The following is a 72,089-nucleotide window of genomic DNA, read 5'->3' as shown; positions in this document are numbered from 1 at the left end:
AAAGGTCCTGAGTTCAATTCTCAGCAAACACATGGTGGCTCACAACCATCTGTAATGAGACCTGGTAACCTCTTCTGGTGTGCAGGCAGAACACTGTATACAAAATAAATAAATACATCTTTAAAAAAATAAATACAATTTAAAAATTAGTTCAAAGTGTAAGTTCATGTTTACTAATGAATTATGCAAACAGTTAAATTTCATAATGCAATTCAAGTGATCATATGTTGATATTAACTTTTGAGTCAATTAAATTGAAATTTCAAAACAAAGATTGCTTTGGGGTTAGGGTTTAACCATAAGGGCCCTAGGTTTGATCCCCAATACTGAAAACAGGAAGAGAGAGACTATTTTGTCTTTTCACAGGGAATGAAAGAACAGAAACTTAGAGCCAAGCAAAAGCGTGATGAAGAGATTGAGACTGAAAGACAAATTCTTGATTTGGAGGAAGAAATATACAAACAAGGAGAAAGAAAGAAAGCCATTGAACACGCAAAGCAGCATCAGTATCACCAGACGGAAAGAGTGAAAAACTTCCATGTACTGTCTGCTTCTCTTTACTTAACATGCATAGTTAATAGTTTTCTTTATATACTTAGACATAGTTTTCTTTAAATAGTGCAATTCTTTTTGTAGTCAGGACTTCTTCTCAGTAGAGTTATGCAAGAGCGTGATGCCCAGATTCAGTTCAAAAAGAATGCAGTAAAATCCGATAAGAAATGGGAGGAGCAAGTAAAACTCGACGTTGAAAAAGCTTTTAAAGAAGAGCAAGAGAAGGAACAAAAACAGCGCCAAGAAAGAATAGCTCTTGCCCAAGAGCATCTGAAACAGTATGTATACATCAGTGACCTTTTATGTGTCCTCCTCATGATGGATATAGATTTCCCCTGATTCTGAAATTAATGGATACCGAAATACATGGTAGGAAAAAAAAAAAAAAACCACAGAAAGATTAGAACTCACTAGTAGAGACAAGCACGGTGATACACTTGGGACTGTAACACTTGGGAGGCTGCAGTAGGAAAATTAAGAGTTGGAGACCAGTCTGGCCTATATAACAAGACCCTATCTCAAAAGACAAAACAGAGAAAAACTGAGCTGGCTCCATGGGTAAAGGCATCTGCCACACAAGCCTGATGTGAGTTCAGTCCCTGGAAGGAAAGAACTAACTCCACAAAGTTGTCCTTTGACCTTCACCAGTGTACAGCCCCACATGAGCCACACACACAGGGACACACATACCCACTAAACTTTTAAGAAAGACAAAACAAAGGACTATACAGATGGCTCATCATTTAAAGATGAGCTGGCTGCTCTTCCAAAGGACCTGGGTTTGATTCCCAGCACCCACATGGAAGCTTACAACCATCCTGTTGTAGGGGACCTGACACCTTTTTCTAGTCTCATCAGACACTACATGGATATTGTGTGCAGACACACATAGTCAGAACACCCATGCCCACAAGTCAAATAATAATAATAACAACAACAACAATAATAATAACAATAGCAACAAGGTTTCTCTGTGTAGCCTTGGCTGTCCTGGACTCACTTTGTAGACCAGGCTGGCCTTGAACTCACAGCAATCCACCTGCCTCTGCCTCCCAAGTGCTGGGATTAAAGGCATGTGCCACCACACCTGGCTATTATTATTATTAGGTTTTTGTGCAGAGTTTCTCTGTGTAGCCTTGGCTGTCCTAGACTTGATTTGTAGACCAGGCTGGCCTTGATCTCACAGCAATCTGCCTGCCTCTGCCTCCCAAGTGCTGGGATTAAAGACGTGTACCACCACACCTGGTCTCAAATGTTTAAAAAAGACAAAAAAAGATTTAAAAAAGAGCTCAGTGGTAGAGTGCTTGCCTAGTATGCATTAGGTCCTAGGCTCAATTCTGTGCACTGTAAATAAGTAAGTATAACTAAAGAAAAACAGCATGGCAGAGGTGGTGCATGCATTTAATCCTAGTACTTGGTAGGCAGAGGCAGGTGGATCTCCAATTTTGAGGCCAGCTTGGGCCTCTCTCTAAACAACAATACAGTCATACATTCACTTAATTAATATATTCATAATATATTAATCAGTTAATTGAAAAATATAACTCCCATTTGTCAGCAACTGTTCTAGTAATGAATAGTATACATTTTTTTTTCTTTAGAAGTCATAATCTAGGAGAGGAAGGAACAGAGCAGCATAAACAAATTAGGGTATGATGGTAAATACTTTGGAAGATATGTGTAAAAAGGTGTGGAAGCATAAAAGGGATGCCTGATCTAGTTCAGAGTACATTAGCAGAAGGGTTGGCATCCATATTTAATTCTGGAGGATGAGTAGGAGAAAGCCATGCAGAGTGAGGTGGAAAGTTATTCTGAACAGACCAAACAGCATGAGAAAAGGCCCGTAAGTGAGAAGGATTGTGGGGGGCTTGGCAGCTCGCGGTGGGCACAGCTGCTGCCGTCTGGAAGACTAAAGGAACACTGTGAGAAGAAGTTACAGACGCTAAAGGGTGCTTCCGGGCACATGCCTTGTGGGCATGAAAACTTCAATTTCTTCTTTAGGAAAAGAATGTATTTTTATTCGTTTAATCAGAAAGAAATGAAAACTATTTCACTGAGAAGTGACTCTTGTTTGTTTTCAGGACAAGGTCTCTCTGTGTAGCCCTGGCTCTCCTGGAAACACTCTGTAGACCAGACTGGCCTTGAACTCACAGAGATCCACCTGCCTGTGCCACCCTGAGTGCTGGGATTAAAGGTGGATGCCACCACGCCTGGCTGAAATGACTCTTTGTATACCTTAAAAATTGCATTATCCAGGGCTGGAGAGATGGCTTGGTGTTAAGAACACTGGCTGCTCGTTCCCAGCACCCACGTGCTGGCTCCAACCATCTGTAACCTCTAGTTCCAGGGGAGCTAACTTCCGACTTCCATGGGCATGTGGTGCATATGCATACATGCGGGCAAAACATTCACACCATAAAATAAAAAAAATTTTAAGTGTATTACCAGGTAGTACCCAGGAATTACCTTGTAATGGTGTAAAATATGTGTACATGTTCTTTGATAGCTTTTCTTCAAAGCATGGATCCTAATTTGTTTCCATTGTCTGGAGAACAGGCTACATGTATTAGCTCATGGTCAGCAGCCAGAATGTGACAGCATGATTGTGTGTGACATTTCAGATTAGGCTATTAAAGGCCCTTCCTTGCTTATCCCTCAGAAAGCATGTTGGGGAACCTGCCTTCCATCTTGCAAGGTACTGAAGCAGGCCCATGGGCAGGAGCAGGTGGCAGGAAGCCGAAAGTGTGTGACAGTGCCTTTTCTATCCCTGGTGAAGCCTTGACCCCATTGCTGCCACAGCACACAGCTTGACCTCAGTCTCTTTAGCCTCACCCATCTAAGCCACTCGAATGCACAAGAGAGAAGTGTTTATTGTTTTAAACCACTATTTTGAGGTACTCAGCAATCAGTTATTAAAACTTCTGGCCCCATGCCTGGAAAAGTATGACATCTGACAACATTGTAAACAGCGTCCAGACACCAGACGTAGGCAGGCTAATCCTCTTTGGAGCTGTGGCCAGTGTGAGAGTCTGCCTTGCACTAGCATCCTGGAGATGAGGCAAATAAGGAAATGTGGAGACACATTACCCAAGTAGAGAGATTTTAACCAAGAGGTTAATCATACCTATTGCAAGGAAAGATAGCCAAGCATCTACTGGCAAAATGTATGTCTCATTCCTTCTGCATGTAGTTAATCTTTTTTTCTGTAGGAAGAACTTCATAGACCTTGTTTAAGGAAACCTTACTGCTGGGCTTAGTGATGCACACCTTTAACCCTAGCACTCAAGAGGCAGAGGCAAGCAGATGTCAGAGTGCAGAGTTCAGCCTGATCTAAATAGTGAGTTCCAGGCCAGCCAAGGCTACATAGTAAGACCCCATCTTAATTTTTTTTGACTGATTACTTCTGAATCCTATTTGTTTTGTTAGCACTTTTCCCTGGATAAATTCCTTTATGAAAAGGGTAGAAAGAGAGAAGAAGGCCATCTTAGAGATCTCAGTCACTCCTGTGAACTCTAGTTTTACATATCCACCATTAGAGAGTCTCACAGGTACCTCAAAGAGGGTTAAGGATCCCTGCCCCTGTAGTAGATGGCCCAGTGGCGTCCATATCCACCCACGTCAAACCAGAAGTTCCACTGTCCAGCTTGGTCCCACAGTTCCTTTATGTTCCACAACAAACCTATAGGCAATCCGTGCCGACTTGTTTTCTTCCAGAACAAGTCTTGAATTTACAGCTATTGTCTCAGCCTTAGATGCTCTCATCCAGTCCATGGGTTACTGTGTCAGCTCTTAGTGGGCCCCACACTATCATTCCCTAACCCCCTTTGACAGTCATCACCTATGAAACTCCATTAAAATCAAAGTTGATTGGATCATTCTGCTACTTTTGGTGCTTCAGTAGCTTTCCGGTCATTTAAAGTAAAATAACTACTTGGCCCTGAGGAATCTGACCAGCAGCAGCCTTCCTCTGTAGCCTACTGTCTCCTCAAACCTCTCCGTCTCTGTCTCTCTCTCTTTCTCTCTCAGTGTCCTTCCTCTCTCTAGGCTTAGATATTTATACTCCCTCAGAGTCCTCAGAATTAAACTAGCTGCAGCTGGCAAAGACCACGGTCCCCTCTCCAAGCCACAGGAGGCTGTTATCAGCTGTGGACAAACTAAAAGCATCTCCATATCCTACACTTGGGCTTAAAACAAAAACCTGTTTATATACCAGAGGTTTTAAAGAAACCAAAACTTCCACTACACATAGTGAATTTAAGATGGCTATAGAATTAGCAGGGTACTGATGCCTACTGGATTGCCCTGTAAGGACCAATTTTTCCTGTTGTAATAATAAGCTATTTATTTATTTATTTATTTATTTATTTATTTAAAGACCAGGCCTCACTGTGTAGCCCTGGTTGACCCGAAATTCACAAAGATTCCCCCCTCCTCTCTCTGCCATCTCTTCTGTCTCTGTGTGCTGAGTTGAAGGCATGTGTCACCATGCCCACCCACCCCTACTGCTTTTGTGGAATTATTTATAGTCTGGTTGAGCTCAAGAGAAGCTAGCCCTTGATAAGCACAGCCTTCCTTAACACTGTGGGGCTGTCAGCCATCATGGTGGTGTGTGCAGAGCAAGGCTGAGCTGCTTCGAAATGAATGCACTTTACTTCTGGAAGTCAAACCTGTCTGTGCACCCACCACCCGATTCACTCTTTGGGCAAAAAGCAAGTGTGCACTCTGAGCATGTCTGTGAGGGAAACATCTGCTGTGCCAATGAAAAGTTGTCACTGGTGTTACTTATAATGAGTCAGTTTTTTTTAATTGCATGTCAGTAAAGATTTTTACCTTATTTGGGTAATTTGACATATTGTAATTTTAGAGTGTTGATGGAAATGTCCAGTCCTCTGGTTCAACAAATAAATAGAAACATCCGTATCTTCTTTTCTTTTCTTTTCTTTTCTTTTTCTTTCTTTTTTCTTTTCTTTTCTTTTTTTTTTTTTTTTTTTGAGAAGGGTTTCTCTGTGTAGCCTTGACTATGCTGGACTCACTTTGTAGACCAGACTGGCCTCGAAATCACAGCAATCTGCCTGCCTCTGCCTCCCGAGTGTTGGGATTAAAGGCATGTGCCACCACCACCTGGCCCTCGTATCTTATTTTCAACTCTGAGGTTTAGAGCAGACATCAGTCATCCACACTACTTTGCTCCTGTTGAGTCTTGGTTCTTCCCAACCCAATACACTGGGCTGCTTTTACTAATTTGCTGGAGCTGATTGCGTCGGAGGAGGTTTTTTTAGTATTGCTGATGGTAATCTTGACTGTCAATTTGATCAGGTTAAAAAAACCAACCCTATATTATGTGTATTGGTGTCTCTGTGAATAAGCCACATGGTATATTCTCGTAAAGGCCAGAAGAGAGCACTAGCAGTTATAGGGGTTGCGAGCCTGACACAGAAAGTGTTCTTAACTACTGAGCCCATCTCTCCAGCCCCAACGCTGCAATATTTTGTTGTTCTGTCCTAAACTTAAAAACATTTTCTTTGAGACAGGGTTTCTCTGTAGCCCTGGCTGTCCAGGCCTCACTTTGTAGACCAGGCTGGCCTCTAACTCACAGCTATCCACCTGCCTCTGCCTCTGGAGTGCTGGGATTAAAGGCCTATGCCACCACCCCTGGCCCTTAAAAACATTCTAAGGTTTTGTTGTTTTTTTTTTTTCCCCAAAATTGGATATTTCTCTTTCTACCATTCTTGAGATCTTTGTTATTGAGTTGTGAATCTGCCTCTTCAGTATGATTAGTAATCATAAAATATAACAAAGTCAGCCAGTACAATTTTGAAAGCGGACTTTAGGACCACCGTAAACCTGGGAGGCTAGGGCCAGCACAATCCTTGGTTTCTTTAGTTCCTCCTAGAGAGAGTGCTCTGACTTCTCAAGCTCCTTTATTTTGTGTCCATGCCAAATTTCTTGGCGTGCTTCCCTGTGTAGTCCTATGTGGCCCAGGAGAGTTTTCCTATCCTTGATGCCAAAAGACTCCAGGAGAAATGTTTGCTTGATTGCGTGCCTAGGAAAGAGTGGCTGTTTAGATTGTTGGCTTTCCCCATGCCACCTGTTCAGAAGGAAAACAATTAGAGGAGGATGCAAGTGGCAGTCCTGTGGGAGATGGATGAGCAGTCTTGCTGTGTGCTCCTGGGTGCCTGCCAGTTGAGGGACCCCAGGGATCCAGAATCTGCTGTGAACTGCTTGCTGCTGGGAGCTCCTGGGGTTTGGGAAGTGAGTTGAAGAGGTGATGCTAGAGATAACCCTTCAGGATCAGGGCTGTGCTGTGAGGCTGACCTTCAGCTATCCTGGAAGAACTCAAGACAGGAGCCCTGAGAGTCAGCAAGTGTTTGCAGCTTACCGCAGGAATAGCAACCAGAGAGGCTCACTGGGTACAGAGACCTCCTCCATTGCTTTCTGTCTAACCCAACCTCTTGATGTGCAGCCCAGGAGCTTCTCTGTCCCTCTTACTCAGCTAGCTGTCTTTTCTACAGAAGGCAGCCCTGACCTCTGCTGCCGGGCTCCTTCTGTGGAGGAGCAAAATGGCTTTGGACGCAGGCGAACATGGGTAGCCTGGGCTGTTCAGATTGGTTTTTGCCACTGCCCCTTTGTCTTCTTTTCCCTACAACCTTCCTGAAGCGTCGCGTCAGCCCGTGCGGGGGTGTGGGGGGGGGGGTGTCGAGGAGGAAGGGAGCGGGGACGCTGGTTCTTCGCCCTAAGATACGACCTATGCTTTTGCTTTGCTCTCTGTAATACTTACGCTTTCATTTTAGGATAGAGGAACATGAAAAGGAAGAAGAAAACAGGAAGAAAAATGAAGAAAAGGACGCCGAGGAGATAAAGCGGCAGAATTTGCTGTATGAGATAGAACTGAAAAAAAAGCTAAGCAAGAAACAGGAAGAGATAGACGAAAGCAGGAAACTGTTTTTTGTAAGTTGAAAATGCCACAGTCAGGGAGTTCCACAGTCAGATTCCTTACTTAAGACACGCTGGGGTAGGAAAGTACCCAGTCAGCTATGCCCTGAGAGGACCAACAAGTCAGTTTGATTTTGTGTGGGTGTGATTTCATGCAGGAACGAAAATAGTAAGTTTCCTATATGAAATTAATTTCCTTAAAACAAAAGTTGTGGCTGGGCAGTGGTGGTGAAACCTTTTAATCCCAGCACTCAGAAGGCAGAGGCAGGCAAATCTCTGTGAGTTTGAGGCCAACCTGATCTACAAAGTGAGTTCCAGGACAGCCAGGGCTACACAGAGAAGCCCTGTCTCAAAAAAACAGACAAACAAAAAACAAGAGTTGTTAAGAATGAATGGGATGGTTTATGTATAATTTCTGCTGTGATAGCTTATGAATGTCAATTTATTTGCTTTCATGATTTTATATATGTTTAACTTTTGGTTTTTGAGACACGGTTTCCCTGTGTAGCCTTGGCCGTCCTGGACTTACTTTGTAGACCAGGCTGGCCTCAAACTCACAGCAATCTGCCTGCCTCTGCCTCCCCAGTGCTGGGATTAAAGGCGTGCGCCACCACGCCCAGCCCTATTTTTCTTTTTTTCTTTCTTTCTTTCTTTCTTTTTTTTTAAACATTGTAAAGGTTTATTTTTACTTTATGTATTTGAGTGTTTTGCCTGCATGGATTTCCATGCAGCACATTTGTGTTGTGCCTGTGGAGATGCAGAAAGAAGGGGTTGGATCCCCTGGAACTGGGGTTCAAATGGATGTGTGATGCCACGTGTGTGCTGGGAATTGAACCTGGATCTTCTGCAAGAGCAGCCAGTGCTGTTACCCACTGAGTCATCTCTTTAGCCCCAACAGTTTTTTAAAAAGTAATATTCCTGGACTGGAGAGATGGCTCAGAGGTTAAGGGCACTGATGGCTCATTCAGAGGTCCTGAGTTCAATTCCCAGCAGCCACACAGTGGCTCACAACCATCTATAATGTGATCTGATACCCTCTTCTGTCCTGCAGGTATATGTTCAGGCAGAACACTGTATACATAAGAAATATTTTTTAAAAAAAGTAATATTCCTGCTGCAAAGTTAAAACATAAGCACTATAAGATGTAGAAAAGGAGAGGTGCTTCATTGCTCCTTTGCTGTGTAGAGCCTCCCTCTACCACGTGAGATAAGGCTCAAGTACCCGGCCTCCAAGAGCCATCTTGCCAGTCCTTGTATTTAGTTTTTATTGTTAGGATTCCAATGATGTCAGTCTGACTAATTAGTTTCAGCCATTATTTGCCTCTTTGTCCTGGTTGTGGAAGGTTTGGCTCACTTCCTATGTAATGCATTTCTCCTCTAACCCTTTCAACAGTTACCACACTTGGTCATTATCAGGATTGTGTAAGTAGCTGCCTCTGCAGATCCAAGCTATGTCCCATGGCTCTAGTGCCTTCATTACATGAATGTTCACTCTCATTTTAGGGCAGGGTCTCCCTATGCAACTCTAACTGACCTCTTATTGCCGATTCTCCGCCTTAGTCGTCTCCCCCTACCACACAGATCACAGGAGTCCATCATGTTGCCTGGTATTACAAATGGTTGCTTTTCTACCTTGATTTTCATTTGTTTAGTAACTAAATTTTTTACCTTTTTACAATTTTACTTTGATGACATGGGCTTTTTCCTATATTCAATAACTTCTGCCAAATGAATGTGGATGCTAATTTTCAATATTTTACTGAATAATAATTAGCTACTTCTGTTTTTCTTAGAGTTTATCTATGGAGACCACCACCCACCCCTCTCTTTAGGGCTTCTTGTTTGCTAGCCTGCTTGCTGCCCAGGCTGGCCTTGAACTCACAGTGATCCACCTGCCTCTGCTTTGAGTGTTGAGATTAAAGGCATGTGCCACCATGCCCAGCTTGACAACTTCTTGGTATATATGTTGAAAGACAGCTTTGGATGATACATACTTATTTCCTTAAGGACAATATACGTGATAAAAACATCATCCGAGCTGTAGAACAGCAGCAGCAAGAGGAGGAAGATGAAAAGATTAGAAACTTTATCAAAGCCAAAAAACGTCTTATACAAATGAGGAAAGACAAAGAAGCTGAAATAAACAGGTAGGATTGAAAAATAATCTTTTAGACTTATTTCTCTTATAAATATGAGTGTTTTGCCTGTGTGCATATGTGTGCATGAACCCATGTGTGCTTGTTGCATTCCTTGGAACTGGGGTTGTGGGTTGTTTTAATCCATCATGGTGCTGGGATCTAACCTGGGTCTTCTGCAGGAGCAGTACATGCTCTGAACTGCTGATGCCATCTGCCTGGCCCCACAGGGAGGCTTTGGCATAGCATGATCACTAAAGTGCTCTCTGAGGTTGCTTCTCAGTGACTCATAGATGACTAGGACATTTAGTGACGCAATAGATTCAGTTTGGGGCATGAAAGTTGAGGTGTACCCCTGGAGTATTCCAGAATTCTCTATGGTAGATGGCTGAAAAGACTGGTATGCTGTAGGAGAGAGAGCGCTGAGCTGGAGGAGGCGCTGTAAGCCACCAGTCTATACATTTCCTTTTCTCATTGCTGTACCTGAAACAACTGAATGAGGAGAGCGTATTTTGGCTCACAGTTGTGGGGTGTAAATAGCCCGTTATGGTAAAAAGGCATGGTGGCCAGAGCTGCTCACAGCAGTGCAGGCAGCAGCATGGGACTGTGCAGACTGACTTGGACCAGAAAGCGGAGAGAGATGCACAGGCTCAGCTCAGCTCATTTTCTCTGTTCTGCTCTTTCTTCCATCCACGCCCCCAGCCCGTGGGATGGTGCTGCCCATGTTGAGGACGGGCCTTCCCTCTCAGTTAGTCCTCGCTGAGAATGCCGTAATAGATGAGCCCAAATGTGTGCCTCACCAGTGTCTTAGGTGTTTACTTTTTTATTTTTATTTTTATTTTTTGAAACAAGGTCTTTCTATATGACCCTGGCTGTCCTGGAACTCACTATGTAGACCAGGTTGCCCTCTAACTCCCAGAGATCCCCCTGCCTCTGCCTACCAAGTGCTGGGATTAAAGGAGCCACCATGGCCTAAACCCATGGACCCTTAGTAAGTATCCCCTTCCCATTGAAGGTTTTCAAGATTACTTCAGTTAAAATTGCATAAAATCCCAAAATAAAATGTGAAAACTAAAGGAAAATTGCACTTTGTTAGTTAACTTTCCAAATTGTAAGAAACACCTTCAGCTTAAAAAGAAAGAGGGCTTTTTATTTTGGCTCACAGATTCAGAGGCTTCAGTTCATAGTCAGTCGGCATGATTGCATTGGGGCGGGAATGCATGCTGGAGAGAGTGGACACCGCATCCGCATCCGCATCCGCATCCGCATCCGCATCCGCCAGGGAGGTGATGCCAGTTTTGAGAGGTGGGGGAGGTGGAGCTTAACTGAAAGAAGCATGGTGCTGGAGGTGTGCCCTTGAGGCTAGAGCTTCTGCTAGCCTTTCTGTTTCTTTTTCTTCTTAGGCCCTTTTTAGACAAGGCCTCTCTGTATAGCCTTGGCTATGCTGGAGCTCATTCTGTAGACCAGGCTGGCCTCGAACTCATAGATTTGCCTGCCTCTGCCTCTGGAGTTCTGGGATTGAAGGTGTGCACCACCATACGTGGCCCCTGGTCTTTCTTTGTTTTTCTTCCTGGCTGCCATTTTTCTGTCCTGTTCTGCCATTCTCTTCCCTCCACATTCAAGTGACACCTCTGAAAACATGAGATAAAATAAATAATACTTTTTTTTTTTTAGTTTTTTGAGAAAACATTTTACTGTGTAGCCTCTGCTGTCTTGGACTCACTTTGTAGACCAGGCTGGGCTCAAACTCAGTGATTCACCTGCCTCTGCCTCCCGAGTGCTGGGATTAAAGGAGTACATCACCATGCCCTGCAATTACCTCCTTTTAAGTTTCTTAAATTAGGCCTTTTGTTAAAGCACTGAGAAGACTTACACATGGGTTGAGTCTTTGACACTTTTCATTGCCTGGGATACCTCAGCACCTGGGGCACCTCAGCACCTGGGGTAATGTATGAAAACAGTTAACTGTTCCATCTGTAAATGTATTTAGAACAGTATTTTGAAATAGTAACTGAAGCTGGGCATGGTGGCACACGCCTTTAATCCCAGCACTTGGGAGGCAGAGGCAGAGGCAGAGGCAGGCGGATTTCTGTGAGTTCAAGGCCAGCCTGGTCTACAAAGAGAGTTCTAGGACAGCCAAGGCTGTTACACTATTACACACAGAAACCCTGTCTTGAAAAACCAAACCAAACCCAAACTCAAAAACAAAACTCCAAACCAAAAAAAATAAAACCCGAAACCTGAAACATTACCTACATGGCCCTCTGCAATGTCACGGCCTGTACCACCATCTGCCACATGCGTTTTCATAAATGTCTCTCTTTCCATTTTAAACTACTTTTTCCCATCCATGAACAATGTCTTTTTCATAATTTCTCATACAAAAGTTCACAGACTCTCTCAGTAAATTAGTGAACTTGTCATAACTAATTAAAATATTTGTTTAGTCTCCTTCCCTCATTGCTTTAGTAAAACGAGCTTGTGCGTGGTGTACCAGACACATACTTGGCCCTGGACTAGAGAGAATCCGTGCAGTCCCTGACCTCAGAAACTTCATAATGTGAAGGACAGGGACATATAAACAATTGAAATCAACACATCTGTGATTGGGTTTCAGATGGGATATAGTGTGAGTATGAGCTATTTAGTAGTTTGATAACTTACGCTCATCATATCTAAGGTCTTATCTAAATAAAGGATTTTTGTAGTGTACATCTTAGTGTTAGAGCAAGCAGAATAGTCCAACAAAGTACCCCAAAATATGTTCTGGGTGCACGAGCAGATCTTGATACACACATAGTACTGCATGTGGAGCTATAATTAACCTCAGTGCTGGGGGTATGGGAGCAAGTGGCTCTTGAGGGACCACGAGCAGCCAGGCTCACACAACAACAACACAGCTGGCACGGTGATGCATGGCTTTAATCTCAGCACTTGGGAAACAGAGGCAGGAGCAGCTCTGTAAAATTGAGGACAGCCTGGTGTACTTAGCAGACCCAGGACAGCCAAGACTACATAGTGACATCCTATCACACGATAAAAATGCTGGGAGCTATAGAGGAAGGAGGTGCAACATCAGCATCTGGACTCCAGTTGCACCCACCCATACACTCATGTGTACACCACACACATGAAAACTATATTCCAGCATTATGGAGATGTTTAAACATGTATACACATATGTGATTATACTGTACATATTGCTCACTCAGACATTTTTAGAATACATGCTACTTTGTAGTTTAAAATCAATTTCCTTAGCTGGGCAGTCGTGGTGCATGCCTTTAATCCCAGCACTCGGGAAGCAGAGGCAGGTAGATGAAAAAAATAATTAATTTCCAATTTCCTTATTTCTCTCTCTCTCTCTCTCTCTCTCTCTCTCTCTCTCTCTCTCTCTCTCCTTTTGCTTGTTTGTTTGTTTTTTTGATATAGGGTTTCTCTGTGTAGTCTTGGCTGTCCTGGACTCATTTTGTAGACCTGGTTGGCCTCAAGCTCAGAGACCCACCTGCCTCTGCCTTCTAAGTGCTGGGATTACAGGTGTGTGCCACCACACCCAGCGGAAAGTGTTAACATTTTAAAATGTATGACAAATTAATTTTCACTTGATATAACCATATATAAAGGAAGCCAAAGATTTCTTCTTAGTTTTGTAGACAATTGTATCTCAGTTCCCTAATGAAGTATTTTAACTCCACTACAGAACTTTTCAGGATGATTTGGCAAATGTGATTGTTCTGTTATAGGCTAATGGAAGAACGGAGAGAAAGAATAAATAACTTCCTAAGTGAACTAATGAAAGAGAAACTTGATACTGAAGATTTGATTATTGCTAGAGATATTGCTGAAACTGAGGCTGAGCTGGAGAGAAGAGAGAAAGAAAAATCTGAAAAGACTCAAGCAGAGTTGAAAGCCATTGCGGATTATAGAGCCACCGTGGTAAACATTCAGTCACAGTGCATAGAGTTGACTCTCCTGCTGTGGCTACTACCTCTTTGCCTCTCTGTCAAAACTAACAGAGATTTGAAAACAGTGTGCAAATCATCTTCTATCCTTAATTTTATTGTATTTATTTATTTTATGTATAAATGCTCTATATGCATGTGCATCTGCAGGCCAGAAGAGGGCATCAGATCTCATTATAGATGGTTGTGAGCCACCATGTGGTTGCTTGGAACTGAACTCAGAACTTTTGGAAGAGCATCCAGTGCTCTTAACCTCTGAGCCATCTCTCCAGCCCTGTTTGAAACAAACACTTTTATTTTTGTTTATAAACTTTATGTAGAAAAACTTACCCAGGTGTGTTGGCTCACGCCTTTAATTCCAGCACATGGGGAGGCAGAGGCAGGTGGATCTTTGTGAGTTCGAGGCCAGCCTGGTCTACAGAGTGAGTCCAAGACAGCCAGGGCTACACAGAGAAACCCTGTCTGGAAAAAGAAAACAAAAACAAAAACCCAAACCAAACAAAAACCTTGCAAAAAAAAAATCTACATTGAAAGCCAGATGTGGTGGTACATGCCTTTGATCCCAGCACAAGGGAGGCAGACAGGCAGATCTCTGAATTCAAGGCCAGCCTGGTCTATAGAAGGAGTCCAGGAAAGCCAAGGCTACGTAGAGAAACCTTGTCTTGAAAAACGAAACCAAATCAATCAGCCAGCCAATCAATCAGTCTTCCACTGAAATGGCTAGACTTACATTCTACACACCTTGATGAGCTCGTGTACAGTTAGAATGGCCACGCTGGGCTTTGTATTTTGACTGTTCAGTGTATTTGGATGTTCTTGCCCTCCACAAAAAGTGAAAATCCAGGACAGAGTGAGAACTAGATACACAGCTGGCTTTTTGTCCCCTTTCATGGCTCACGCTCATCACCTGTCTCTGCCTCCTGAGAGCTGGGATAAAGGCATCTGCCAGGGCCCTGGCATTCATATACCCCCTGAAAAGTTCCCAGAATCCCAAATGTCATACAATCACAGAAAGTATCTGCAGCTGGCAAAACCAAGCCTCTACTAGAGCATGAGGCAAAGTAGTCAGCTGCTGTTGACAGTCCAAAACAGCCAGCCCTATATCCCCATGTCTGGGATTAAAACAAAACATATTCTTATAATATTTTTGCGTTTTTTAAAGAATCCAAAATTCCAGAATTCTCACTCCATGAAGGTTTTCCCCCCCTGAGATTCTGTGACCTCACCTGAAGTTATACATTTTAAGTCTATACAATTTCTTGGAAATATTCAGATTATAGTTTTCTTTTGAATATATACAACACATTTTCATTATCCATTCATCTGTTGATGGAAAACTAGGGTTGATTTTAATTTTTTATTGAAGTGAATAAAGAATCTATATACATGGGGATGTAAATATTTCTGTGATACAGTATGGAATTCTTAGGCTATTTGCCATAAGTGAAAAGCTGGGTCATATGGTCGTTCTATTTTTAAGTTTTTGAACAGATTCCCACAGTGATTGTATTCATTTGCACCCTCACCCCTACCACCAACGAATAAGGGTTCCCCTCTCTCCCATCCTGCCAGGTTTATTGACGATCACCATTCTGACTGGGGTGAGGCCATATCTCAAAGTCATTTTAATTTGCATTTTCTTGATAGCTAGGGATATTGTACACTTTAAAAAACACTAATGTCTATATTTTTTTCCTTTTTAAAAAAAGTATCTGTTATATATAAATTACACGCTATGCAACAGGTGTGATACAAGGAAGTTCATTATGGGAAAGGCAAGACAGACGGTGTGGGCGAGCATAAGAGAGAGGAGGACACAGAATGGGGAGGGAGACAGAAGATCAGAGGGGCAGATTCAGGGACAGGCAGAGAGAAGAGAGACAGACAGAGATACAGTGGGGAACAACCAGCAGGGGAGACCAGGAGTGAGAGATGGGGGAAGAGAGAGGAGGAGGGAGGGAGCAAGCGCCGTGATGGGGCAGTGCTGAAGCACACCAGCACCCGATATAAAGGCACACATGGTACACACCTGGAGGCTGCAGGTGGTGTCAGAGGTTGCTAACCAACCTAGAGGTGGGGTGCGGGGTGGGGAGTGGGGGTGGGGTGCTATGTGCTAACAGTATCTATTCAGTTCATTTGCTTTTGTTGATTGGGAGTTTTGCTTCCTTGGTGTTTAATCTGCAATTTCTAAATTCTAGATATTAGTCCATTGTCTGAAGTGTGCTGATGAAGACTTACTCCCGTTCTGGGGTCTGTCTGTTAACTCACGCTGATGGTTTCCTTTGCTCTACAACCCCTTTATTTTCAGGGAGTCCCACCTCTTGATACTGGGATTAGTTCTTGTGCTGTCGGTGTTCTAGTCAAAAATCTCTTGCCTACCTCAGTATATTGAAGCATAGTCCCTATATTTTCTTGTAGAAATTTCAGTGTTTTGGCCTTTAAGGTCATTGATCCATTTTGAGTGTAGTTTCCTCTTCTGTAGGTAGAGACCCGGTGTTGCTGGCACTGTCTACAGAACAGACTGTGGTTTTTCAATGTATGTTGTTGCCTCCTTTGCCAAAAACTATGTGGGTCCACCTTCGTCATTTTCTTTTGAGGTCCTTTATTGCCTTCCGTTGGTCTACCTTCCCACCTTCCTTCCTTTTATAGTATTTTACCTTGTTTTGGTATCAGGATAACATTGGCTTCACAGAATGGATTTGATCGTGTTCCTTCACTTTCTACTTTACGAAACAAGATGAATTGGTCTGAGGTCTCATTGAAAGTTGGATAGAATTCAGCACTGAATCCACCTGGTTGGGAGCTTTTCTTTGAGGGAAGGCTTTCAATAACAGCTTCAATCTCGTTGCTTATAATTGGTCTATTTCAGTGATATCTTCAGGGCTTAATTTTGGTATATGATGTGCATTCAGAACTATTTCTGGCTTATCCTACTTTTCAGAGTATAAGTTTTCATTTTATTTCTAATGATGTTATGTATTTCTTTTTGTTTTTTTGAGACACCGTTTCTCTGTGTAGCCTTCGCTGTCCAGGACTGGCTTTGTAGACCAGGCTGGCCTCAAACTCACAGAGATCCACCAGCCTCTGCCTCCCAAGTGCTGTGATTACAAGCATGTGCCACCACTCCTGGCGTGATGTTCTGTGTTTCATTGAAATCAGTTGTAATGGCACTTTTTGACCTCTAGCTTTATTAATTTGATCTTTCCCTTCTTTCTTTTTATCAGATTAGGTAAAGGTTTGTCAGTTTTCATAACTTTTTCTCTCCAGCCCGATAACCAAAGTTTTAACTCAACTGGTCACCCTGGTGCTTATGTGCAGCCGTACCCTGGGTCTTGTCACATCGCCAAGACAGGCTCACTTCAGTAGCTCATTCAGTAGTCAACATCAATTTTCCCCAGTCCCAACTCATCACTAAAGTATTCAGACTAGTGGACTGAATTAAAAAACAAGAACCTTGGGTTGGAGAGATGGCTCCGTGGTTAAGAGCACTGGCTGCTCTTCCAGAGGTCCTGAGTTCAATTCCCAGCAACCACATGGTGGCTCACAACCATCTATAATGTGATCTGGTGCCCTCTTCTGTCCTGCAGGAGTACATGCAGGTAGAGCACTGTATACATAATAATAAATAAATCTTTAAAAAGAAAAAACCAACGTTGGTCATCCTTTGGATTCTATGAACCTGCTGGAAGGCAGGACACCAAACTTCAGACCCAGTGAAGCTTGCCTGCTGTATTGGATGTGGTTACAGTCACAGGCCCAAAGTAACCTCTGGGACCACAGCAGCATAGCCTCTAGGTCCTCAGGGACGACTGGAACCTCAGGCATCAGAGTTCTGTAACTATAATGACCTCAGAGACCATAGAACCAAGACTCCCGTCTTTCAGGGGACCCTGGGCTAAAGCTTGGCCCTGTGCTGACCTCTGAGAGCGGTGCTCACAGGGTGCTCTCGGGTCTGCAGAAGCTGGAGGCCTTGCTGCCCAGTGGCCCAGGGTTCTCTGGTTGTTGAAAAAACAGTGTTTACCTTTTTACTGAAGATAGTATGACCATCAGTTAAACTCAAGATGTTTTTATAAAGGTATTTACTTATATTTATTAGTTTTGCCTGCACGTACATCTGTGTACTATGAGTGTGCTTGATGCCCAGGAAAGCCAGAAGAGGGCGTTGGATCACCTAGAAGTGTAGTTACAGATGGTTTATGAGTCGCTATGTGCGTGCGGGGGACCAAACTGGCTGCTCTTAACTGCTGAGTCATCTCTGGCACTCCCCCACCCCACCCTCCTCAAGCTATTTATGGATGCAAAGGAACAAGTTCTTCTTCAGAACCATCTTAAATGACAGGATTGCTTTTTATGTTTATTTAAATGTTTTAAGAGACGCCACATAAGTTATCTTAATACATTTTTGTATGTTTTAATTTTAGAAAATGGATCCCCCTACCTCATCCCCTACGTGTCTCTCCGAACATTCAAACCACATAGCTCAAAAACATTTTCGCATTCAGTTGTTAACATTGCAGACGTTCTGTATCTTTAGACCTCGCTGCTCTGTCCTCTGAGTTCTTCCTCCCGCTCTCCTGCCCTCCCGCTCTCCTGCCCTCCCGCCCTCCTACTCTCCCACCCTCCTGCTCTCCCGCCCTCCTTCCGCAGTCTCACTGTGACGCCCAGGCTTCCCTTGAACTCAGGCTCTTCCTGTGTCTGTCTCCTTATCTTCAGTGCTGGGGTTACAGGCGCACATCGCATACACAACTGTGTGTGCTATTGTTTTTAACCAAAGACATAGATCTATATTGCTCTCCTTACATTTTTATTAAGTTTGTCTCTGATACTCAAGAGAACAAAACAAACCGCCCCGGCCACGTGGATACAGCTTTCTGTTCTCACGTTGCTCCTGGCTCTCTGCTTGAAGCACTTTGACTCCTTTTTAATGAGATCTGGTTGCTAAAAATGACTTTCTTTCTTTTTTTTTTTCCTTTGCTACTAAACATCTAGATGAAAAATAAAGAGGAAGAAGAAAAACAAAGAAAAATTGAGTCTAAGGAACAAATGCTGGCTATCTTAGAGGCAGATAAGATCTTCCAGGAGCTTGAAAATAAGAAAAAGCTCAAAGCTAGCAAAGAGCGACGAGAAATTCAGGATGCTCACATTCAGCAAATGGTAATTATTCCCACTTCTTTAGGAATTTTAAAAGTAAATATGTAACAGGCTTATTTTGGTTTTCTTTCTCTTTAGTGGTTTCCTTTATGGTGTCACAGTGAAAACTAAGTAAAATATGAACTTAGCTTTAGAATCTCTGCTCTGAGTCTTGGCTGTGGTGGCTGAGGGATTGACCTCATGGGGGGCATCAGAAATAAGAAACAGCAGACATTGATCCAGAATAGCAGGTAGTGACTGAGCCACGCACTCTGATGGAGACACACCAGCAACAGCCGGGAAGCTCCACAAGTGTACTATATACGGCTGAGCAAGGAGTCAGGTTTACTTCCTCTCAGTAAGAGGTCTGATAGGGAAGCAGTCTCAGACTATCAACATCCAGGAGGAAGCGGAGGCTTTTTGCATCCACTCACACACATCTACACACTGGTGCCCTGACATGTCTGTGCTCATATCCGGCCACTCAGGACTTTATCCGCCCCCCATCGCTCTCATTCTAGGGTTTTGATTTTCTTTACACATTTTAATCCTTCTTTAGTGCATGTTATGCTTAGTAAATATTAAGGAAAGTGCAGATGTATGGGATAGGCCCTGACGCTCATGCTTTGTTTCATTCTTCTTCCATCTTTACTTTCTTTTTTGTTTGTTTGTTTTTGTTTTTGTTTTGAGACAGGGTTTCTCTGTGTAGCCTTGGCTGACTTGGACTCACTTAGTAGACCAAGTTTGGCCTCAAACTCACAGCAATCCCCCTGTCTCTGCCTCCCAAGTACTGGGATTAGAGGCATTTTGTTAGAGGTGATTTGTTTTCTTTGTGTATATACAGGGAGAGGGGTGTGTGTGTGTGTGTGTGTGTGTGTGTTGTGCATGTGTGTTTGTGCAGGTAATGTGCATGTCAGGACTGGAGGCCAGCCTTGGGTTTTCTTCCTCCAGAGCCCTTCACATTGTTTAAGACAGAGTCTCTCGGTGGAATCCGGGCTTCAGCAATTAGGTTAGGCTGGCTGGCTAGCAGGTCCCAAGGAGCGACCTGACTTTATTGTCCCACAGCTAGGATTAGAAGGCCACCACAGCATTGCTGGGCTTAGTGGCACACACCTTTAATGCCAGCACTCGGGAGGCAGAGGCAGGTGGATTGCTGTGAGTTCAAGGCCAGCCTGGTCTCCAAAGAGAGGCAGGACGGCCAAGATAACATAGAGAAACCCTGTCTTGAAAAACCAAAAAAAAAAAAAAAAAAAAAAAAAAAGACCACAGCATTTTGCTCAGCTTTTTACGTGAGTTCTAAGGATCCAACTCAGTTTTCATATTTTCACAGAAAGCAGCTTACTGCCTGAGCTAGCTCCTTAGTCCACGTTTTTTCTCATTGACGAAGTGTGTATGGCGTGTGTGCACATGTGCATGAGACTGTGAGCACATGCATGTGCCTCTTCCTTGATTGTTCTCCACCTTACTACTTAATATTCTCTCCCTGGCTCCTCTCCTGTATGTGTATGTGTGCAGCACATGGATGAGGTTACCTCCGGGGTGTAGGGTATCCTAGATTTGGAGCTGCCCCACACGGGTGCTAGGAATCAAACTCAGGTTCCCTGGAAGAACAACACATGTTCTTACCCACTGGGCCATCTCCCCAGCCCTTCTATTTTATCTTTTTTTTTTTTTTTTTTTAGAGAGACAGAAGGTCTCACATTGAGCGCAGGGCTCCCTGGCTTGGCTAGACTGGCTGGCCACTGAGCCCCAGGGATTCTCCTGCCTCTGCCGCCCCTGCAGTGTGATTACAGATGCATAGCGCCTCACTTAGTTTTCACATGCATGCTGGGTGCTCAGAATTTGGCTTCATGTGCTTGAGCACTTCACTGACTGAGCCATCTCTCCAACACCTACTGTTGAAGTTTTTAAGCTTTAAAAAATTGGGTTAAGCCGGGTGTAGTGGCGCACGCCTTTAATCCCAGCACTAGGGAGGCAGAGGCAGCTGATTGTTGTGAGTCTGAGAATAGCCTGGTTCACAAAGCGAGTCCAGGACAGCCAAGGCTAAAACAGAGACCCTGTCTTGGACCGCCCCCCCCAATTGCATTAAAATGTACTTAACATAAAACTTACCCTGTTAATGCTTTTTGTGTGTGGTGCTAGAGATGAAAACATGGGTATGTATTTGTCCCAGCCTTTCCTTCTTGGCAGTGCTGGATATGAATGCAGGCCCTCATATGAGCTTGTATATAGGCAGATCATTGGGGACCCCGGGTACTCGCTGAGTTCCAGGGCAGTGAGACACCCCACCACATAAAACAAGGCTCTTAAGGAATGACACCCTAGGCTGCCCTGTGCTTCCTGTATACACACGTACACTTGCACACACAGACATGACTGCACACATAAATGTGTGCACATCACCCCATCTGTTGAAAAAAATTTCTTAAAGATTTTACTATTTAAATATAATTTGTGGAGAATTGAGGAAAATATTTAGTTGAATACTATAATAGTGAGTCTTCAAATGTGTAAGTAGTACATATTTAGTCTTCACATTTTCACCATAATGTATGTGGTTGGAGTATATAGGTATTTTAACTTTTCATTCATTTTCCTTGTTTGAAACAGGCTCTCACTCTGTAACTAGGGTTTGCCTCACACTTGCGACGCTCCTGAGTGCTGGTGTTTCCGGCTGTGAGCGTCCACGCCTGGCTGTACTTCTCAAGTGTCCCTGCCAGTGAAGCTGGTGTATATTCCATGTTCATACCACTTGTTTGCAATATGGAGGCACAGCTGATTTTGGGCATTGATTTGTATCCTGCAGCCTATTAGCTTTTCTGTAACTTTAACTTTTTACCTATGTGATCATGTTATCTGGGAATAAAGACACTTTTAATTCCCTTTTCAATCTGCATGCTAATTCTCTTGTTTTGTTATACTGATTACAGACAGCACAGTACTTATTAGAAGTACAAGAAGTGACATTGTTCTCCTGCTCCTAATCTCAAGTAGAAAGTAGTTTCTCTTACCAGTAATACACTGTGGTGGTTCAAACAAGAACGGCTCCCCTAGCCTCCACATGTTTGAACTTGGTCCCCAGATGGTGGTGCTGTTCAAGAAGGATTAGTTGGTATGCCCTTGTTGGAGGTGTACCGCTGGAGGTGGGATTTTAAAAAATATTTCTATTGTTTACTTGTGTGCCCTGGAGCTGAAGTTGCAGGCAATTGGGAGCTACCTGATGTGGGTACTGGGAATCGAACTCCGGTCTTCTGAAGTAGACATGAGCTTGACCGACTGAGTCACTGACGCCCATGCCATCCCCACTTAGCTCTTTTCTCCCCCTCATGCTTGTGGACCAGATGGAAGCGCTCAGCTGCCGCTCCAGCACCCCTTCTGCCTGCTGCTGTCGTGCTCTCAGACGTAATGGGGCATAAGTCCCCAATAAACTCTTTATTCTGTAAATTGCTTTGGTCATGGTGTTATTTTACAGTAATAGAAAAGTAACTAAAGCCGGGCGTAATGGTGCACGCCTTTAATCCCAGCACTCCGAAGGCAGAGGCAGGCAGATTCTTGTGAGTTCGAGGCCAACCTGATCCAGGACAACCAAGGCTACACAGAGAAACCCTGCCTTGAAAAGCAAAAACAACAATAACAACAACAACAAAAACCCAAAAAACAAGAAAACGAAAACATGTCTTCCAATATAAATTACTGTAACATTATAAGACAAAGGCTTTGTAAAGTGTTTGGGAGATTGCCTATAGAATGTTCATTTCCCCACTTCTGAATACATTTTCAGAGATTAACGTTATTCATTGTTCTAGCTTCATACTCCTGGGAAACAGGATATAACTGGTTGCATATAACTTAGGTATTTCCTGCTGGCTTAGTTTTATGTCAACAGACAGGAATAATAATTATTTATATGCCTTTTAACGTACTGAAGATCACATACATAGATGGTTGAATCGTAACTATATATAGCTGCCCAGTTTTTAACCTACATTTTACTTATGTTTGTAACGTTGTATGTTGTTTGACTGTGTGTCACATAAAGCTATGAATTTAAATGTTTAATCTACACTTTGAGTATATTCTTAGATGCCCAGATGAATCAGTTATAGCATATTTGTAAACTACTGAGTTTATGAAATTACAACCGCACCTTAAAATTACAGATATTTTAAACATGATTTTGACCAATATTAAAATTTATTTTTCTTCCCAATAGGCCATAAATAAATTGAATGCAAAGCAATCTAAAGAAGAAGAATTAGATTACTGGAGACTTACTGAAGCCCTTGCAGCTGAGAAGGAGGAAGAATTTCAGAAGTATGCCAGAGAAGTAATTGAATTTGAATCCAAATCAACAAAGAAACACATTTACCCTCTCGTAAAAGCTGCGCAGGAAGGAGTAGGCGGCGGGCGTGGCCCACCCTTTGTAGGCAGAGGTGGGCTGAGACCGAGCTACCAGGCAAATAATGCCACTGGTGTCCAGCTCCCTTTTTATACTTCTCAGGGTTCAAAGTACAATGATTTTCAGAAGTCAAAGAGAAGGCTAGGTTTTACATGGTAAAAAGTTTACTTTTATGATTGATAAAATTTACTGTAGCAAGTATGAGCTACAAATATAATGGAATTTCTGATAATAAAGTGACAACTCATCTTTATAAAATGTGTTGCCGCATTTGATTCTTCGCAGTATTTACACTAAGTACACGCAAAAGCTCAGGAGTCTGTGCATGTATGTAGATTCCAGAGAACAGCCTTGGTGTTATTTCCTACACTGCATCCACCACCACCCCCAAACTCCCAGTTTTTATGTTTGTTTGTTTGTTTGTTAAGAACACTGGATCTCTCACTGGGCATGGTGGTGCACGCCTTTAATCTCAGCACTCCGGAGGCAGAGACAGGTGGATTGATGTGAGTTCAAGGCCAGCCTATAAAGTGAAGTCTACAAAGTGAGTCCAGGACAGCCAGGGATACACAGAGAAACCCTTCCTCGGAAAAAAGAAGAAAAGAAAGAAAGAAAGAAAGAAAGAAAGAGAGAGAGAGAAAACTGGATCTCTCAATGGCTCAACAAGCAAGCTGACCAGTTGAGTGCCAGCGATCTGGCTATCTCCATCTCCTTGGCACTGGGATGACAAGTCTGTGCCATCACACTGCATTTTTGTTTTGTTTTTTCCTAAGGCAGGGTTTCCTCTGTGTAGCCTTGGCTGTCCTGAACTCAATTTATAGACCAGGCTGGCCTTGAACTCACAGAGATCTGTCTGTGTCTGCCTCCCTGAGTGCTGGGTGTTTTCTTTAATGTGGGCTCTGGGGCTCAAAGTCAGGTTCTCACTTTATTGACTGAGCTGTATACTCAGGCACACGATGACAATTTTATTTAAAATGTTTTCAGTGGTGGGGCACACACCTTTAATCCCAGCATTTGAGAGGCAGAGGCAGGCGGATCATTGAGTTCGAGGCCAGCCTGGTTTACAAAAGTGAGTCCAGGACAGCCAAGGCTACACAGAGAAACCCTGTCTCAAAAAACCAAAACAAACAAGAATGCAGCCTTGCTGTGGACTTCAGTGTCTGACTTACTTCACGGAGGGTGTTTGTGTTGTGTACCACGCTGTCCGTACTTTGCTCTTAGGACTACATCACAGCTAGTACTTTCCTCAACAGAAATTCATATGCTTATTCAATTTTTTACAATCATTCAAAACTTCACTGTTACTAAGATGGTTACTATACAGTTTCGACATCTCTGTGGCTTGTATAGAGTATATCTCCTGGACATGAAATTACTTAAAATTATTGTTATATGTAGTTTTATCAACTTGATACACCAGTTTATCGGGTTTCTATGAACTGAACTTCCCTTGCAAAAACTGTGGTTAAGAAAAACAACAGAACATGACGTACATGAGGTAGAACATACACTTCTAAGTATGGCTTAATAGTGCTAAGTATATTTAATTTGTTATGCAATTTCTGGGCTTCAGTCATTCTGCACAACTGAAACTATACTCACTTCATGTATCCCCCACTCCCTCTTCCCTCAACTTAAAAATCTTTTTTTTAAATTTTATTTTATATCCATTGGTATGAGGGTGTCAGATCCCCTGGAACTGGAGTTACAAACAGTTGTAGCTGCCATGTGGGTGCTGGGAATTGAACCTGGGTCCTCAGGAAGAACAGCCAGTGCTCTTAACTGCTGAGCCATCTCTCCAGCCCCCTTCTCTCAACTTTTGTGAATAACCATTGTTGGCACCCACCTGATTTAAGTAGAATCCTACAGTATTTACTTAAAATTCTTTTCATGTGTATGATTTGCCTGCATGTGTATATGCACCATGTGCAGGACTTGTGTCCACAAAGGGCAGAAAAGGGTGTTGGATTCCCTGGAACTGGAGTTACAGATATTTGTGAACTACCATGTGGGTACTGGGAAACACACCTGGGTCCTCTACACGAGAGCCAGTGTTCTAAGTCACTGAGCCATCTCTCCAGCCCTAGTATGTCTTTCCCTTCTTATTCCTCTTGAGATGTCTATCTAGCTGTCCTTAAGCTTCTGACTTTCCTACCACCTCCAGCCCTTATGGATCACATGTGTGAGTTACCACATCAGGCTGCCTTACTTTCTAAAGCAGTTAGCACCATTTTACATCCCCATTAAAGATCCATATTCTTACTAACAAACATTAAAAAAAAAATCTAAGTGACTGTGAGGCTGTGTTCTGATTTTTAACCCAGGCCTTGCAACCTTGGTGATTCTTAATGTGTATGTGCATGTGTGTGATTTAAAATAAAATATTATCCATATAGTATTCTGCCTGCATGTTGTGCCTTCACACCAGCAGAGGGCACCAGACCCCATTTTAGACGGTTGTGAGCCACCATGCGGTTGCTGGAAATAGAACTCAGGGATCTTTGGAAGAACAGCCAGTGTTCTTAACCTCTGAGCCTGCCTCCCCACACCCCCTGCCTTTTCTTCCCCTGAGACAAGATCTTATGTAGCTCAGGCTGGTTTTAAACTCAGAACCCCTCCACTTAAATCTCATCAGCTTCCCAACCACTGGAATTACATTCAGGCATCACCACACTGATGACCCTTTCATATTTTTGTTGGCTGGTTTGTGCATGTGTCAACAGTGAGCCTTAGATGTTCTTCAAGTGCCATTTTTTTAAAAAAGGCAAGGTTTCACCCTTCTCCATTCCCCCTCCCCCTGGTGCTTGGATTACACATGCACACCACCATGCCTAGCTTAAGTGGGTGCTGGGGATCCAATGCAGGTCCTATGCTTGCACAGCAAAGTACGTTACAGATTGAGCTCTCTCTCCAGCACCTACTGTTTATCTTTAAAACAAAGGTGGATCACTTTTTATCTCCAGCAGATTTAGCTGCATGAGTGTGCTAATTTATTCAACAACTGGCAAAGGCATATTCGGTTGGTTTCTTGTCCTTTGCTATTACAAATATCATAAATAGCTTTGTGAATGTTTCATATTTATTCCCCTAAGAAGGGGAATACCAAATAAAGAGGTCATACATCATTCACAGATAAAAAATTTATAACATTTAAAAAATTATGTGTATGGCAGTTTTGTCTGCATGTATGTCTATGTACTACCTGTGTGCCAGATGCCCTGCGGAGGACAGAAGGTTGTTTTAACCCTTGGGATTGGAGTTACAGATGGCTGTGAGCTGCCATGTGGGTGCTGGCAACCGTGCTCAGGTCCTCTGGAATGGCAGCCACTAAGTGCTGCTCTCCAAACTCTACAGTGCAATTTGATGTTACAATCCTCTATGGGGTAATTACATTATCTCCTTCACCAGTAAAGCAGGACTTCGTAACACCCAGACTGCACAGTGCAGTGACTCCCATGCTCAAGACTGTATGGAGCAGTTCTGTGTATGTAGGATGACAATAGCCACCCATACCTTGAAAAATGGGGTTTAATTCTATGGCTAGATTAACCCTGAATCACTGTGAAGTTTACTTTATCCGAAACTCAGCTGGGTGTGGTGGCACACACTGCTTTTTGTTTTGTTTTGTTTTTCGAGACAGGGTCTCTCTATGTTAGCCTTGGCTGTCCTAGACTCACTTTGTAGACCAGGCTGGCCTTGAACTCACAGCAATCCGCCTGCCTCTGCCTCCTGAGTGCTGGGATTAAAGGCGTGCGCCACCACGCCCAGCTAAAGATTTATTTATTTTATTTATTGCATATGAGTACTTTATGTGCAGAAGAGGGCATCAGATCACATTATAGATGGCTGTGAGCCACCATGTGGTTGCTGGGAATTGAACTCAGGACCTTTGGAAGAGCAGGTGGCGCTCTTAACCACTGAGCCATCTCTCCAGCCCCGGCACACACTGTTAATCCCAGCACTTGGGAGGCAAAGGGATCTCTGTTAGTCAGAAGTCTGTCTGGTCTATATAGTGAGTTCCAGGAGAGCCAGAGCTACAGATAAAGAGACCAGACCCTGTAACTAATTAAACTCATACCTTTAGTCCCAGCACTCAGGAGGCAGCAGCAAGCAGATCTCTGAGTTGGAGGCTAGCCTGGTCTACAAACCAAGTCCAGGATAGCTAAGGCTACACAGACAAACCATGTCTTGGGGGCAAAGCACCAGTCTTTTAAAAATAACACTAAGCTGGGCATGGGCAGAACAAGCCTGTAATGCCAGCACTATGGGAGGCAAAGGCAGGCCTACAAAGTGAGTCCAGGATAGCCAAGGCTACCCAGAGAAACCATCTTGAAAAACCAAAACCAAACCAAACCAAAAACACTGTAACAGATTGCTAAATTGTATGCAAGATGTCCTGAGCAGACAACAAACTCAAAGGGACAAACAGGATGACACCACAGGTTTACTACTAGCTTAGGACATCATTTCTGTATGGCCATGTTTACTATGACAAAACTCAAGGGATACATACAAATGTAAAACAGCCAAGAGGTGGGTGTGCCCAATCTGACTCCAAGGCTTGTTCTATAACCAATAATTGCACAAAACAAATCTCAGTAATGGACTGTGATAGAATTAAAAAGCCAGTCATGGCAACTCATATCTGCAAACCTAAAACTGAAAAGGCTATGGCAGGGGTGGAGTTTGACCCCTAGGATCCACATGATGGATGAAGAGAACCAACTCTGACCTCAGGTGCACAAGGTACAGACACACACACACATACACATAAACACAAAAGCAAGCATGTCCCTCAACAAAATACAACACATTCAGAAAGTTAACTGTACATTAAAAAATACACATCTTAAATGATTAACTGTGGGAGTTTTCCCTAAACATTTTCCAAATTATATTAAAACCAAAAAATGTCTTACAAATTTTAAAAATATAGCTCTAGGTCTTTGCATGATAGTGCACACCTTTCATCCCAGCACTTGGAAGGCAGGGGCAAGTGGATCTCTTCAGGGTTCAAGGCCAGCTGGTCTTACCTAAAAATGCTTTGTAACTAGTATCAAGCCAGGGTAGGGTGGTTCATGCCTGTGATCCAGCACTCGGGGAAGCAAAGGCAGGTGGATCTTTACAAGTTCAAGGCCAGTCTGGTCTATAAGGTGAGTTCAGACTAGCCAAGCATACACAGAGAAACTCTTGGAAAAAACAAACAAACAAACAAAAAACAAACCAACTGTCTCAAAACTGACAGGTGAGTGGGCATAGCTGTTGGAGTATTTACCTACCATTTAAGTATTTACCTACTGTGTATGAAGCCCTGGGGCAGAACCCCCATCATCATACACTGGGTGGGTGTGACATCTTTCTTTAATTTGTTGGCTACATATTGACTTTAAACTCACCCCAGAACAAAAAACAAAACCTCAAAGCCACACAGAAAAAGACACAGGAAAACTTGTATTCTTTCTAATACTGGGAAATTTGGAGTAATTAAAAAGAAAATGGTAAAATTTTAATAGTAATACAAACCCCAAATCTGGTCTTAAATTTTGCTGAGATTAAGTTACTAAACTTTAATCACTATGCTTAAATATTTGAACCAGAAAATTTCCTCCTAAACTTGGAAATCATCACTGCACATGTGTGCCATGGTACATGTGGTCGACAGACAACTTGCTGGAGTCAGTTCTCTTTGCATCATGTGGGTCCCAGGGATTCACCTCACATCACTGTTGGCAGCGGTCACTGTTACACACTGTACCTTCTTACCAGTTTGGTAATTCTTAAGTGTCTCAGTATTTAGCTCTGGCTGACCTTGAATTCAGAGATCCACTTGCTTCTGCTTCCCAAGTGTTGGACATGCCCAATAACTTCTTAGAGATCCATTTTGTCAACTACCCTTTTTCAAAATGCAAATCATTTTGCTTTTCTATAACAATATTTTATTGGTTATTTTTTAATAAGGCTAACAAAAAATACACTTCCAAATTGCTTATTATAGTATACTTTATTTAATACAATGTTTAACTATAAAAGTTAATACAGTTTTGAAGTTTAAATTTTGTAAAATGCAATTTGCAGAAAACAGTCCAACATTTACTTGACTAATGATAAGAGAAGCAGCATTTTAAAACTAATTTTACAATTGAGAAAACAAGGTTTCTAAATTCCATTAAAAAAATATACATCACAGTGACTTTGGAGCTAGGAAAAGAAGTGCATTAACTTAATTATGCTTTTCCCTTCCATGGAGAGCAGCCACACCTTAAAGATCCATAGAAATACCCAATTTATGTATCAATCTTTCAAAAATACTATAAACACACACCAGGAGGGGTGGGGAGGGGAGGGCAGAAAATATAGACCATGTGCTTTAGTAACTTTGGAAAACCAAAACCAGGCAGAAACACAGATCAATGCTGTTACATCCTCCAGCACTGGTGTGTGTGTGTGTGTGTGTGTGTGTGTGTGTGTGTGTGTGTGTGTGTGTGTGTGTGTGTGTGTGTGTGTAAGTGAACAAAGTCGATAACATTTTCTTTTTTGGCCTGAGTGGCCTTTTAAAAAAATGTGATTTGTTGTTTAATTGCTTGTTACATAGCAGGTAAATCCCTTCAAGGCAGGACAGAAGCTCACAGCAGGCAGTGATGACAATCAGCACTGCATTTTCTTGGGATATACTTTATTTTTTTAAACAAGAATAAGATTAAAAAATATTCTTACAGTTAAAGTGTATCAAATTATACAGTTTGTCAACTGTAAATGCATAAACCCTATAAGGAATAATTACAGTAAATAGAAACAAAAGACAAGAAAAAAATGTTCATTTAGTTTCTTTATACCAGTTAAATGTAAGTTCTTTCTGGGAAGTTTATAGAAATAATGCTGTAAAGGGTTCTGTGATAAAAACTATTACCATGTTGAACAAAGTACAACCAAGCACTACCAATCATACTAACTGCTCTAAATATTCACTAGAAAATAAATTAGAAGCATCCATTAATACTATTACCCAAAGTACCAAAAACCCAGCACGTGCCTATCCAGACCACGGAGTCTTTTGTTGTTAATTTAACATCTTAAACTTGATATGAGCCAAGGCCACCTGGCAAAGCCAGTGAGCATCTGGATCACACAGAGGCAAAGAAAGGCCTAGCAGATTAATTCTTGACAAATTCTAAGAGCTCCAATAAAGCAATTTAAAAGAAACAGGTTCTATGATAGCATCAACTGTAAGTCAAAGAATGTTTTAAAACCATCAGTGGTTTCCTTCCTGTCAAAGTCCACTGTGGTATCTGTTCCAAGGTATTCTGATCAGTCTCATCCTCAGTGCACTGTCCATTCCGTACCAGCCACCATGCTTTCTCTAACGAGCTCTTTGTAGCGTCAATTTTTGTAGTAGATAACTTACTCAGAGAAAAAATTCATACAATAATCATTAAAGTCTTACATATTGAAATAATTTCCTCAGCTTTGGAATCAAGCAATAAAAACAAGTGAATGACAATTAACTGTAAATTCAGTATTCCTACAAAGTCTATTTGATGGAAAAATTGAAGTAAGAAACTGTTTTGGGGAAATGATGTCTAAGTAAAAACTAAAAAAATCTACCAGCACAACTACTACAACAAAGACGAGCTTTATGCAATTAGAGAACTGTGAATCTTGGGGTATAAAGTTAATATTGTTGAATAGTTTCTCAAATATTCTTTATATTCTGAAAATAAAATCTAGATGATTGTTTTGTCTCAACTCCTTCTCCCGTATCTGTTCTACTGAAAAAAAAACTAACAAAGCAGGGGCGGGAGGCCTATTAGTGCCCAGCATGGAGCTGCTCTCTGGAGGACAGGAGCAGGAGGACATCATGGGCATTAGCAATTCTCTCCCATGCCGGCTTTTCACTTTTTAAAAGAACTGTAAAGTCCTTGTTTATAATATATATGTTAACAGGTAAAAGCTCTAGGATCAGGGGAGAAAAGTATTTTTACTCAGTATGGATTTTAAAATGTTAGCAGAAATTTCTTAAAGATCAGGTAGCTTGGGATCTATTTTAAAACACAACCAACTGAATTTAAGACATAATCAATTTGTTTAAGACATGTAACAGATTATATATATACTAACTTTTCCCATCAGCAAAAATAATTTGTAAAGAATCCATTGTGGCAAAAAAAAAAAAAAAAAAAAAAAAAAAAAAAATCCATTGTGGCCAGGCTTGGTGGCACACACCTTTAATCCCAGCACTTGGGAGGAGGCAGAGGCAGGTGGATCCCTGTGAATTTGAGACCAGCCTGCTCTACAGAGTGAGTTCCAGGACAGCCAGAGCTATACAGAGAAACCCTGTCTCGAAAAACAACCAAAAAACAAACAAAACAAAAACCCCACAAGAACCCACTGTGGGTATTTGCTTTAGGATATTCCAAACAGCTTTATAATCACTGCACTCTTCATTCTGGACCAGCTACAATGCCAAATACATCTTACTGTAATAATCAATAATGGGAAGTACATCAGGCATCACTTTATTCCATACAGACAGCACTGAGTAGCTACTGGGTTTACCAAGAAGCTACCTTGGTAAGAGTTGACACTATACTGACAAACGGAGTACAAAACTTTCTAAAGGCTACTAGTAACTGGAGTTTGGAAATATTTTTCAAATGAGGCAGGTTTTGTGTTTGCTGGATGTTCAATGATTTATTTAGAAGGCTATTACAGAATAAAAGGCCACACATCACAAAAATAGCAAAAATACAACACACACAATTCTGAATGGATTTTGGCTATGTTCTGTGTTTAACTCTGTAAGGTATCATATTTTGCCACTTCCTATTCTACTTTATATGGCAATGTTATACGTGCCAAGTTAAAATAATGTCAACAGTAAACTGGTCTAAAGCCACCTGAACAGAAAGAAACCAGAATCACAAACATGCTGCAGCCTATCATCGTACACATATAGAAAGATGTATCTTCTTGACATTTCATATTCATAGCTATGAGAATTAGAGAGGTTAGTCCAAGTTTAAAAAAACCCAAACCATGCAGAATTAACACTCAATGTGATACAGGCTAATAGCCAAAATAGGGAAATCTTATTTCCAATACTAGTGCTTTTTAGAATCTGTCTAGCTTTAGAAGGACCTACACAAGTAGTATGCTTTAATGAGAAATGTACTTTTTAAATTGTAGAAAAAAGTAGTAACATGTTCTTAAAAAGCAACAATTTCAGCTCTTTACACCAAAAGCATCAAGGAATTGAAAATTATAGTCTGATCTTCCAAGGTCTAATCTCTGTCCAATGCTGTATAACAGCAACTCAGGCTCAATCAGCACATCAACTGAGAACAGCGCTCATCTCACTTCTATAGCTCATAGAGCAGCATGGACAATATTGAGAAACAAGCTACAGCTGGAACTGTAAAGTGAAGGTATGAAGCACAGGAAAAGTAACAAACATACAAGGAAATGTAAAATCAAGTGATGACTTAAGATCTCATATAAAGATCCTGCTTCTGTGTAATTAAAGAACTTGCTGTAAGCCTATGAATTATAAATGCAAAACAAAGCCCCCAAAAACTATACAAAACTTCTACTGGTGTCTCAAGGGATTTTTATCAAAAGAAACACAAGTGTGTACATAATGTACTGCAACCAACAGTTAAGCTTGTTTCTAAATGGCTAACTAAGCAGAGTAGGGTGCTACTGACTGACTGCTACAACACAAAAATGAATACGTAAGATAGTTTAACATAGCACACAACATTACACCAAAAGTGTTGAGCTGTTTTTTTTTTCATTTCAAGTTTATTAAAACTTTAGCAGTACAAATTATCCAGGTAGCAGATTATCAAAAGATCAACTCAATGAAGTCCACATTTAAAAAAAAAAAAAAAGGAGGGGAGGAAAGGGGGGAAACAAACAAAATAACCTCAAAACAATGAAAACAACAAAAAGGAGATTCAACAGTAGGTCTTGAAAACTTAAAAATTTGAGACAGGAAGGAAATAAGTGTACAACTCACTCATCCGCTTTTGTCTTCATCTGTCCCGGGGCTTGATTCGTGATCACATTTTTTATTTTTGTCATGTACGTGGTCATTTTCTTGACCCTTTGATTTTTGGTTCTCTTTTTCCACTGGTGATCTGGTCTTCTCGTCCTCTTGATTCTTTGATGTGGAGGACTTCAATTCATTGTCCTGACTGCTTTGTTTTGTTTTTGACCCTGGACTTTGATCTCTATCAGCTTTTTTTTCCCTGTTATTATTTGAGCTATTATGATCACGATTTTTAGAGTACATTCTTTTCTCACTTTCAGAATTTTCTTTTCTGTGTGAGCTCTTACTTTCTTGGCTTCTATATTTTTCTTTGTTTCTACTTTGACTCTCTTCTCTCTCTGAGCTTCGGGAATCCCTCCTTCTCCTCCTCCTATCTTTGCTTCTTGACCGGCCGGGTGTTCTTCGATCGCGGCTCCGTGACCTTCCTCTTCTCCTGTACTCCTGTTCTCTGTATCTATGGTACTCCTTGCTCCTGCTGCGATCTCTGTCGTGGCTTCTAGACCGCGCTCTTCTGCTCCTGTCCCTGCTTCTGCTTCTTTCCCTTGTCCTACTGTTGTAACTGTGCTTACTTTTAGTCAGATCACGTTCTCTACTCCTAGACTGTGCGCGTCTATCCTTCTCTTTACTTTTGCTGTGATCATGCTCATTACTTTTTGATTCTACCTGTTTAGAATTCTCTTTGCTTCTGCTCCTTTCCTGATCCTTCCCTTTAGAATCCAACGGTTTTTCCTTTTCTTTAGTAGTCTCATGATCCCTTTCTTTACTTCTTGACCTCATCCTCTTGTCTTCATGTCTGTTATGTTTTGAATCTCTTTCCTTACTCTTGGATCTCTCTTTGCTCTTACTCCTACTTTTGGATTTGCCCCTTTTCTTCACTTTGTTTTTATTATATTTATCATCTTTTTCTGAATTTTTTCTGATGTCTCTCTCTTTGCTTTCAGATTTATGGTCTTTAACTTTCTTTTCTTTTTCTATTTTTCGGTTTGGACTCTCAGACATGTGTCTGTGATCTGTTATTTTTTTCTCTTTTACTCTCACTGGGCTCCTTTGATTTTCTTTTATTTCATTTAACTCACTCCTAAAAAATAAAGGAAGAAAAGATATTTGGAAAGATTATTAGGAAAAGAACAGCATAATTAAGCTATAATGCTACTGGTTTTTGTAAGGTATACAGAAATAAACTGGCTCCTAATAAAGTAATTGAGCACAACAGTAAAAAAAAAAATCACTAATTTAAAATAATAAGTAAATCTTACTTATCCCCCTTGATCCATCTTTCACCACTTGACACCCTCATTCTTTGTGCTCTCTGCATCTCTTGTCTCCAATGTGGAGGAGTCTCACTTCGTCTGAAACGATCCCTTGATCTGGATCTGGAAGGAGTTCGATAACGCTTAAGAGAATAAAAGGGGGAAAAAGAGCATATAAAAATTTAAAAGCAATACCATAGCTAAGACACATACTAATTTCTATGTTGAAATAAAATCAAAGAGGTTTCTATGCTTTTGGAAATTGCTAAAATTAGGGATGAGGTAAGAATGTGTGCTTAGCATACATCAAACTTTAGCTTTCAGGTAGAACATGGGCAGAGAACCTTGTAATAGTCTCACCTTAAATTCCAAGTAAGAAATATTACCCACAGCAACTTCGGCTTTTCACATCTTGCTAGGAATAGTCCCGCTTACCTGGGACTACAGTATTTTGTATATTAACTACTACAACTTCTCAAGCTCTTATTTTAATGTGGCATATACATCACCTTCTAAGGCAAATATCATGAGAAGTAGAATGAACACACAGAAGCGTTGTTCAACCAAAACTTACTCAGGTCACCGGAGCTACATCTCCAGCCCAGTTTTCATTGACTAACTACTGTTAAACACATCATATGCCTTTTCCACTTCTGTCCCTCATGATCATACAGTAGAATCACTGAGACACATAAAACATGTTACTTCCATAGCTTCTTATACTTATGATGATTATTCCCTAATTTTAATTAATTAATTAATTAATTAATTAATTAATTAATTAATTTATTTCTTGTCAGGGTTTCTCTGTGTAGCCTTGGCTGTCCTGGACTCACTTTATAGACCAGGCTGGCCTTGAACTCACAGCAAACCTCCTGCCTCTGCCTCCCGAGAGCTGGGATTAAAGGAGTGTGACACCACCGCCTGCCTTAGTTTTAATTTCTTTCTCACTCTTTTTATTATTTATTTATTTATTATATGTACAGTGCTCTGTCTGCATGTACACCTGCAGGCCAGAAGAGGGCATCAGATCATATTATAGATGGTTATGAGCTGCCATGTGGTTACTGGGAATTGAACCCAGGACCTCTTGAAGAGCAGTCAGGGCTTTTAACCACTGAGCCATCTCTCCAGCCCCAATTTTAATTTCTAAAAGCAACAGTATTGATATATATAACTCACATGAACAAAAGCTCTTTAGGGTCTGCAATCATTTAAGGTTTAAGTTTAAACCTGTACAAGTTTGGAAGCCATTCATATTTGAGAAAGCATTGAGTAAAGTTTTATAGAAACAGATACATTTGATAGTGGGGAGACACAAATGGCAGGAGTTGACATAAGTAAGTTGTCTAAGCTGGGGGGTGGTAGTACACGCCTTTAATCCCAGCATTTGGTAGGCAGAGGCAGGTGGACCGCTGTGAGTTCGAGGCCAGCTCTACTAAGCAAGTCCAGGACAGTCAAGGCTACAGAAAGAAACCCTGTTTGGAAAAACACAAACAAACAAACAAATTTAAAAAGTATAAAATTTAAAGAGAATACAAATTATTATTGGCCTTAGGGTCAAATAGTACATGGGTGGTGGAAGTAGTCACCATGAGCAACAGCCTAAAGAGACATGAGATCTTAAGATCTTAAGAGGAAGTGTTTATGCTGAGCTTTTGTGTTTTGTTTTGTTTTTCTTTTTCCTTTTTTTTTTTTTTTCCCTTTTTGGAGACAGGGTCTCTCTGTGTAGCCTTGGCTGTCCTGGACTTGCTTTGTAGAGCAGGCTGGCCTTGAACTCACAGTGATCCACCTGCCTCTGCCTCCCAAATGCTGGGTTTAAAAGCATGCACCACCATGCCCGGCTTTATCCTGAGCTTTCTTGATGGTAAGAGGGAAGTGCTTGTTAGCCATATAAACCTTTGGTGCCAAGAGCAGATGGAACTGTGAATTGTCAGCCACTCCTAAGAGTAAAAAGCCTATCCAAGGCATCTGTGCAATTTAAAATGAACTGCAGCCTGGTCACTAATTTATAAAGGTCATGTATAGAATGCAAAATAGTAGTAGTCTATGTTTAAGACAGACTGTCTTGAGAGATAGGAAAAGATAAGATGAAGGCAAGAGAGAGAATATTGTAAGGATAGACATTAAGTAAATGACTGAAAGGATTCAATGGATTTTCTAACTTGGAACCAACCAGACAAAAGTGCTGTTTTCAGTGGACTGCAGAAAGCAGAAGAAAAACCAAGTAAGAAACAAAGAACTAAGATATAAACTATAGCTAGGATTCTTTTAAAAAAGTTTTGAAAGAAGTTACTTAAATTCTGATTGGAAAATTTAGTGAAAAAACATTACTTTTTATTTAGTTTTTTGTAAGAATAGAGATATGAAGTGTAGAAATTATCAAAAGACTTCAATACCCTTTATGTTCTGATCTGATTTTAATGTTTAACATTCATTTCTGGAATAGGGTTTCATGCTACAGCCTAAGCTGGCCTGAAACTCAAAACAGTCTTATTGCCTTAGTCTCCTGAGGTATGAACCACAACACCATCCCAATCCCATTTTAAAGTCTGCAAATATATAGTCTATTTTCAATTTAGAAGTACCAAGACATAGAAATTACCATAAGAGAGGGATGTATAAATTAAAACATGCATGTCCTGTACATTTTAAACTACTTAAATAGCAGAATGACAGCTTTTCTCCTTGTAGTACTGGGGATTAGGAGTTCAGGACATGCTCATGTTCTGCAAGCACTCTACCGCTGAGCCACACCAGCACTCTGAACTCTTTCGGAAGGACGAATGTAGTATTAGTTAAACATTTCTGACAAACAATCACCTACCCTTGGTCCTCTTCCTTTAATTTTCCTGCCAGATCTAGTAACTAAGAACCGCCGCTGGTATGAAGGAGGCTGGGAGTTGGGAGGATTACTAGAAGCAAGCAAAGGGAAAATTTAAACACATCACTTTTGTAACTGAAAGCATAGTTTTACTAATCTAAATGAGTGAACTTACATTTCTTTACATAATTGGGTGTTGTTGACCCAAAACGCTATCGGATCCCAGTAGGCATTACTGCCTATGGCTGTACCACCCTGAAAGTGATTGATCTTGGAAAGAAATACTTATTAGTAAGGAGAAGCTAATTTGGTAGTGCTAAGGAACCCAAAATATAATATAGCCCAGAGGGGCTTCAAAAGAGAGAGGAAAATAAGACTACTGTATTCCAAAATGCCTTATAATCCCTATGAACAGCTGTGCATTAGTAAGAGATTTATGGCAAAACTAAGCAATGCAAGTTAGGCAGAGACAAACTGGTCTGAGTGAGACAAATACTACTCACGATATGTGTCCACCATGAAACTTTAAAAATTATACATAAAATTAGCTCATTAATAACATCCATGTATAAGTGATATTTGAAAAGTTGGACTTTAGTAGTTCAAATAGTTTTTAGTCTTTTTATCCTTAAAAACATTGTCTTCTGAGCCGGGCGTGGTGGTGCACGCCTATAATCCCAGCACTCGGGAGGCAGAGGCAGGCGGATCACTGTGAGTTCGAAGCCAACCTGGTCTACAAAGCGGGTCAAGGACAGGCAAGGCTACACAGAGAAACCCTGTCTCGAAAAACAAAAAACAAAAAAATTTTTTTTCTTCTGGGCTGGAGAGATGGCTCAGAGGTTAAGAGCACTGGCTGCTCTTCAGAGGTCCTGAGTTCAGTTCCCTGCACCCATATGGTGGCTCACAACCATCTATAGTGATTTCTGGTGAGTAGGTGTATATCTAGGCAGAACACTGTATACATAATAAATAAATCTTAAAACAAAAACAAAATTCTCTTCCAAACTAGTAGACAATCAAAATTATTCCAGTTTCAAAGCTTTCTACTTTTATTTTCATGTACTATTTAAAAATTTCTCATCATGACTAAGATTTCTTTTTCTTTTTTTTTTCTTCCTGAGACAGGGTTTCTGTGTGTAGCTTTGGGCTGTCCTGGACTTGCTCTGTAGACCAGGCTGGCCTCGAACTCACAGCCATCCACCTGCCTCTGCCTCCCGAGTGCTGGGATTAAAGGCATATGCCATCATGCCCGGCTAAGATTTCAATTTTTAAAACTTTTACATATTATTTAAATGACTCATAAAAACAATAAAATCTGTAACATTAATAAAGTAAATTTATGAAGAAAAATATTCAAAGTTACTGAACATCCTAAGTGTCATTTCAGTGTAGAGTCAGGTTAAAAGACTTTCTTCCCCTTTATACAAATTTATATAGCAAGGTTCATTTTTTTTGGGGGGGGGTGTCTGCTCACGAATGCACGAGTATGTATGTAAGTGCAGGTGCACCTATTGGTGTGGGTAGGTCTCAGGTCAACCTTGGGTGTCATTTCTTTGGAGCCATCCATCTTGTTTTTGAAATAGGATCTCTAATTGGCCTGGTGTTCACTAGGTAGGCTAAGCTCATCAGTAAGCAAGCCCAAGGATTCACCCATCTTTACCTCCCCAGATCAGGAATCACAAGCATGCCACTGCACCCAGCTTTTTTACTAAGGTTTCAGTGATGAAACTAAGACTCTCATGCTTGGACAACTTATAGGAGTTAATCCTCTCCTTAAACTATAAGGGTCCAGTGGAAAATACACACATTCACATATCAGGAGGACCTTTACTGATTAGGAACCTATTTTCTGGTATAGGAGGGATCGTGCACTCATATACATAGACGTACACATGTACACAATGCATATATCCACGTGCATACATATAATAAAAATAGCAAAATAAACCACTTAATAAATTGTATGAGCACGGCACATGCTTGTAATCCCAGCACTTGGGGAGGCAGAGAGGCAGACGGACTGCTCTGAGTTTGAGGCCAGCCTGGTCTGCAAAGCAAGTATAGGACAGCCAAGGCTACATAGGAAACCTTGTCCTGGAAAACCAAAAAGTATGAGCAACATACCAAAATATCATCTTGTTTTATTGGTTTAACACTATCTCATTAATACCATATTACTTATATTTCAGAACTTATTTCCTCAAAATCTGCTAGGAACTGAAATCATTTAGTCATTTATGTATGTTTAGCAAAACAAAGAAACAAAAAACAAAACCATCTCGCTTGCATTTTTTTTAAGCTAATTGAAAGAGGATTTCATTGGAATAAGGTCAGAAGTTTAATACTGTTTAAAAAAATGGCTCAAAAAGAAAACTTGTATGTAACAGTACTATAAGATACACACTTCCACATACCATTCTCTTTCTCTTTCTCTCTCTCTGTTTTTCCTTTCCTTGTCATCGGCTTTAGGAGGACTTTTTCTCATTAGGAATCTATTTTCTGGTATAGGAGGGATCTCTTCTGGGCGGACGGTAGACTGGGGCTGTGTATCAAGATTTTCTGCTTCACTTTCACTAGATGGGCTTAACAGGTAAAATCAAAGTAAGTTACACTTGGCTGTTATGGACCTACCTGAAATCTCCCATTGTTACTTCTTTTCTGTTTAAATTACATCTTCAGCTAGTGAGTGCACACCCATGCATGGCATGGTACAGAGAACAACCTGCAGGAATCAGCTCTCCCCTTTCAGGGTACTTTCAGGTCAGTAGGCTCGGTGGCAGGTGCCTTTACATGCGGACTCATCTCATCAGGCCAGCACTTTTAAAATATCAAAATACATATACCAACCTGTCCTTTTCAAAGATGTGATCATGTAAAAAATCTCCCTCTATTCCTCCTGACGAACCAGTCAACTCAACCAAACTCAAACCCATTTGTTACCAAACTCAAAAATACTTTTTCTGAGCCAGGTTTTTTTTATCCCAGTTCTCAGGAGGCAGAGGCAGGTGGATCACTGTGAGCTCGAAGCCAGCCTGGTCTACAAAGCAAGTCCAGGACAACCAGGCTACACAGAGAAACCCTGTCTGGAAAAACCAAACCAAATCAAATCAAACAAAACAAACCCCCCCAAACCAAAAACTGAACAGGATGGGACTAGAGAGATGGCTCAGAGGACACAGGTTCAATAGGCAGCACCCATACGGCAGCTCACACGCATTTCAATTCTAATTTCAGGGGATCTGATGCCCTCTTCTTACTTCCATGGGTATAGGGTGCAAACACCTATGCACATACAAATAACATTTTATACAAGACAACTACAGGCTAAAGAAATTAGCTGCCTTTGAGGTAATAGAGAACTAAGATTTAATATAAACACATTTTAAACAAAACACAAAATAGTGACTGAATCATGCTTTTAATTCATATACTGCTATAGGAGAAAAAGCGATATAAAGGGACCTATATATGTACTGCTACAAAGAAAGGAACATAAATGTTGTTTTGTTGTAATTCAACTGTATTTCACAAATTTCTTCAAAATAAAATATCCAAACCTGGAGTCATGTTGTGCATCTGAAATCATTGCTACTTGGGAGGATGTGGTCTAAGAATTTCCTCTGAGATTAAAATAAAATATTCCATCCTGTAGGAAGCTCCTTAAGCAAGAAAGTAACCAACTCAAAACAACTTTAGTAAGTCCCTGAAACTGACAAGATTGACTAGGCTCCCCTCCAAGAGTAAGCAGAGCCATGCTGCAAAGAATACTCTCAGACAAGGCAAACTGCCAAAGAAGATCCTCAGACCAGACCAGCTGTCTAGAAAAAGCAGAAACTGAGCGGCCTGGAAAGCCCACCCCTACCTGTTGAGCTGCCTGCAGGGTGTGCAGCGTGCTTCAGGGTCCTAACTTTGTAAACTGTGACCTATGCTGGGGTGGGCTCTGGTGGGGTGGCTGTCTCCTGTAAGTCACTGACTGGTTCACCAAGCTGGACTTTGGTGGTATTCATACTTTGGTCTATCCAGGTTTTCCTATCTGGGGCAAGTAGACATGAGTCTTGCATCTCCCCAAGAAAAAAGTTTTGTCATACAACAGAGGATAAGGCAGAAAAATTATGAATTTGAGGCCAGCCTGGGGAACTGGGAATGCCTTAATAAAACTAAAACTAAAGGTCCTATAACATATTATAACTAAAGCACCATTTCATTGAGAGAACATAAAACTGAGAGAGCTTTTGTTGCAGGATATCATGACACTGTTATAAAGCCTTTCTATTTTAGCCGGGCATGGTGGTGAATGCCTTTAAAACCAGCACTTGGGAGGCAGAGGCAGGCAGATCTCTGAGTTCGAGGCCAGCCTGGTCTACACAGTGAGTCCAGGACAGCCAAGGCTACATAGAAAAACTCTGCCTTGAAAAATCAATCAAACACCCAAAATAGTTAAAAAAAAGAAAAGAAAAGAAAAGAAAAGTAGACAACACTAGTATTAAAGACCTTTTCTTGCTTTTCTTTCGCTTCTTCTTCTCCTTCTTATGTTTTCGGGAGTTTTTCCTATGTTTCTTTTTCCTTTTTCTAGATTTTTCTTCAGAAGCGCTTTCTGAATCAGAAGAATCAGAGGAGGACTGAGAATCACTTGAGCTATCTGAATCACTGGATGACGACGATGATGATGACTTATGCCTTTTCTTTTCTTCTTTCTTAACTTTAACACAGAAAGACTCCACTCAGTAATTTTCAGGCAAACTTATTAAGTAAAAAATCAATTTTTTCTATAGATTTTTATTTATTAATATCCAGTATTAGATATTTTGTTCATTCAGTCATCTCAACTTAGAGCGTGCAAAACAGTCAGGACTCAGGGTTAGATCTGTATTTCCCGATATATGAGCGACTTTCTATTAAGCCCAAGTACTCTGAAAATAAGCAAGCTTCAAATCCTAAACCAAGTTAATTATGAGAAACATTTGAATAGAAAAATTTTAAGCACAGAATAACATCTAAGATTCCAGAGCTTCTAATGTTACAGTTTTTCATTTCTCCTCCTGTTGTCAAGACTGAAGGTATAACCAGAAAAACATCACTGTGTCTACACGGGAAACAACATTTTATTGGCACTGAGTTTAAAGATCCATGACTGAGCATTCATCTAATGATTAGGAACGCAGCTTTAATTGAAGCACAATCTCATAACCAGAAGTTTTTTTAATCAATAGTAACTATGCTCAAAAGTCTCTACAAAAAAGCCTCAAGTTGAAAATTTATTTTGAGTTAAGAAATCATTATTTTCTTTTGAGATAGTGTGTCATTCTATAGACCAGGCTGGCCTCAAACTCAGAGATCACCTGCCTCTGCCTCCTGGAGTATTGGGATTAAATGTATGCACCACTATGCCTGGCTAAGCAATCAAAACATTTGTTTGTTTGTTTTTGTTTTTCGAAACAGGGTTTCTCTGTGTATCCCTGGCTGTCCTGGACTCCCTTTGTAGACCATGTGAAGGAACTAGCCCTCCCTCCTTAAGGACCTCCATTAAGGCCAAAGTCTGTAAATCTCTTCTGCTTGGAGAGTCCAGCTTGAACCAAGGACAGCGAGTTTGTGTTACAGCTTGTGTTTAAAATTTTCACTTTCCCAAGAATGTACTTACCCCTCCCAAGTAAGAAAGTTCCTAACGCCCTGTGACTGCTTCAACCAATCACATACTATAAAACTCATTTCTTTTTCTAAAACTTATAAAAGGCCTATGCCTCTGCTTCTCAGGGTCTGCAGCTCGAAAGAGCCTGGCACACCCAATCACGTCAGCTCAATAAATTCCTATGGATTTACATTGACAACGGACTCCATCTCTCAGTGGGGACTCCAGAAATAGACTAGAGATCTCTCTAAAGGTCTCAGTCTTACACAGGCTAGTCTTGAACTCACAGAGATCTGCCTGCTTCTGCCTCCCTGAGTTCTGGGATTACAGGCGTGCACCACCGCGACTGGCTGACAATCAATTTTTAAAGAATTGTTTGTTATTACTATCATGTGCTATGATGTGTACAACATGGTCAGAGGACAGTTTTACAGAGTTCCACTTTTAGGTAGGCTTGGGGACCGAACTGAGGTCATCTAAAACTTGGAAGCTTTAAAGAACATGTTAACATTAGTAAAATCATCACACATACTGCATGTGAATTTTTCAATAGGTAGAATTTAAACTCATTGAAAGCTGTGCTACCTCAAAGCAGGAGAGGTTTGAAAAGGCCAAAACTGGGTCAGCATACACATACAGAAAAAGGAATTTCAATAAATTAGCAAACAGGTGCTGGGCACGGTGGTGCATGCCTTTAATTCCAGCACTTGGGAGGCAGAGGCAGCTGGCTTGCTGTGAGTTTGAGGCCAGCCTGGTCTACAAAGCAAGTCTAGGACAGCCAATGCTACACAGAGAAACCTTGTCTCAACAAAACAAAAACACAAAAAGAGAGCCAGGTACAGTGGCACACACCTTTAATCCCAGCACTCGGGAGGTAGAGTCATGCAGATCTCTGTGAGTTTGGGGCCAGCCTGGTCTACAAAGCAAGTTCAGGACAGCCAAAGCTAAACAAGGAACCCTATCTTGAAAAGCTAAAACAAACAATTTTTTCAATGTTCAAACCTTATCTGAGTCCAGATTCAAACAACAGCAAAATTACTAACATTAACAATTTGAAATCTAGGGCTGGAGAGATGGCTCAGTGGTTAAGAGGTTAAGAGCATTCTGCTCCTCTAGAGGTCCTGAGTTCAATTCCTAGAACTACATTAGCTCATAACCATCTATAATGGGATCTGATGTCCTCTTCTGGCAAGCAGGTGTACATATAAAAAAAAAATCTTTAAAAACAAAGCAAAACAAAGAAAACTAGTAAAGTATGATTTAGAGATGGAGCCAGTGAGCTGGCAAGCAGCCTTCTTCTATGGTTCCTGCCTTTCTTCTATGATGGGGTTGTGACCTGAAAATGGAAGCTCAATAAACCTTAAAAAACAATTAGAAATTTAAACACTGCTAAATTTATGATGAATATGGCACAGGCTATCTTTTAAAAGTCATCTCTTAGGAGAAAAAAATAAAACATCTGTTGATAAAATGTCTATCTGGAGGGCCGAAGAGATGGTTCACTGGTTAAGAATACTGGCTTCTCTTCCTGAGGACCCAAGTTCAATCCTAGGTACCCATATGACAGGCCACAACTGTCTATAACTTCAGTTCCAGGGGATCTGACACCCTCACACAAATGCCTATGAATCTGAGTCTAGCCTGGCAATACAGCCAAACCCTTTCTTAAAAGTCAAGGTGATGAGAGGGAGAAATAGCTTAGAGTAGGTAAAACTAGGCTGGCCATGAGTTAACTGTTGAAGTTGGGTGATGAATATGCTTATTATATATATGTGTGTAAGTTAATATTCTGTAATAATGTAACTCAACAAGGTTAAAGGAGAAGAAATCTGTATTTTTTACTCTTTATTGGCTTCCTTGTTCCAGGACCTGGTATTAAGACTCAGTATCTATTGGATCATATTAAATCCAAAATAAAAAAGCGTATTACTGAAGTTACTATATCCTTGACCAAGAACCTTGACCAGTGACCATGGTTCATTGTCACTTTGCAATGATGAAGACATGTCAACTGTATTAGCATAAGGGAAGAAAGTATAAAAGCTGAAGAGACCCCTACAACAAAACATTCTTACCTAGTCCTCTTCCTCTAAATCATAACCATATCAAATACAAGGGGCTTGGGGCATATGCAAGTTACGTATAGAAATCATGAGATCTCCAAAAGGCAACTGTTATACCAGCCATGCTATTTTATGACCTGTATCCTTTCTCAAAGCTTGGTCACCTTAGGCTAAATGAAGCCCAGACTGTTTCATGAATCCAATTATTAGTCTGAACCTAAGGCCATTACAGTGGGTAAAACAGAGCGGGTGTGAAGACACAAAACCTGAAAAAATCTACTTACGTATACCTGTAATAACCAAAAACGAGATGGGCAAAAGGTGGGGAATATTCAATGTTCATGAAAGAAAATTAATTCACAATGAAGGTAAGTCAAAGAAATACTGGATCTCTTTATTTTCTAAGCAAAGTGAAAATAATAATATATCTAAGAAAGTAATTTGAATTTATCAAATACTTTATCCCATGATTAAGAAACTTGCCTTGAGCTGGGAATGGTGGTACACGCCTGTAATCCCAGCACACAGAAGGCAGAGGTAGGTGGATCTCTGTGAGTTTGACGCCAGCCTTGTTTACAAAATGAGTTCAGGACAATCAGGGTTACACAGAGAAACTCTGTTTTGAAACCCCCACCCCCAAACCCAATATACCATAGCTGATTTTGTTTAGTACAGTATGCGTGAACACTTGCTACAGTGCATGTCGAAAGTCATCAAGTCAGGTCTCTCTCCTTATTTACACAGTTTCCCGTACTGATTTCAGGCTGCCAGGTTTGTGTGTTTGCTAAGCCCCCATGTTGGCCCAGAAGCTGCCTTTTACAAGCTCATTCTTCCTACCAAGTTTATGAATTATATCTTAAATGGCTATTATTTTTATACACTTGCTTTTGAAGAAAACCAGAAAGAAACCAAGATTTTTTTTTATAGTAACAGAATTTGTTCAATTTTTAGATATTAACTATAAAAAGAAAATAAGTTGTTTTATTTAGGAAAAGTACCTTGGAATTGATCTTTTTAAAAAGTCCCTTCTTCTTCAAGTTCATCAATGTTATTTTGAATGAAATTTAACTGATAGGCCCTTTTCTTTTCTTTTTTTTTTTTTTTTTTTTTTTTTTTTTTGTTTTTTTGAGAGGTTTCTCTGTGTAGCCCTGGCTTCCTGGACTTTGTAGACCAGGCTGACCTCAAGCTCACAGCGATCCACCTGCCTCTGCCTCTCGAGTACTGGGATTAAAGGGGTGTGCCAACACACCGAGTTCTGCTATGCCCTTTTCATACCAATCTTTTTCTGTGGAGGAAGCGGGTGCTTGAGGGGACTGAGAAATGTCAGCTGAAGAACACAGGAGTAATCAGCAAAAAACAAAGACGTTATAACATTAATATTGTTCCAGTAGATAGTAGCTAAGTTTCAAATTCTGTGTTAGCCAAAGTTTAAAAACATGACTAAGGCATATGATGAATACAACTAAAATATAATCCTTATGTTAACCAATACATTAAATGAGCAGTATACAGATATGTATTAAATACAACGCCATATACTAAAGATGATATATTAGAATACATTGAAAAGTTCTGGCTGGGCATGGTAGTGCACGCCTTCAATCCCAGCACTTGGGAGGCAGAGGCAGGTGGACCACTGTGAGTTTGAGGACAGCCTGGTCTACTAAGTGAGTCCAGGACAGCGAAGGCTACACAGAGAAATCCTGTCTCGAAAAATCAAAACCAAACCAAATCAAAACAACAAAAAAGAAAACTTCTAGAAGAAACTTAGATGGGAACTCTATCCTTACAGAGCTTACACTCTATTTCAGATAATAAGGTCAATAGCAAACAGTTATAACGACAGGTTCATATACATTCTGACTGTAAAAATGCCTATCTTGAAATTAAATTAGCTAATAAGAATAAAAGTAATGGCTGGAGAGATGGCTCAGCAGATAAGAGCACTGTCTGCTTCTCCAGTGGTCCCGAGTTCAATTTCTAGCAACCACATGGTGGCTCACAACCATCTATATTGGGATCTGATGCCCTCTTCTGGCCTGCAGGCCCACGTGCGGATATAGCACTCATAAATAAATAAATAAGTAAAATCTTAAACAAAATAAAAGGAAAGTAGAAAGATTTGGGAGAGGTACAATCAGTTTTGCTGTAATGCAACATACATGTTCCTTTTATAAAGCACAACATCAAGAACAACTCAGAACAAAATGGCTTTGGTGTGGAAAACAGGGAGAATGAGGGCAGGAAGATAACAAATTTGAGGCCAGCCTGACTCAGAGTTAGCAAAGATAGTCTCAAAAATCAATCCTGGCAATCAGGAGGGCAGAGCAGGTGGATTTCAATGCCAGTGTGATCTACAGAGCAAGTTCTAGGCCAGCTGGGACTACACAGAGAAGCCTGGCCTCAAAAAAGAAACTAACAACAACAACAAAAAAAAGTCTACAGGAAAATATCAGGAGCACTCAAAACCTTCATTGGTGACATTTTAAAAAAGAAAACAAAAGTGGTCATTCAATCTATCTACTCAATTATTAACAAGTAAAAAATAAGTCTAATGACACTGAAAAACACCAGGAGTTTGCTCATGAAATTATTAAAAGTATTATGATATACTTTTTGTATATGTCTATAAAGGCATCCAGCCAAATAAGGGTTTCTGTGTTTTCTTAGTATGCAAACAAGATTATGCATAAGCAAAACTTTCTAACACATCAATTAAACTGTAATAAATACATGCTTTCAAAATAAGCATTCTAGCAGATGACCTATATTAGAATTTGAAACAGAGGTTGATTGAGCAGGGTGTGTTGATGTACACCTTTCACCTCAGCACTTGGGAGACAGAGGCACATGCATGTGCATGTGTGTTGAGTTTATGTGTAGTTCTCTGTGAAATACAGGACAGCCAGGGCTACACAGAAAGACCTTGTCTCCCCAACTTGCCTCCCCCAAAAAGAGGTTGAAGAAAGTAGTAGAGAATAATTATCTGCAGAGCACTATAAAATACTAAACATTGTGTAAAGGTCTTTATAGGTTTAATTTACTTGTTGTATACTGTACATGGCTTCTGAGGAACCATAACTAAGGTTGTGCTCTGACACAGACACATAACTTGCAGGAGCATATATACACACAAATTAGAAAAAAAATAACAACATAAAATAGATCTTAACCCACAAAACCCTCATGTTTATATACTTTACTAGGAATTTCTGCCAATGAGGACTTAAAATCTCTCTGCTTAATTGGGCAAGAATTCCCTAAAATCTGTACTCATGCTTACCTTTAGATTTCGGAATCAGCTCTCCACAGCTGAGTATCCGTACCTCGGCAAATGGTTTGCTAGCAGCATCTGTTTTCTGGTTTTCAATCTCTCTCACAACTTCCTGACCAGAGATGACTTGCCCAAAAACAACATGATGCCTAAAGTTCAAATAAAGACGACTAAATAAAAGCTTCTTACTTTAGTAGCAACAAAGTGTACTTTAAGATATTAAAATAAACTTTACCCATCTAAATGAGGAGTTGGTTTCGTTGTGCTTTTCGAAGTCATCAGAAAAAAGAATAAAAACAAAGAGAAAAACAAAGTTAGCATCTCAAAAGAAAATGAGTGCATTTGAAAATAAATCACCTGCTACTCCTACACAGCAGAGCTTCATTATGAGCGCAGAAGGCTTCCCATACAATCAAAAAACAACGCTTGCTCTGAATATATAATCAATACCTACTCACTACTGAAAACCTGCAGGTAGTTGACATTTAGTATTATAGCTATCCATGTGTATTTCTACTTGTAACTGTTTTTGTTGTTGTTTTTTCAAGACAAGGTTTCTCTATGTATCATTGGGTATCCTAGACTAGCTTTGTAGACCAGGCTGACCTCAAACTCAGAGATCCGCCTGCCTTAATTTCACATATTTTAAAAATTAACTACCAACGTGTAATTATAGGTACTTCTGCATGAAAAGCCAAGTTCCAGACTTCTCTCGAACATATGAAAATTATGGTACTTAGCACATGACCAGTATTTAGTGTTCCTGTTTTCTCCAACACAAGTATTAATAGCTGAGATTCCATATTCCAGCAGGCTATGTTACCTGCCTTTACTAGGCTTTTGAGCTTGTTATCTGTGATATAAGGTAAGTTTTCATGTTGAAAAGAAGTTGAATTAAACTGGGTCAATTCAAATAAGAACATGATGGTACATGTACCAGGGAAGCTAAGATGGAGGACAGCTTCAACCCAGAAGTTCAAAGAGCCTGGGCAAGAGACCCTTCAAACCAAACTCACATGAACCTAAAGTAAGCCCTTTTTGTTCATTTTTTCCCCCAAGCATTCCCGCCCTCCTTTTTTTATTCCCAAGGTCAATCCTAACTATGTAGTTAGAAGTGTGCCCCTTGGTTACGTAGAGACATACTGGTAGATAAAATCTCTCACAAGCTATTAGTGCTTGGTGTACAAGCCTGAGTTTGATTTCTATAAATTACATGGAAAGCTAGATACATTCCTGAGTTTGTCTCCTGACAAAGGAAATGCCTTTAAGCCATCTCTCTTCTGTTCTCAGCAAGCTCTATCATCTGAGACCTTGAGTAACTCATTCTACCATCCCCTTTAGTAATTGTTTCACCTCTCATAATTTTACAATCTCTTTTTCTCTTGTAGAATGGGGAATGTTAGAAGGATATTTTAGACCTTAAATACATACATGAAGAACTGAGAGCCATTTGTATCCTTCCCTCTGTTGGCCATTGATAAGAGAAATTCTTTGTTGTGTTTAACAGCAAAACTCTCATCTATATAAAGGGAAGAAATTTCTTGAGTTACGTTAGAAATATAAGCTCCAAAATACTTCTTTTCTGAGGCTGGAGGGATGTCTCAGTGGTTAAAGAGTCCTGCCGTGCAAACTTGAGAACTTGACTTCAGATCTCAGGACACATGTAGAAAACCAGGCTGACCACCGCTCATTTATAACCTCAGCACTGTGGGGGCAGTAAGAGGAGAACTGCTGGGGCTTGCTGGCTGGTAACTTAGCTTGAGGTTCAGTGACAGACCCTGTCTCAAAGGAGTAAGCGTGACAGAGCACCTATGTCTTCCTCTAGTTTGTACACATACATCACACTCACAAAAGTTCATTTTCCACTTCTGTTCACAAAGGAAATGTTCCTGTTTATTTGAGACAGGGTCTTGCCATGTAAGCCAAGTTGGCCTCCAAATCCTTCCTCAGCTGTTATTACAGATCAGTGCTACCCTGTCTGGCTGGATGTGTTCTTTACTGTCAAACATAACACAAATGACAAAGTCACGTTATGAACGAAGACAGACTCATGAAACATTTTTTTCCCATGGCAGTTTAGCACTAATTTTCCCTCCCTGGTGTGAAGGACTGACCTCAAGAGCCGTAAGTATGCTAGTCAAGCATTCTATTAGTGATTCTAAAATACTTAAAAATTCCATGCCTTGCTTACCTACTATGCACAAGCCCTGGGCTTGATCCCAGCACTACACTAAAAATAAACAGCAATATTGTAAGAGTCCAGATAGAATTCCTTTACATTGTATCCATTTCATCGGTGAACAGAGAGATACACATCATAGTCTAGACCCATTAGCTTAACTTCCACCATAGCATTATTTATTTTAATGGGAAGAATTTTTCTTCCAATCTTTGATTAAAGTATGAAAAGAAAATATGCAAAATTTGAGACAATACCCTCCTGAATACCTAAAGTGAAATATGAAAAACATTAAGTTATATGCTTATAAGTGTATGAAAACTCAAGTTCCAGACCTACTATAATTTGTAATAAAATGAATAAAAAAAAAAAACTAAAACCAATTTAAATATAAAAATTTTACCTTCAAAGAATCCTCCATAAATAGATTCTCCTCCTCTTCCATTCCCTAGAAATGAAGACCATCAGTCTTAGAACTCAGGATAGTATACTCAGTCACATACTCATCAAGTAGGTACTCAAATGATTCTAAGTCAAAAATACTAAAAGGAACACAACAAATGATAAGACAGCAATATAGTTTCAGTAACAAGAACCAAAATTACTCTCCTTCTCCTAGGATACCATAGTAAGAATGTGACACATCTACTAAGGTTCATGAGAAAGGACCAGTGAGTAAAGGTATCTGCCACCCAACCTGACAGTCTGAGTTCAATCCCTGGGGACCCATATGGTGGAAGGAGAAACTATTCCTGAAAACTGTTTTCTAACTTCAACACACCATAGCATGCCAGCACCTATAATACGTATTTTTAAAAAATAAAAGATTTGGGGCTGGGAAGATGGCTCAGAGGTTAAGAGCACTATCTGTTCTTCCAAAGGTCTTGAGTTCAATTCCCAGCAACCAAATGGTGGCCCTCAACCATCTACAATGAGGTCTAGTGCCCTCTTCTGGTGGGCAGGCATACATGCGAGCAGAGTATGTATTTTTTAAAAAAAAGATTTATGAGGAAAAGATCTGTCAGATGAATATACAAGTCTCTTAATAAGAATTAATAACATTTTCAAAGTGTCTTTTAAAAAATATAGTTTTTATATTTTTACACAAAGAAATATAGAAAAATATATAAAAAGGGACAAAGTACTTCCAGCTGTACAAAAATTTAATCCATATGACAGCTTTAGAGACTATGTTTTGTTTTGTATTCAGAAACAAACTCGTAAAATTAATTCATGCAAAGATGCAAATGGTCCTGAGATAAAGCTGAGTGCCATCTAACTAGAATGTATAGGGCTCTGACTTATTCCCTAGTACTGGGAATAAAAGGTGAAATTCTCTTTTCTGTTTTCATCTTTTCTTTGTTTTTTTGTACTTCTCCAAAGAAGTCAATGGAGTAAAAAGTAAGCCTAACTAAAATTTCCTTTATGGAGCTGAAGAAAGAAAGCTCAACACAAGAGCACATACAGCTGTCACAGCGTCAAAAGGTCCCCAAGAGTTCAGCTCTAGGGAACTGACACCTTCAGCCACCCTTCAGCCACTTGCACTTGGGTGCACACTCAACACAAACAAACACAGCTAAAAACTAACAAAGAAGTTGCTTTTAAAATTTCTACATAGGCTGTCAATACGGCCTAGTGGGAAAAGGGAATTTACGTCAAGTACGACAGCGTGCATTTGATCCATAGAACTCTCACCGTGGAGAGGACTGACTCTTTTTAGGTTGTCCTCTGACCTCCACTCCCCTGTTCAACACACACAAACACACACACACACACACACACACGCACACACACACACACTCTTTATGCTTAACAAAAAACATAAATATGTCTTTTCTTCTGCGGGAACTCCAAGTCTCACCTTCACTGAAGTCACCACCCTGAACCATGAAATCCTTGACAACTCTGTGAAAGAGGCAGCTCTTGTAATGCAACGGCTTCTGAGTTGATTTCCCTGTCCCCTTTTCCCCTGGAGAAAGAAATATTATAAATCAATACAAAGAAAAGACTGAAGTATTATTAAAGCCCACATTTTTCTAGAGCACACAGAAATCAATGACAGAGAAAATATTATTGCTCTTGCCTCAGCCTGATTTTTGACATTATATGTCTTCACCTACTGTGGGGTTTACAACCAGTATTTATAGGGAATTATTAGGGCAGCTGAAAATGAAAACAAACCTGTACAAAGACAACGGAAGTTCTCACACGTTTTTGGACATACATCAGAAAATAATTCAAAGACAACTCTTCCAGCTGAAAAAGAAGGTATTGGTTTAAATTTCTTGACTAAAAGTTTAAATACCAGTATAAAATGTTAATGAGAAACATAAATACTCTTACCAGGTTGATTATTAATGGCAATGTCAAAAAAACATCGAGGACGCTGGACCTTTATTCCCATGGTTCCACACTTCAGTCTGTGATTGTACACAACAGTTTTAGGCAAGCCAACCAAAATGGCAAAGATTTTCCATTAATATCTAAAAGCCAAGGCTACTGCACATAAACCACAGATGCTGTTTGAATTTAGTTTACATTTGTTTCCATGAAGTAAATCATAATAATTTTTGGAGATTAAACTATACTTCGAGGTAAACAGAAAAGACTTTAAGATTAAGACAGTAATTACTGGGCAGGAGTTATGCTAGTATCCTCTATTATTCCAATTTTAATAAATGTGCTTCTGAAGAGAGCACAGCCATTATTATACAATAAACTTCTATTTTACAAAGCAAAACCAGATTGCATCCCATATAGATAATTGTCGTAAGTCTGTATGCCTAGAGAACAGAACATGTGCATTACCTTTAAGTTGAGGGATATGATAAAAAACAAAAACCCACCAAGGACAACTGAGCCAATCCTTTTGCTCCTAGGAAACAAAAATGAGAGTTCTGATTAAAATGTGAGATACTAAAGGAAACTATTCAAGTTTTCAAAGAAAACAAAAAAACAAATTGTCTATGAAGAAAAGGAAGAGGTTTTTGTTTCTGAGGCAAGTCTCTCTATGTATCTCTGGCTTTATACTCACTATGTAGCCCAGACTGTCTTGCCTCAGCCTCCTGAGTGCTGAGGTGACAGGGTAGTATTTTAGTGGTACTAATATAAGCTAGATAAAATTCTGATCAAAATCACATAGAAGGCTAATTTTGGTCATGAACAACAAACAGCCTACTACAGGCACATAGTAATGTGTGAAATACTATGTAGGTCACTTTATCTACATGACAGGTAATTTTTGCTTGATATTTCTTCTTGTAAACCATTTATTTTAAGGATATAAAACATTCAATTATGATACTTGGTAGTGAATGATACGTAAGGCAAAAAGCCAATGAAACAAAGCCAGTGCAAGTATTGAGTAACAGCCAAACTAAAAGACTACAATAATGACCATTTCATCTGCTCAGATGAGACTGAACTGCACATGCTTTTATTTAAATTATCACACCTAAACTACTAAGGTACCTTAGCAAACAGCTTGTGATATGTTAGGGTAAGCAACATCCTGCAAGGTCTATGTTCTTTACTCTGAAAAGATTCTTCTTCCTTTTGTGTTTTGGTGGGCTTTGTTTTGTTTTGTTTTTGGTGCTGGGTACATCTAACCCAGGGCCTCACACATGGTACTTGTGTTCTACCACTGAGTTATACCCCTGCTGGTATAGCTGGGGGGAAAATGTTTTTCAAGACAGTGCTTCTTTGTGTAGTCTTGGCTGTCCTGGGCTCACTTTGTAGAAATGTAGCTGAGAGCTTTAATTGGGACAACTATAGATTCCCATCCCAGTTACGGAAAAGAACCCAAGGATAGGAACGGTGGTGCACCCCTCTAATCTAAACACTGGGGGACTAAGTCAGGACAACTGATATTCTGCCTTAAAACAAAACAACAACAAAAACCTTACCATGCCCATGCCTTTAATTCCAGCACTTGGGAGGCAAAGGCACCTGGATTTCTGAGTTCAAGGCTATCCTAATCTATCTAGATAGAGAGTTACAGGACACCCAGAGAGATGATAGAGAAACCCTATCTCAAAATACAACAACAACAAACAATGAACAATGGCAACACAAAAGATGGCTTATACACTGTCTACTAAATGGGAACAGCCAGACAGTACATCGGTTAAGAGAACTTAGCTGCCTGTCAAGAAACCCAAAGTTTGAGTCCCTGCACCGATATGGAGGCTCACAACCACCTCTAATTCCAGCTCCAGGGGATTGAACGCACTCCTGTGACCCTGACAGAAACTGAACACACGGAGCACACACATACATACAAGCAAACATGCATACACATAAAATAAGTTTAAAATAAGTAAAATTACTAAGATTCTATTAATAAGCATTACTAGAGACATAATTATTAGTTATAAATAGGATGTTTCCTCTGTATGACTCTCAAATATTGCTTAATAACATCCAAAATCTTAAATAATAAGACAAACATCTAATCAATTTGACATTTTTCCAAGAGGAGAGTGCTAAGATTATAATACTAAGATATAGAAATTTTAATTCAAAGAAAAATTAAGCCCATAAAAATTTCAAGCCATTAACTCCCGTGCTCCCAGCAATCCAGAGTCTTCTAAAACCAGCCTGGGCTAGCAAGACCCATTTCAGGAGGGAAAAACATTAATCACCAGTTGCCTCAGAATATAATCAAATCTTTTGTGATTAATTACCTGTGAATATGTTTGCCACAAATTCATTTAGCCTGAGTTATAACTAATATTGTAAAACCTAGATTTGAATTTTTCTGAAAAATAATTATACCTGGCACAGCACTCCATTTTTGTGTAGCAATCAGCATGTACTGCCCCCATTAGAAAAATGCATGTTCTAGTTTGACCTCCTTTCCATTATTGCTTATAAACTGTAACCATTTACCATCTACTTGATGTTGTAAACTCACTTCACCTATCTGACTTCCTCAAAAACTTGAGTGATACTGAATTTACTTATTTATTTTTTCGTATTAGAAATACTTTTTTTTTTAAAGCAGGGTCTCCCAATGTAGTTCAGGCTGAACTTCAACTGCCAATCCCTCCTCCTTCTGCCTCCTGACTACTGTGATTATAAGAGTGCATCATTATGAATGTAACATTTATATAATTCCTGATCGTTTTGTGTTCTGTTTGCTGTAGACAGTTTATTGTATTTATGTGAATATAAATGTATATGTGAAAAATATTTAATAAAGAAAGTGTATCATGATGCTCAGCATGAAAATACTTTTAAAATGAAAAGTTACTACGTTCATAGAAAAAAAAAAAACCCAACCAAACAAAAAAACCCCTAGTTATACAAATAAATGCAAAATCCTAACAACTATAACTTTTACCATTTATTACATTTATGTAAATGCTTAAAAACTTGTTTCAGGGGCCAGAAAGATGGCTCAGTTGTTAAGAATGTTGACCAGAGGATCCAGGTTCAATTCCCAGCACCCACATGGCAGTTCACAATTGTCTGTAACTCCAGGATCCAAACCCTCACAAGGACATACAGATAAAACACAAATAAATAAAAAAATAAATCTTAGTTTAAGTGTTTATTAATCCCTTTGCATGCCAACAATAAATAAATTTAAATACAAAATACTAAACTTTATCAAGTATATTTCAGAAGTATCAGTGAGTGGTTGAAAGTTCATTTTGCAGTTTCATATGTAAAATGATTTCCATATTCACTTTAGTGGGTCTTTAAGATGCCAGGGGGAGCCATGAGGTGGTGGTGAACGCCTTTTCCCAGCACTTGGGGAGGCAGAGGCAGGTTGATCTCTGAATGAGACCAATACTAGAGTGAGTTCTAGTACAGCCAGGGCTACGGAGAGATACACTGTCTTGAAAAACCAAAAAAGAAAAGGGGGGGGGGGGAGCAAGATGCCAGGGGGGACAAGGTAAGTATATAGGCAGCTAATTATTAAACGGAGTATTTGTAATAAGCTAATAAATAAGCTGGGCATGGTGGTACATCCCTTTAATCCCAGCACTTGGGAAGCAGGTGGATCGCTGTGAGTTTGAGTTCAGCCTGGTCTTCAAAGAGAGTTCAGGACAGTCAGGGCTACATAGAGAAACCCTGTCTTGGGAAAAAACCAAATAAATAATGTAGGGACTTTATCACAAAGAGTGTGCTACACTCTTAAAGAATGTGTCTCAACTCTTAAAGGAATAGGCAGTAGATTCTTTAAAATGATTAAGATGACAACCAACTCTTTCCTTCTGATCCCTCTCAATATGTGCCCCTTAACATTCAGTTCAGCTACTCCCTCTGCGAAAATCTTTCTGGCTTTTTTTTTTTAAGGGGCTGGGTATTTGAGACAGAGTTTTTCCGTGTAGCGTTGGCTGTCCTAGACTCACTTTGTAGATCAGGCTGGCCTCGAACTCACAGCAATCCACCTGCCTCTGCCTACCGAGTGCCAGGATTAAAGGCGTGTGCCACCATGTCTGGCTCTTTCTGGCTTTTGGGGGTATTTTTACAAAGTCTCCCATAAGCCAGCTGTAGTGGTGCATGCCTTTAATCCTAGCACTTAGAAGGCAGAAAAAGATGGATTTCTGTGAGTTCCAGGCCAGCCAGAACTACAAGAGAAACCCTGTTTGGAAAAACAAAACAAAATCTCATGTAGTTGTCAAAGATGGCCCTAAGCACATCTTGTGGCCCAGGCAGGTCATGAACTTAAAATCCTCCTGCCTCAGTTTTTCAAGAAGTTGAAATTATATAGGCCTGTGCTACATGTCCCTGCTAAAACTTTGTCTTCTACACAAAGCACAATGCCTGGCCCAGGGAATTCATCAAATAGAAAGAACGCTAGTTAATGCAAATATGCTTGGAAGTAGTTATTGTTCTGTTGTTGGGTTTTATTTTTCATCTCTTTTCTGTTTTTTGTTTTTGTTTTTTTTCAAGACAGGGTTTCTCTGTATAGCTTTGGCTGTCCTGGACTCACTTTGTAGACCAGGCTGGCCTTGAACTCGCAGACATCCACCTGCCTCTGCCTCCCAAGTGCTGGGATTAAAGGCACACCGACTTGTTTTCATTTCTTAAAGATGGTTTTATATAACCTGGGCTGGTATCTAACTTACTATGTAGCTTGAGAATGACATTCAACTCTTTTTTTTTTTTTTTAGTTTTTCGAGACAGGGTTTCTCTGTGTAGCTTTGGCTGTCCTGGACTCACTTTGTAGACCAGGCTGGCCTCAAACTCACATGATCCACCTGCCTCTGCCTCCCAAGTGCTGGGATTAAAGGCACATGCCACCACCGCCTGGCTGACATTCAACTCTTGATCCTCTTGTCTCCACACCCTAACTGCTGGGGTGACAAGTGTATACCAAATTACCAAGACAGAACTTGTGTTTCCTATTAAAACCTATGCAGTTTTCTCTCCTATATGTATGCTCCTCACCCCACCAACAATCATCCTATTAGTCTGTACCACTCATGAAACTGAGCCCATTCCCTACATCTCCCTATTGGGATGTTGTTGCTATTGTTTTCCCATTTCTTTCTTTTTGGTTTCACTTCTTCAGCTGAAGACCTACCTAGATAGCAAGAAAAATAACAATATTATCAGCTGGGCATTAAACAAAAATTCATCATGTTCAACTATGTCCATAGCAGCCCTATTTGCAGTAGCCAGAATCTGGAAACAACTTAAGATAGGCCTCAGTCAAAGAATGGATAAAGAAACTGGTATATTTACACTACGCGGAATACTACTCAGCTATTAAAAGCAAAGAAATCTTGAAATCTGCAGACAAATGGATGGAATTAGAAATGATCATCCTGAGTGAGTTAACCCAGACCCAGAAAGACTCACATGGTGTATACTCACTGATAATTGGACACTAGCCCAACAGGGATGTCCTCTGAGCGTCTTCACTCAGAGCGGGATTGGGACAGATGCAGGGACTCGCTATTGGGACTCCAGGTGAGAGTGATAGGAATAGGGAGATAGAAGGACCCAGACGGTCCAAGAACCCTACAAGAAGACCATCAAGGCTGGCAGATCGGGACCTAGGGGGGTCCTGCACAAACTGCTGTACCAACCAAGGACAATGCATGCAGTAAACCTAGACTCCCTGTTCAAATCTGGCCAAAGGAGCATTCTCCATGGTTGTGTGGAGAGCAGGAACTGCCTCTAACAACAACTTTGGTGCCCCCTATTTGACCACTTCCCCTTGGTGAGGAAGCCTGGTGGCATTAAAGGAAGGGGAAGTAGGCTATCCAGATGAGACCTGATAGGCTATGATCAAAATGTGGGGAGGAGGTCCCCTCCTGTCACAGGTCTAGAGGAGGGGAATAGGGTGAAAGAGGGAGGAAGGTGGGAACAGGAAGATACAAGTGAGGGGATAACAATTGGGATATAATCTAAATAAATTATTTAAAAATAAAAATTAAAAAGTGGGAAAAAATCAGTATTTTTTGTTGTTGTTTTGAGACAGGGTCTTTTTATGTAGCCTTGGTTCTCCTCAAAATTGAGCTGGCCTAGAAAACAAAGATCCATCCCCATGTCTCTGCTGGATTAAAGGAGTACAACAGCACAATAATGATTTTCATATAGGCCTCAGGTAAGTTCAGTTAAACTATACTAGATCTTTAAAATTACATTTTTTGTATGTGTATTTTGCTTTTTTTGAACTATGATACTTTATAAACAGAAAAAATACATTTTTATTTCATTTTCAAAGACAATACAATAAAAAACGAAAACATTCCTTATTATCAATAAAAAGAATTATAACATGTTCTGTAAGTTTTTAATTGCATAAAACATTGTATTTAATCTCCTTTCTTTGACATTCTAAAAGAGAAATATGTTAAGTATGGTATGATGCATGAAAATAAAACTTCATTCAAGGAAAAAATTCTGGATATTAATGTAATGATCCACAAGCCTGTCATGCTTTTAAAGTTAAATTAACTTCCTAAACACATTTGACCAAAATACAAAGACCTCCACAAAAACAAATAAACAAAAAAACCCCAAACAATGTTTTAACTATAGTACTTTTAGAAAAGATTGTCTTGCTCATCTATAGCATATCAATTACAGTATTTGCAAAAAATATGTACAGGGACTACTGAGTTGGCCTGGCTGTTAAGGGCACTTATTGCTCTCGCAGAGGACCAGGCTCAATTCCCAGCACCCACACGGTGGCTCACAACAGTTCATAACTCCAATTCCAGGGCATCTGACATATGACATACTCTTCTGACCTCTGAAGGCACCAGGCACACATGTGGTACACATATATACATATAGGCAAAACACTCAATGCACACATAAAATTCTAAAAAAGAAAAAGATGTACATATAAGCATAAAGCCAATATTCTAACTAATGATCAACACTACATTGGTAAGCAGTTTTCAGATACATTAACATTTAATAATGTGAGTACCCCAACACTCAGGAAGGCAGAGGTAGGCAGTTCTCTGTCAATTTGAGTCCACAACAGCTAGGGTTACACAGAGAAACCCTGTCTCGAAAAAGACAAACAAAAAAATATGGATACCATTATTTTGTGTTTTCTACATTACTTTGAAATTTTTACTCCATTTATTTACTTAGTGGGGGGAGGGTACATGCCATGTACATGCATGTAGGTTAGAGAAATTGGTTTTCTCCTACTTGGTGGATTTCAGGGATAGAATTCAGGTCCTCAGACTTGGTGGTAAGCGCTTTTACCTACTGAGCCATTTTTCAACCTTCTATATTACTTCTAAGATTACTTCCAAAGAAGACTGATTAAGCTTTGAATACAAACAGAAGGGAATCTTTGTTACATTTGGATATATTTTTAAATTTTTAATTAAGGCTAGGTGGTGGCATACACCTTTAATCCCAGTACTCAGGAAACAGAAGGAGGCAGATCTCTGTGAGTTCCAGGCCAGCCTGGTATACAGTTATTCCAGGACAGCCAGGGCTACACAGAGAAACCCTATCCCAAAGCAAAAAAAAAACAAAACAAAACAAAACCAAAAATTTAATTAAAATATTTTTTGAGAACTCCATACATGAATACTGTATTTAAATCATTTCTATGCCCTTCCTCTCCTATGTACTCCCAAAACTCCTCTCAAACTCCGACCTCTGTATTATTGTTACACCCGCCCAGCTCCCTTTACTGGCTCCATTTAGTGTTGCTCATATGTGCATATGTGTCTTAGGATTACTTGGGATGAGATAATCTACCAGGGGGCTCACCTCTAAAGAAAACGAATTCTCCCCCTCTTAGCAGTCATCAACTGCCAACAACTCTCCATCTAGGGTTAGCGTCTTCTTTAATTTCCCCCACCACACTGGTATGTCAATTGTTGTCATTATGTAGATCTTGTTTAGACAACCATATTGGAGATTTTTTTCCCCCCATTTATCTTCCCTGTCAGGTCTAGAAGACACTACCTTGAAGTTTAGATATCAATTGTTCCCCAAAGTCATGTATTTGGCCACCAGCCTCTGGCACTCTTGGGATATGGTGGCTCTTTTAGGAGATGGAGACTCATGGGTCACTGGAGGTGAGTCCTTGAAGGCAATATTGGGACAGATCCTTCCCTCTAGTCTCTGCTACCTGGACTCAGCAAGGAAGACATTTTGCTCTATCACGTGCTTCCCCCCATGTAATGCCTGTTACAGCCCCAGAAGCAACAGACCACACATGGACAAAGCTGGCCTGGTGCATGCCTTTAATCCCAGCACTCGGGAGGCAGAGGCAGGCGGACTGCCGTGAGTTCTAGGACAGCCTGGTCTACAAAGTGAGTCCAGGACAGGTAAGGCTATACACAATGAAACCCTGTCTCAAAAAACCAAGAAGAAGAAGGAGGAGGAGGAGGAAGAGGAGGAGGAGGAAGAAGAGGAAGGAGGAGGAGGAGGAAGAAGAAGAGGAGGAAGAAGAGGAGGAGGAGAAGAAGAAGAAATGTAATAACTCCCGGTGAATTAAGTAAAACCAACATTTTGAGTTGTCAGGAAAGACACCTATATTCTCCAGGTAGTACTATTTTCTTCATTTGTTTTTGATACAAACCACAGGGGCTGGTGGAAACACAGCACTTAACAGGCATTCTGAAAATTTAGGGGTTAGTCTGTGCCCCAAGGATTGAGAACTTGCCTCACAGTTGGGAGGTCTTTGGTCCATACACACAAACTCAATGGGAGAGTATTTGCTCTAACAATGTCACCAATCTCAAAAGCAGAAAAATTCCCTATAAGTAAAAAGACAGCGTTCCAACTATAGCAGTTTTCTCTGAATATTTAAAGTACTGCCTGCAAATCTCAAGGTCCAAATTTGGCCTATAGAAATAAAAATATAATTTTTGTGAAAGACACACATACCCGCAACCTACCTAAGGAGCAAGCTCGACAACACAATCAATTCAATGAAACCTAAAGAAACTGTTAGCAATTAACTTGTTTAAACAGAGAGGAAAGTAAACTGTTAGATGAATAATTACATCTCACATTATTAAAAAGAACGGGGTCCCTCAGTTCCTAAATAAGTGTTTTTGCTTATCTGAGTCTCATCAAGTCAGTCAGGCTGGCCTCGATGGGTGACCCTTTCTCCTAGCCGTTGTGACACCAGAAGACACACTTTTAGGTATGTAAAAAGAGCAACAAAACATTAAAGAGGCAGTCATTCGAAGTATCTGTGCAATTTCTAGACTTTCTGGCAATCTGTGAAAACTTATAAAAACTGTTTACACGCCCCTCCCAGTAACCGTTACAAAATAGCAATTCTAGTGCATGGACAAGCGTGGTTTTATCCTATCTGGTTTTAGCTTCTGAAAGTTAACACCGAGCCTCCAAATTTCCAAAACGTTCTATTACTTCTTTAATGTATTGGTGATCAAAACCAAAAACAGATTATTGTAGTGTATGAAACCTACTCGTGCTAAGAAATCAAACTGAATGCACAAGGTGGTGCTTATTATAAGGTGGTTGACTTTGTTCAGAGTAAATACGGAGCAAAAAAACCAGTACGTTTCTCCTACAGGGAGAACGGGGTTCAGAAACCATCTTCTCCTAAACAGAATCCTCCCCTAAGGCCCGGCCTCTTTCAATTGCTCGGGAACGTGGGAAAACTTCTAGAGAGCGAAGGGTAAGATCTTACACTTGAGTTTGAGGGGAATCCTTCACATCAGGGGCCTCTGTCACTTAAGCATGCACGACAGCCGCTGTCCTACCAGAGGAAAAGGTCGGAGGAGGGCTCGCTTGTCGATTTTATCCCCGGTGACTGTGGCTCCGCGCCCGTCCTTCCCTAACCCTAACCTGACAGGCCCTCGCGCCGCGCCTCCCCCATCCCCAACCAAACATCCCCACCTAACCACGCAGCAGCGCCCGGGCTCACGGTTTGGAAGCATCCGAAACGAAGCTAGCTCACGGGAGCCGAGGCCGCTGTCGCTGCCGCCATGTTACAGCCTGTGCGGCAAAATGCGTCAGGGAGGAGGTGTGCGCCGAGCGGGGAGGGCGGGGGCTGGAGAGGGAAGAGCGGCTTCCTGCGCCCCCGGGACTCGGCTGCCAAGCCGCCCGGCCACCGCCGCGCCACAAGCCCGAGGCGCAGTCCCCGGAGCCACCCCTCTGCGTCCGAGCAGCCCAGGAGGAGACCTCGACGGGAAGACGGTTACCACGGCCCAGCCGCCCCGCCGCGGCTCCGCCCCTCGCCCTGGGCCCTTCCCGCTCTCGTACCCCGGGACCACCGCAGCGACGGACGCCGCGCCGACAGACGCCTTCACGCCCCCCTCACCTGCACCGCCACGGGCTTCTCGTCTCCCGGCCAAGTCCTGTAAAGCGCTTCAAATCTACCGCCGTCAGGAAAGGCGCTAAAGCCCACTAACCGCCTCCCTCCCCCACAGCCCAGTCCAGGCGTGGAGGGAAAGAAGCGTCGCGCCGGAAGTACGTCACGGATGGGTTGACGGCGCCTCCCGACGGTCCCTGACTTACGTCAGCATCTTCTCCTTGAGAGCGCGGGGGGCGGGGGGCGGGGGGGTCTTTCTGCTATTTAAATGGATCTGACAAGTCGCATAATGTTTTCTGAGAGCTGATTGGATACGTGTGTGTCTCCGTCAGAATGCCACAGCGCTCTCGACATGAAGCACTTCATTTTATAGACATTGGTGTGCTCTGTCTCGGTCAGCCTCCAAGGAACTTCCAATTTTCACCTTCAGCAAATGCACAAAAACTAGTAACAAAAATGAGCTACTTTCGGGGCGTGGTAGCGCATGCCTTTAATGCCAGTACTCGGTGATTTATATTTTCTTGAGACTGGGTCTTACTATATAACCTTGTCTGGCCCTGAACTCTGTATGTGGATCAGACTGACTTTAAACTCAGAGATTTACCGGCGTCTGCTTCTAATCTCAAACGCTGTGATTTAATCTGCCTTTAATCCCAGATGCTAGGATTAAAGGTGTGCGCCACCACGCCTACTTTTTCTTTTAAATATGCTTGGGTTGTGCCTATGTGCATATGCCCCATATGTGTATACTTGCTTGCAAAAGTCAAAACTGGGTGTCGGATCCCCCCTGGAACTGGCGTTAAAAGCAGTAATGAGACACCCAGTATGGGTAGCCGCAAGTGCTCGTACTGGCTAAACCATCTCGCCAGCAATGCGATTTAATCCTCGATGATGGAATTGGAGACTAAGTGGCGTGCAGGTTTAGGCGTTAAGGAATTACCTGTTATTTTCTTCTTCTACCATCTGCAACATAATTCTAGTCATCCAATGATAAGGACCTGGCAGACATTAGAATGACACGATGGAAGGAATTCAGATTGCTGAATAACCAACTACATGGAGCAGAGCTGCCTCTCATCAGGATATTTTGTAAGAGAAATATGTCCTTTAAAACTATAGTAGCAAAAATAAAATAAAAATAAAGAATAAAAAACAAAAAACTATAGTAGCAAAACAACAACAACACAAAAGTAATCCCAGTGGGAAAAGTAAGTCTAGGATGTCGGGCTTGGTGGTGCAGGCCTTTAATCCCAGCACTTGGGAGGCAGAAGCAGGCAAATCGCTGAGGGTTTTTTTTTTTGGTTTTAGTTTGATTTTTCAAGTCAGGGTTTCTCTGTGTAGCATTGGCTGTCCTAGACTCACTTTGTACACCAGGCTGGCTTTGAATTCACACCGATCCGCCTGCCTCTGCCTCCCTAATGCTGGGATTAAAGGCATGTGCCACCAGGCCCGGCTCGAATTGCTGAGTTTAAAGCCAGTCTAGTTTACAGAGCAGTCAGGACTATACAGAGACAGTCTAGGTTACATATCTCAGAAGATCAATTTTCAACCCAGCATGGTGGCACATGCCTTTAATCCCAGCACTTGGGAGGCAGAGGCAGGCGGATGGCTGTGAGTCGAAGCCAACCTGGTCTACAAAGTGAGTCCAGGACACACACACACACACACACACACACCCACACACCAAGTAATTGTTGTGGCAGGGTATGGCAACGCATACCTACAATCCCAGCACTAGAGAGTCTGAGGTGGGAGGGTCATTGTAAGTTTAAGGTCGCCCTGGTTTACATAGCAAATTCTGTGTCACTCAAAGCTACATAACAAGACCTTGTTAGTGGTTTCAAGTGGTTGTTCAACTTATAATGCCTTTGGTTTTTGAGGTAAGATTTTACAGTTTAACGTATATTCCTAAATTAAAAACATAGATTAATATTTTGGGGTTGCTTTCTGAGATGAGGTTTCTCCATGTAGCCCTGGCTGTCTTGGAGCTTGCAGTGTAGACTAGGCTGGCCTCAAACTCACAAAGATTTTCTTGTTCTGCCTCCTGAGTGCTGGGTTAATGGCATGCATATGCTACTGCCACCACCACCACCTCCCAGCAATTAACACATATTTTTTTTTTACTAGGCATAAAGATGTGCTATCTGGGGCTGGAGAGATGGCTCAGTGGTTAAGAGCGCTGCCTGCTCTTCCAGAGGTCCTGAGTTCAATTTCCAGCAACCTCATGGTGGTTCATAACCATCTGTAATGTGATCTGATGCCCTCTTCTGGCCTGCAGGTGTACATGCAGGCAGAACACTGTATACATAATAATAAATAAATAAATCTTAAAAAAAAAAAAAGATATGCTATCTACTAGATTAGGACAGACTCAGAGCACTATCAGGATTCCAGAAACATTTTCCATATCCTTCCCTACTAATTCTACCACCTCACCCCCTGTTGTGTGGCAAAACTCTCCCCGGGGAGATGGAACACTCACACTTATTACTCCTGCCAGATGGGGAACTCATGACAGGCCAAAGTACAGATACCACCAAAGTCCAACTTGGAGAACCAGTGAGTTTTATTGGGGTTACTTACAGCAGCAGAGATGACTCAGACACAGATGTGTCACTGAAGCTCACCCCAGCATGATGACAGCTCACAAAACTGGGAACATGGAGCACACTGCACAGGCTGCAGGCAGCTCAGCAGGTTGAAGAGTGTCCTTTCTAGACCCCCCCCCCCTTCTAGACAGTCTAAACCTCTTCTAGAAAGCTTGGCTGGTTCTGCCTCTTCAAAGACAAGGCAGCTGGTCTGGTTTCAGAGTGGCTTGGCTGAGAGTCTTCTGTGCAGCTCAGCTCACTCTGGCAGCTAGACGGCCTACGGAATCTGATCAGTTTGAGGGACTTGCTGAAGTTATTTTGAGTTGCTTATTTTCTTGTTTAAGGAACTTCTGTGCGGGATGGAACGTTTGAGTCTTGGAGGAAACTGTTAACACAACACTCCTAAGGCTCCAAAACATAACTTTTGTTCAGCATTCCAGCAGCATACACTACTTCTGCCAGTTTTGAGCCTACATATCTACTGTAAATGAACACATGTACTTTACACATATAATGGAAATATCATTGACAGGTGAAGGAGAGATAAACATGTTTTTTTTGTTTAGATCCCCAGTGTGGGATGAGGAACAGACTCATGAGAGAGCAAGTGATATTTATCCCCTTAGAAGTTGAACCACCTTGTGGGGGGAGCTTGGTTATTACCAGATGAAAAACATCCTTGAATAGATTCTGAGAGGAGATATAAATGTTAGCCCAAAACAGGAGGTTAATAAGTTCACAATAAAATATAATTGTTAAGAAAATTGAGCCTACAGGAAGGTCACAGGGTAATGCCAAAATTCTACCTTGGTGGCTATTGCAAAGAGAGTTTTTTTGGGGGTTTGTTTTGGTTTTTTGTTTTTGTTTGTTTGTTTGTTTGTTTGTTTTCAAGACAGGGTCTCTCTGTGTTAGCCTTTGCTGTCCTGGACTCGATTTGTAGACCAGGCTGGCCTTGAACTCACAGCGATCCGCCTGCCTCTGCCTCCTGAGCGCTGGGATTAAAGGTGTGCATTACCATGCCTGGCTGGCAAAGAGATATTTTTAAAACTATTATGCCAGTTTATACCCTTATTGTGTGTGTCTTTCAGTGACAGTATTAGTGAGAGTCCTTACTTACAAATAACCAAAACCTGTCCTGAACCAGCCTAGTTTTTTTTTTAAAGGGGAAGTTTAGATAGGCATGGTAGTAGCCACCTATCATCTTGACTCTGGAGGCTCAAAGAGAAGGAATGCACGTTTGCGGCCAGTCTGAACTAAATACATAGCAAGATCCTGTCTCAAGCCAGGCTTGGTGGCACAGGCCTTTAATGCCAGCACTCAGGGAAGCAGAGGCAGGTGGATCACTATGAGTTTGAGGCCAGGACTACACAGAGAAACCCTGTCTTGAAAAGCAAAAAAAAAAAAAAAAAGTCACAAGTTGTTTTATATGACTTGCTTCTAGTGAGTACAGTGTGTTCTTGTAAAGAGGAAGTCATAAAAGGCACTCTTATTTAAGTGTTGCCATTTCTTGGATCCCTCTCTGGGGGAAGTTAGCAGTTATACCATAAAACACTCGACAGAATCTGAGGAGGCTCATGTGATGAGACATGGGTTTTCTGGCAAGACATGGAGAGATGAGGCCTCCTGCCAAGAAGTAGGTAAGGGAGCACTGTTGGGAGGCAGATTCTTCAGCCACTGTCAAAGGTTCAAATGACTGCAGTCAATGGAAAACTGAACTGTACTTACTTATTTGTGACCCACAGAAACCATGCATTAATAAATGTTGCTTTAAATCACTAAGTGTTGTGGTAATTTGTTACACAGCAAGGGATAACTAACTTTGTATGAATATCTATGTATCTATAGATGCAATTATATATTTTATATATATATGCAATTAATCTAAACCTTTTTCCTTTAGCCTCAGGCAGACTCTTCAGACAAAGGCAAAAAGCAGCCCCATTCTGCACCAAAAAATGTCACAAGAATGAAAAAGGAATATATTGAATATTAAGGAACTTGTGTCTTGTCTGATTCTCCATGGCTGTCTCTATTGTCTTCATTTTCCATACTGATTTCTCCAAGAAGTGGTTCTCTATCTTAAGAATCAAAACCTCTTCCAGCTCCAAGTATAGAATTCCAGAGACAGCTTTGATGAGCATAGCAGTAGCAGGCTTAAAATGTTTACTCCCCCGAAATATGAAGGTGTGAAAAAAAAAAATGAAGGTGTGTTTTTAGAGAACGTCTGTCCTCATTCCCTGTTTCTTTGCATGGAGGTAAAGGTAAGTGAATGTTTCTTCCCCGTGGAAGGTTATCAGAAGTTGTGGGTCTCCTCTTCCTTGGGAGGCTGTTGGCCACCAGGTCATGAAGGTAGGAGGAGCAGAAGGCGAGGCACAGGGAGCTTGGAAGGCTGTGAGCACGATGGAGAACGACCTCTTTAGGGACCGTTTCAGGGAGATAGTTCAACCTTATTCAGGGAGAGCAAAGGCTATATCATCCTTGGGGAGTGGATGGGAGTGGCTTCCAGGATAGGTGTACGTAATTGGTTGGAACTAGGCAATCCAAGAATGCTTGATTTGCATTTGGCAGCGCGCTCCTATCAATATGAACACAGTACCTCATTATCTTATAGGCGAAGGGAGGGGAGAGCTATCAGGGAACTGTGTCAAAGGCCATATATTCAATGTGTTTAGGAGTATTTATACTTAAAGACACTCTCCCGGTGAGGTCAGGTGGGGATAGGAGGCCCTGCTGGGGAGAGGGAATCTACCATCTAGTGCCAACCTCAGAAAGGCTGTCCGGACTGGGAGGACTGTAACCTCAAACAGCAGGGTCCCTCCAACAAGAAGTGGTGTGTATTAATTCAGGTGAGGTGTATATGATATATTATGAATTGCTCCATGTCCTTACTATATGCGTAGGCATGGGCGATGGCTATTCTTGGTTGTCAACTTGACTTTATCAAGAATGAACTACAATCCCTACAATCCAGAAATGGAGGGCACACCTGTGAGAGATTTTCTCCTTGGTTTGAAGTGTGTGAACCCACTTCCCTTCGGGGCCATTGAGGTGACACACACCTTTGTCCCAGATTTTTTTTTTCCAAGACTGGGTTTCTCTGTATAACCTTGACTGTCCTAGACTCGCTTTGTAGACCAGGCTGACTTCAAACTCACAGATCCACCTGCCTCTGCCTTGCAAGTGCTGGGATTAAAGGTGTGCACCGCCACCACCTGGCTTGTTCCAGATCTTAAGGCTGCAAGACACTGGCCTTTAATTAGATCTTGAAGTGGGAAGACATGCCTTTAATATAGGCCGTACCTTCTTCTGGAAGACTGTATAAGGAAATCCAAAAAGGGAGCTTTTGCTCTTTGTCTGCCTGCCCTTGCCTTGCTAGCACATTTATTCCTTCACTGCCATTGGAGCCTATTTCTTTAGGATTCCAGCATATACCGAAGACCAACTGCTGGATTCTTGGACTTTCCATTCACAGGCAGCCATTGGTTGTGGACTGCACCTATAATCACACACACACACACACACACACACACACACACACACACACACACATTGATATTTGATATCTGTTCTGGCGTAAGAGGTTTCACATAAGAAAAATTTTAGTATGTTGCATATATTTTGGTGACAAATGTGGCTGCTGTTTGCCCTTGTCTGAAAAGTCTGCCTGAGGCTAAAGGGAAGAGATTTAGATTAACTGGCTGTGTGTGTGTGCACGCGAGAGTGTGTGTGTGTGTGTGTGTGTGTGTGTGTGTGTGTGTGTGTGTATTGGTTCTATACGTTCCATTAGTCTAGAGAACCACGGCTAACACAGCATCTATGCATATGTGTGGTGCTGGACACTAATTCAGGACCTTGTTCTCACTAGGCAGGCCATTCACCACTGAGCTATATCTTCAGACACTTTATTTATTTTTATTTTGTTAGTTGAATCCAGAGTGTATTAAGCACCAGGAAATTATGAAAGAATCCTATGCCTTAGTCTGTTTATTATTAGTAGTAACATAATACTGTGCATTGTGTACATATTAAAGAAAGGATGTTTATTTTGGCTTATGGTTCAATCAGTAGGTCTCATCTAGTGATGGTCTTTGTGGTGGTTTGAATAGGTTTGGCCCCCATAGACACACGTGTTGGAATGTCTGGCCCATGATGAGTGGTGCTATTAGGAGTTGGGGCCTTGCTGGAGGAAGTGTGTCACTGTGAGGGTAGGCTTTGAGGCCTCCCAAATGCTCAAGCCCTGCTCAGTATGGGACAGTCCCCTTCTGCTGCCTGCAGATTAAAAAGGTAGAACTCATGGCTCCTCCAGCACCATGTCTGCCTACACGCTGCCATGCTTCCCGCCATGATGATAATGAATTGAACTTCTGAAACTGTAAGCCAGCCCCACTTAAATGGTTTCCTTTTAAAAAAAGATTTTATTTATTATTATGTATCCAGTGCTCTATCTGCCATGTACCCTGCATGCCAGAAGAGAGCATCAGATCACATCATAGATGGTTGTGAGTCACCATGTGGTTGCTGGGAATTGAACTCAAGACCTCTGGAAGAGCAGGCAGCGCTCTTATCCGCTGAGCCATCTCTCCAGCCCCATGTTTTCCTTTATAAGAGTTGCCTTGGTCATGTCCATCCCTCGCAGCAATTAAACCCTAAGACCGTCTTCTTGATGTCACAGTCTCAAGGTTGTGCAGTGTGTTACTTTATGAAATATGGAGAAAATTCAACTTTCAAGTATATCCCATGGTCACTTTTTAAACTTATTTTTTTTGAAGGAAAAGTCAATATAGCCCTATCTGGCCTGAAATTCACTATGTAGACCAGTCTGGCTTTGAACTCTACCTCCCTATGCTGGGTTTAAAGTTATGCAGCACCACACCTGCCTGGTCTTACTCTCTCTTTTTTGAAATGCCATAAATATTTAGAGCTGAAAGTATAACGCTGTGGTAGAGTTGTTGCCCAACATTCACAGGGCCCTGGCTTTGGTTCTCATCCTCTCAAAACAAATAAACTACAACAAAAACAACAAAAAGAAAAATAACAGTGCCGCCACTATGAAGCCTCCATAATCTACCCTAATCAGATCACCCTATTTAATCCTAGTCATTGCCAGAGTCCCAAAGATAGATTAATATCCCACGCCCAGAATAGCTCACCGAGGGGCCTAGACTCTAATACGGACTTTGGAGGAGAGTAATCATACACACACAAGAATCTTACGGTGGAGAATGTACTTACTGACAAAAGGCAGCTGTAATGGAATTTGGTGTGGCTTGGAAATCAATTACGTGAGTTAAACCACTGAGTTTGTTTTCATTCATTTTGTTATAGCGCATCACCCATCCAGGAGGTCATGGCTTGTGTGGTGTTTGGCCTATCCTGAACCATTTTACTCCTTGAAATGTAAGGAATGGGATCAGAGACAAAAAAAAAAAAAAAAAAAAAAAAAAAAAAAAAAAAAAAAAAGAAAAGAAAAGAAAAGAAAAAGAAAAAAAAAAAGGTGTGGGTAGGTTGGAATACCATAGATAACCTTTACAGGTAATATAGAACAATGATTTTTTTGTTATTGTTTCTACCCCTAAATTATCAACAAACTTGTTTGTTCAAAATGTCTACCACATTGTCCATAGTATGCTTAACTTAAAAAAAAAATCATGCTTGCACTCAGGAGGCAGAGGCAGGTGGATCACTGTGAGTTGGAGGCCAGCCTACAAAGTAAGTCTAGGGCAGCCAAGCTTACACAGAGAAACCCTGTCTCGGAAAAACCAAAAATTAAAAATTAAAACAAAACAAAACAACAACAACAACAACAAATTGTGCTTGCTTTCGTGTATATTTCACAGTAATGTGAGCTATTATAAAAATTCTTAGTTTTGCATGCTCTTTTGTTGTGATAAAATGGCGGCTTGCCGTGCTTCTGTTGGGAACAGGTGTTAAGTTTATGCTAGACAACATGGGGCTGATATGAGCATCTGGTATGAGTCAACACAAAATGGCTGACATGGGGTGTATAGGGAACCCCCAAATGCCGCTGTTGAATAGTCTCTGTATAAAAACAGCCTTGCGGCCAGATGTCTGAAGCCTTCATTTCTGCCTTCATCAGTCAGCCTGTGTGTTTGATTGAGAGCCCGGGTGCCTACCTTTGTGCAGTCTGTCTGCCAGTCTTTGCATGTGCCCTAGTGTGCTGCCATGTACCTAGGGACCTTTGGGGAGCTGCCTGACTGGCAGTCCGTGTCTCATCTGCAAGGAATGTCTTATTGGCTGACAGAGCCGTCAATCTCCTGGAATCCCACCACCCTCCTCCTTTCCTGGCATTGAACCTTACAGTTTCGCAGGACAGTTTCAAGTTCCCGGAATGAAGAGAGTCTCATGCCTCAGAAGCAAGAAGGTGTGGCTACG

The 72,089-nt window shown here is 41.1% G+C and overlaps 2 protein-coding genes across 6 annotated transcripts in view; one reads left to right on the top strand and one right to left on the bottom strand.

The window, feature by feature from the left end:
* CFAP210 (cilia and flagella associated protein 210) overlaps positions 1-23,385 on the top strand; it is a 29,790-nt gene extending 6,405 nt beyond the window's left edge. Inside the window, exons 3-9 of the mRNA XM_084799462.1 lie at positions 367-540; positions 637-830; positions 7,344-7,500; positions 9,493-9,632; positions 13,364-13,556; positions 18,572-18,736; positions 22,926-23,385. Of these exons, the coding sequence (XP_084655588.1) occupies positions 367-540; positions 637-830; positions 7,344-7,500; positions 9,493-9,632; positions 13,364-13,556; positions 18,572-18,736; positions 22,926-23,270 (1,368 nt within the window). The 3' untranslated portion in view covers positions 23,271-23,385. The remainder of the gene's footprint in view (positions 1-366; positions 541-636; positions 831-7,343; positions 7,501-9,492; positions 9,633-13,363; positions 13,557-18,571; positions 18,737-22,925) is intronic.
* A 9,504-nt stretch (positions 23,386-32,889) lies between these two features.
* Positions 32,890-63,256, bottom strand: PPIG (peptidylprolyl isomerase G). 5 transcript variants are annotated; one of them, XM_084799458.1, is made up of 14 exons: positions 63,118-63,256; positions 53,184-53,250; positions 52,719-52,795; positions 52,557-52,631; positions 52,237-52,344; positions 50,779-50,823; positions 49,624-49,715; positions 48,432-48,461; positions 48,206-48,345; positions 41,725-41,932; positions 39,648-39,815; positions 37,237-37,324; positions 34,416-34,552; positions 32,890-34,237 (listed from the first exon to the last, which is right to left on the bottom strand). In XM_084799458.1, exons 4-14 carry the CDS (start codon positions 52,599-52,601, stop codon positions 33,127-33,129), a joined length of 2,172 nt encoding a protein of 723 aa, XP_084655584.1. In that variant the 5' UTR covers positions 52,602-52,631; positions 52,719-52,795; positions 53,184-53,250; positions 63,118-63,256; the 3' UTR covers positions 32,890-33,126. The 5 variants fall into 5 exon arrangements, with proteins under 5 accessions (XP_084655584.1, XP_084655580.1, XP_084655582.1 ...); XM_084799454.1 differs by having other exon boundaries at positions 49,628-49,715; XM_084799456.1 differs by having other exon boundaries at positions 49,628-49,715; positions 53,222-53,250.
* Between the last annotated feature and the right edge of the window lie 8,833 nt (positions 63,257-72,089).

Source organism: Acomys minous (genome assembly GCF_964271855.1).
Source record: "Acomys minous genome assembly, chromosome: 10".
NCBI classification, from domain to species: domain Eukaryota; kingdom Metazoa; phylum Chordata; class Mammalia; order Rodentia; family Muridae; genus Acomys; species Acomys minous.
This window is presented reverse-complemented; position numbering and strand designations above follow the sequence as displayed.

Excerpts from the sequence above, each read along its gene's own strand:
- PPIG (XM_084799454.1), bottom strand. The coding sequence starts at position 52,779 with ATGGGAATAAAGGTCCAGCGTCCTCGATGTTTTTTTGACATTGCCATT. Across the intron at positions 52,632-52,718 it reads TGCCATTAATAATCAACCTG|CTGGAAGAGTTGTCTTTGAA; the intron begins GTAAGAGTATTT and ends CTTCTTTTTCAG. Across the intron at positions 37,325-39,647 it reads AGAGAAAGAGAAAGAGAATG|TAATCCTCCCAACTCCCAGC; the intron begins GTATGTGGAAGT and ends GCTTGCTTCTAG.